At 42.2% G+C, this 72,089-nt stretch overlaps 3 protein-coding genes across 3 annotated transcripts in view; all 3 read left to right on the top strand.

The window, feature by feature from the left end:
* LOC143891836 (protein neprosin-like) overlaps window positions 1-3,551 on the top strand; it is a 14,600-nt gene extending 11,049 nt beyond the window's left edge. Inside the window, exons 5-7 of the mRNA XM_077396345.1 lie at window positions 1,898-1,951; window positions 2,193-2,339; window positions 3,063-3,551. Of these exons, the coding sequence (XP_077252460.1) occupies window positions 1,898-1,951; window positions 2,193-2,339; window positions 3,063-3,443 (582 nt within the window). The 3' untranslated portion in view covers window positions 3,444-3,551. The remainder of the gene's footprint in view (window positions 1-1,897; window positions 1,952-2,192; window positions 2,340-3,062) is intronic.
* Window positions 3,552-29,319: 25,768 nt separating this feature from the next.
* LOC143845912 (basic helix-loop-helix (bHLH) DNA-binding superfamily protein) lies at window positions 29,320-32,230 on the top strand. Its single transcript, XM_077354311.1, has 2 exons — window positions 29,320-29,821; window positions 30,028-32,230. Exon 2 carries the CDS (start codon window positions 30,084-30,086, stop codon window positions 31,326-31,328), a length of 1,245 nt encoding a protein of 414 aa, XP_077210426.1. The 5' UTR covers window positions 29,320-29,821; window positions 30,028-30,083; the 3' UTR covers window positions 31,329-32,230.
* Window positions 32,231-40,432: 8,202 nt separating this feature from the next.
* LOC143845910 (ELF3-like protein 2) lies at window positions 40,433-50,119 on the top strand. Its single transcript, XM_077354309.1, has 4 exons — window positions 40,433-41,234; window positions 42,636-43,618; window positions 48,650-48,701; window positions 48,806-50,119. The coding sequence occupies exons 1-4, from the start codon at window positions 41,022-41,024 to the stop codon at window positions 49,796-49,798; spliced, it is 2,241 nt and encodes a 746-aa protein (XP_077210424.1). The 5' UTR covers window positions 40,433-41,021; the 3' UTR covers window positions 49,799-50,119.
* Window positions 50,120-72,089: the final 21,970 nt, after the last annotated feature.

Here is a 72,089-nt window from a genome sequence, read left to right as displayed (position 1 = left end):
ACTTGTGAGAAAGGCAGGAGAGGGAGAAACTTGAGAGGGTTGGAGCTTAGTCACAGATATTTCCAAGGATATTTCCGGATTTTTGCCAATCTATCGGAAAATCATTGGCACTCCTAGGGATATGAACAAAAGAGAAAACATATGTAATTGTTCATGCATGGCACATATCTCATCTACTAACCTAGCTAATCTCTGAGATTCAGTTATTGAACCTTGGGCCAACAACATAGTGTTGGAAGAATAACTTTTTACCCCTAACTTGCATTTAAACTCATCCATGAATATGTTCATACCAAAGTGGAAGAATAACTTATGCCAATCAGATCAGAAAAAGCTAAGATAATGGCATCATTATGGTCTCTAAACACCCCACCAATTCCCTCTTTATGCGGGTTGCCAAGTGAGCAACGATCTACATTAAGCTTGAGGACATTGAGGTAAGGAGGTTTCTAAATCACCGACCCCTTCAGTAACCCCGAAAGTCTTTGTGTTAGCAACCTAAGTCATAAATATCATTCTCAGGAATTCCTCAGTAAGGGAAAATTTTGGGATATATTTTTATTTATTTACTTTTTTGGATTTATATCAGGATAAAAACGTTAGAATAAAATTATTTTCAAAAATTTATAAAAACATATAATTTAAGAAGAATATAAAATAAAAATATCACGATACTTTCGTGATGTTTTTACTGTAAATGATAAAAATAAAAATATCGCTGTATTTTGTAAAATCTCGGGATTATTTCAGGATTTTGTCATTTTATCGAAAAGTGGCAATGAAATCGTGATATTTTGGAAATATTTGAGTTATTTGTGAGAAGCCCATGTAGCCTTGCTAAATCTGGTCTTTCAAGGTAACTGGTGTAAATGGGACTTTTCCTCAAAAATCTCAGGGGCCGTTTGGATATGCGGATCTTAGAATCCGGGATTTCCTCAAAATTGTAGCTAAGATACAAGAGAAGAAGAGGACAGCCGTCGTTTTTACTCGTTTTTGACTTGTCGCCCTTCTTTCAGTCAGAGTAGCAGATCCTCTCATATTTCCAGGTTTTAGAAATCTCAGGATGTAGGAGAGATTCTTAAAACCTGAATTTCTCACCTAAGATCCAAGAACCCTGACACGGCAGCTTTGGCTCTTTTACACTGTTTTCAAACTAAAAACCTAGATTCTACAATATGCGGATCCAAACAGCCTCTAAGTGTTCCTTTCTAGGGTCATCTCCCACATAACCTCAAAAGGAATGAAATAGCTAGCAAAGAGTATTTCCCAAGGAGCCAAAGCCCGCAATATTCCAACTAAGCCATAGATTCTTGACTGAGTCCGACGCTATCCATTGAATGTCAAATCAATTGAAAACTTGAGACCAAATAAGATAAGGATCGTGATTGGAATGTCGGTCAGCTTATAATGCTTTACAAGATCAACGGTCATGATTGTACGTATAAGTTTAAGGATCCCATTTTGTGGTAGTCAAGGTTTAAAATTTCGGTTTCGGTACCGGTTTCGGACCCTGAAATTTTAAAATTTCGATCGAAATCTGGTACAAAAATCGAAATTATTATTTTATTCAATATTAAATTTCAGTTAAATGTTAAATTAATAAAAAAAAAAAACAGATTTTATGGGTCAAATTTCGGAAAAACCGAAATTTCGACCGAAATTCCGAAATTTCGACCGAAATTCCGAAATTCCGAAATTTCGGCCCAAATAAATGACCATTTCGGTTTTTAGTGGTTTCGGTGTCGGTCTCGGTCCGAAATTTAGGATTTCGGTCGAAATCCTAAACCATGGTGGTAGTGTACGCTCCTCAATTTTACACTCCTTCAGCTCTCCTTCTATCTTACAAGTTTAGGACTAAATAAAGGAATCAATGACAATTTTGAGAATTTCTTCTCAGGTCCAACCCATTCTATTTGGCGACAACCAGACACGATTGTTCGCATACTGGACTGTAAGTTCTACTAATACTACTCTCCAATACCTTCTTTTTCTTTCCATATAAAATGGGATTGAAACAAATTTTACACCCATTTTAAGTGGAAAAATATGCGTAAAACAAAATTTAGGGTCCCATTTTACGTGGAGCCTCGAGGAAAATATTTCAGTACTTTCTGTTTAAGATCTGATGGTTGTCATGTTTGCTGGTAGAGTGACTAATTCATGTTACTTGTTTCCAAATCCTTCATTTACAGAAAGATCGTTACCAAAGCACAGGATGCTACAATCTTTTGTGCCCTGGTTTTGTGCAAATCAACAATTCACTAGCTCTTGGTGGCATTATCGAACCTACTTCCACCTATGACAGCGATCAATTCGAAATAGACATTTGTCTATTCAAGGTATTACAAAAATTTCCATTGCTGAAATTGTTTGACAATTGACATACTCTGGGCATGTTTGGATGTAGTATTTTTATTTTCGGAAAATATATTTCCTAGAAATTTAATTTTCCACGGCTTGGTTACACCTTATTTAATGAGGTTTTGTTTTCTTAAATAAAAATCCCTCCATGAACTGTTGTATGTTACTACTGTTTGTCATCCTTCAGTTATGATTGATGTACGGATATTTACTTTCTTACATGGTTTTTACGTTATAGAAAATGCTATCCAACGTCTACCAAACAATAGAATTTAAAATTCTAGAAATGGTGCAAAGTTTACTTGGGTCCTTTTATTTTCATTCATTTAGATGTGATTCAATGCAACCAAACATCAACTTGTTGTATATACACCAATTATTTTGTGTATATAATCTGTGCACCCTACACAGCAAGAGCTTAATAGCTTCACTGTCAGTTTCTTACAGCCTTTAATTTATTAATTACTTGTCTAATCTCAGAAATCCCTGCACATTTTACTTGGGTCTATTATATTTTCATTTATTTAGCTGTGATTTAGTGCAAGCAAACATCAACCTGTTCAGCATACACCAATTATTCTGTGTATATAATCTGTGTACCCATTACAACAAGAGCTTAATAGCTTCACTGTCATAGGTTCTTATAGCTAGCCTGCAATTATTACTTGCCCAATCTGAATATTGAAAATAATTTCTTGTAGGATGTGAAAAGTGGTAACTGGTGGTTCCAAGTGCATGACACTCCGTTGGGATATTGGCCAAGCTCCTTGTTGACAAGGTTAGCAGACAGTTCCCCTTATATTGGATGGGGAGGGGAGATTTTCAATTCAAGACCAAAAGGGCACCACACTACCACCCAGATGGGCAGTGGCCATTTCTCAGTTGAAGGCTATAAAAAATCAAGTTTTTTCAGGAATATTAAGACAGTTGATGATTTTAACCAGTTCACAAATCTAGTATCCATTCAAGAAATAGTAGAAACTCCAACATGTTATGATATACAGATGGGTGAAAACAGTACCTCTGATTGGGAATATTTCTTCTATTATGGAGGTTCTGGCCAGTCCCCAAATTGTTCATGAGGTACAAATTGTATGTGGATATATATGGCCAATAGCTTATACAGACCATGTCAATAAAATAAAGAGTGTGAACTATATAATGTTGTTCCTATGATAGGAAATATAAATAATTGTTTAAAGCATATTATGAATTTTTTTACGTCAAAGTTTATTTGAGGTGCAGGAGTTGATGAACTGCAAGAATGATGTCATTGCAGTGAAAATGCAAGATTAAGTAGCATAACCAAATAATGGTTGCTCCTCAGTAGTAAATTTGCACACTAACCCTACTACCTTGAGTTTATTTGAAGGAAGTAAGGTCAATTTGACCCCATTTTGTTTGTAAAATGAGGCAGTGAAGTGATACCTACATTACATAAAGTTCTCTTGAAGTTGAGTTTGTGAGGGCAAATTTTCTCCTTAATTTAAAGTTGGTTTTTTAGTTTCGTTGGGAAGAAAATTAGGCATGGTGTGAACACACACACACACACACACATAATCTTTTACCAAGTAAATACAACAGGTTGTTGAGATGACTAAGTTTAACGAGCTGAACTATTTACTGGTCTTAAACTACATTTACCATCGTGTAAGATAAAGATGATTTAGATTATATCAATAATAGAGAAAGAGTCTATATCCTATATATGTCGATGGATCACTCTATGAATAGGTCAATTCTCTTTGACCTCCCACGATTCACTACATCCCTTGGTTCTCGCTGGGAACGGCTCCTTGGTGAAGGTAACTTTTTTTTGTACTGCTAGCAGCTAGTGTTAAAAACACTAAGGTAGACACTTCTTTACCACGACCTAAGAACCTTTTTACCTAGGAATTTTACTTTCTTGTTCAATTTGTTCCCACTTTTCATTTCCTCCGGCACCAATATTCCCTTTGGCTTCCTTCTCCAGCAGTTTTCTCCAGCAACTAATTAAAAAGATTCTTCCAGTTCATCCTGTTGCAAGGTAAAACTTGGTACATTGATGCTTCCAGTACTTGCCTTAATACTTGTCTATGAAGTGTTGGTAGCTTTGTTCCGGCTAATTATAACTCGAGGCTTTTCAAAAGAAACAACACATTTGAAACTTCTGCCTCTTCATGAGGCATTCCACCACACGAAAAACTCCCATCATCATATATATGTAAGGGTGTCAATTTTGGCTCAGGCTCGGAAGCTCGCTCGAGCTCGGCTCGAAAAAAGCTCGGCTAGAGCTCGGCTCGAATCCTTAACGAGCCGAGCCCGATTTAGGCCAGGCTCGGCTCGGCTCGGCTCGTTAAGGCTCGTTAAGAATTTAATATATTTAAATATATATATTATATATTAATATATACACTAAAAGGGTTATCCAGGGAGTGAAAGGGGGAGGCAAAATATGTCACTTCATTTTTGGAACCCCATTTGTTACTTTGACCACCCCCCATAGTGTAAAAAAAGTAGTCAAATTACACTAGATAGGGCTGTCCAGGGAAGATGAGGGGTGTGAACTTAATATAACCCGAGCTCGGTAAGGCTCGCGAGCCTGGTTCGAGCCCGAGCCGAGCTTTTGAGCTTAAGGAGCCGAGCCGAGCCTGGCCAAGCTCGGCTCGTTTACACCCCTATATATATGACACAACCTCCAAATGGCAAAATCTAAGAAGAATTTTATGTCGGAAAGTTTCTAAAGTCTATAGTTTCTAAACTTAACAGAATCCTTTGGAAGACAAGGATTGCTATGTTTAGACTTGCTAAAGTTAGTGTGGCCTTGCATTCAAGCAACCTTTCATCATATATTAGCAACCCTTAAGTTTAGTAATGTTTGGAAGTGGAAATTGTGACTTGTATTAGTTTCTAAATTTACACCCAAGTTGCCAAACGAATTTGGGCACTTTAGGAAAGCTCTATGGGAGCTTTTGCCTATAAAGAAGACCCTTGGTCCCTCTTGCCACACACCACAACACTAGAACTCATTGAGAGAGAGAGAGAGAGAGAGAGAGAGAGAGAGAGAGAGAGAGAGTTCACTTTTGAGAGGTTTCCCATAAGTCTATTGGTGTGCAAGGTAAGAGAAGTATCAATGGGTGTTTCTGGGCCTTCTCCGTGCTCGGAAAAGCTACAAGGATCGTCGGATTACACGCCTTCAAGCACAAGCCATGGTGAAAGATACATCAAACCCATCTCGTTAAAATCAAGTTTTTCTTTGTTTTCATTGCCCAAGATCCAAAGAGATCATTAAGTTAATGTTTATAATAACATTTTACACTAGGAAGAAATGGCCCAAGGAAGTAAAAGAGCCAAATATATTATTTCCCCAAATAGCCATTTAAAAAAATATCATTTCTCCAAATAAAATTCCAACCAGGATGAATTCTGAAGAGGCTATATGGTTATTATTATCAATCTCCCTTTTGAATGGATAGAAAAAAAAAGACAGTAGGAATATTATTGCATCACCAACAACATTCTCACGGTATTCTCGCAACAATTTATGTAAGAATCCATTCAAAACAGATGATGAGGGAAGATGCACAATCCACACCCTCCCATACCATACAAAGCAAAAACAAGAAACATCGAGTAATCATGTTATTTATTTATTTATTTTAATTTAATTCTTAAGGCTTAGTTTTTTCCACATCTAAAAGCTTCCGTTGCCGAACATACAACCACAATAAAAAATGGGCAGTGATAAATCGACTCCCCAAATGGATAAATCGACTCCCCATGTGTCTATCTCTCTCTAACCTAGAGGAGAGAGAAAGACACATGGGGAGTCAATTTATCAATTTGGGGAGCCGATTTATTTGGAAAATAATGCTGGCAAATTGAGGTTCAAATTTCTTTATTTTTTGTAATTTTTTTATTTATCCTAATATTAATTCACAACAGCTTACTTGCATCACAAACTTGAAGGCGCCCAAAGAATCCGATGTGGCTGGTGATGTTTCGTTTTATTTTCTAATTTATTATTATTATTATTATTATTTTATTACATATAACAGTTATTTTTATTAATTTTTCATTTCATGTATAATAGTTACTAATTTCCACTTATATATTTTAATTTGTTTTTTAATGTTCAGGTTTTATTTCAGATCTCGAGACTTCCTTTGTCTAACTCTTATGAAAATCTAGAAATTGAAACATGATGCAGTTGATACCCCATTTTGGAATCGCACCCTAAGACCCTCAGGTCGCACAGTGCGATCAGGGGGTCGCAAGGTGCGACAAGGAACCTAGTTTTCCACAAAAATATCCTATTTAGCCTTTTGTTTGTTACTTTTAGTCTCATATCGGGAAGAGCACTTGTAGAGATTATTTTCTTGGTTATTAAGAAAACAAAAATTAAAGTTAGTTTAGAAAGCATGAAAAATTATCTCCCTATGCACTTCCTCATATGTGACTAAAAGTAGCCATTTGCTATTCAATCTTAAGTAAACTCTGATTTCTAAGATATTATTCTAAATCTCATCTCATGTGTCTACTGCTAAACTCATTTTCGTCTTTTCCTCCCTTTGAATACCCCTGCTAATTGTGAAAGTATAATCGTTAAAGTATCAACAGAAATGAAAGATTTGGAAAGTGAAATTGCATTCTTTCATAAGAGAATTGTAGCCGTTTCCGACCGAGTTTCAGCCCTGGAGACGGCTTCCAAACCAAAAGACACCGAGGATGTTGTAGACGCTGAGGATCCTAATCAAAACCGAAGGTGCCATTTTCAGTTTTTTAATAGGTTTAAGAACGTGACATTTCCCGTCTTTTAGAACATATATAATAGTATTTTTTCGAATTGACTTTGAATCGTTAGGATCGATTGTGACAATTGTTTGTAAACTTTGGATTTGGTTTGATTAGTCAGGAAATTTAATAGGGCTCATATAAATGTTTTTGTTTTTTTAAAAGTCAAGACATATTTCCAAGAAGGAAACAATTGATTACCTAATTTCGGTGGAAAGGCAACAATAAATTAATCCAATTGGTGGAATACCCCAAGTGCTCAATAACACCATAACTGGGAATGAGCAATTAGAACGAGTGCTGAATAAGGCAAGAGAGCTACTTCATTTCCTTAACGACAAATTTATGGCTCTACAGGATGAAAAATTTATGAGGGAAATGAAAGATCTTAAAACTTCAAACATCAAATTAGTAACAGAAATGAAAGATTTAGAAAGTGAAATTGCATTCTTTTATAAGGGAATTGTAGCCATTGCCGACCGAGTTTTAGCCCTTGAGATGGCTTCCAAACCAGAAGACGCTGGAGGACGTTGAGGACGCTGCAGGCACTGAGGATCCTAATCAAAACTGAAGGTTATTTTTGGTTTTTTAGAGGATTAAGAAGGTAAAATTTCCTATCTCTTAAAATATAGATAGTAGTGTTTTTTTTTAATTGATTTTTGAATGTTTGAATCGTTTTTTGCATTTTTTGTGATAATTGTTTGCAAATTTTGGATTTGGTTTAATTGATTAGGAAATTTGATAAGACTTACATAATTTTTTTTAAAAAAAACTTAAGACATATTTCCAAGAAGGAAACAATTGATTACCTAATTTTGGTGGGAAGGCAATACCAAATTAATCCAATGGGTGGCATACGCCAAGTGCTCAATAACACAATAACCGTGAATGAGGAATTAGAACGAGAGCTGAATAGGGGATGAGAGCTACTTCATTTCCTTAACGATAAATTTAGGGCTATACAGGATGAAAAATTTATGAGGGAAATGGAATATCTTAAAACGTCAAACGTCAAATTATCAACAGAAATGACATAATTGGAAAGTCAAACTGCATTCTTCCATAAGAGAATTCTAGCCATTGCCAACCGAGTTTCAACCATGGAGAAGGCTTCCAAACCGAAAGATGTTGAGGACGCCATAGACGCTAAGAATCCTAATCAAAACTGAAGGGTAACACAACATCAGTATATTTGCATTTGCTGATATCATTAGTCATATGACATATCTGAAGCAACAAATCTACAAAGACAAATGGATCGGCCTTATTAGAGCTATAACAACAGAAAGAACTCCCTTTGATGCTAAAATCTGTGTTATTATTTTATTTTATACTGACCTAAGTTGTTTTCCCAGTACAGGTTTCGCTAACCAAGATCAAGATCTGGCTTGCCTTTAATAGCTGAAAGAACTCATTTTTATGCTGCCACACTGGAAGTTGTGAGTACGGTCGGCAATTCCACGGATTAGTCAACTCGTCGATAAATGATTGATTTAGAACTGTGCAATTTGCTTGGGAATCTATCAGCATTTTGTTCCATAGAAGTTCAGACACTTTATCAATATCCTCGTTCCTAAATGGATACCTATAATCTGCGATGTAATCTGCAGCTGCGTTCCTTTCCTAGGATGAAGTGGGCTCTCCAAAAGTTGAAAAAGTTGAGAAGATATTTTATTTCATCGACAATTTCTAAAATATATACTGAAAATTTTCAACATTTATCATTGATAAGTCTAGCTCTAGTCGTATTGTCAGTTTCTACTAAGACTTTTAAAATTACGTGAGTGAGCTAATTTGATCCCAAATAGAATTGCTCGTAATTCTGAAGAAGTGATATTTTTTCTCTGATCGTAAGTGAGCTCTCATTCCTCCAGTTTTTTGTTAGATGGGCCATCATCTGAATAACGTCCTTTATAGAATACAACATCACATGGTAGTATTGGTGATCCCTAAGAATACCTCCTATAGAACCTATTAAATAATTAGGCATGGATTTCAAAGACGCATCAAAATTAATTTTTACGATTCCAATAGGCGGTTTAAGCCACACTTTACTGTTTTGTTCAATGCATTGCACAGAAAACACAAAGGAAATACATGTATATAATTAAATCTGTGATGGAAATCAAAGCAAAGAAAATACATGTATATACATGTTTTGGATTTTGAGAACCGATTATGAGTCCAAAACTGATTATCAATTTATGTGTTAGCCCAAGGTTTCCTATGGGTTCAACTAATCACATTTTTCTTGTTGTTTTGATGCTAGTAAACCCAAATTGATTAGTCTTTATGGACTAATGTGTTGCTTTGTAGTGTTGTGCCTTAGACAGGAACTTTACATGTTATATCGCCATTACACAATACAACACAACACATGGCTTGATGATCAACATGCACGAAGGAACTAAGTGAGCTTGCACATACTGGAGGCATCATCCTTGGAAGATGTCCAAGCATAGAGCTCAAGTTGAGGATCCCACAAGCAAGCCTAGCATATGCCAAGAGGAGCTTGAAGTTGAACAAGTGTTGGTGACTATCTCAAGCATTTAAAGTGATGAATCCATGCAAGAGAGAGAGAGTCACATGGACCAAGCATTCTCAAGTGTTCACTTACAAGCCAAGATCACAAAGAAGACCTTTGAAGCCAATACGATCAAGGTGCTAAGTAGTTTAACTTTCTAGATTGTGTTGGAGATCTCTTTCAAGTGGTTTTGCATTTAAAAGTATTTTTCAAACCATTCTCAAAACCACCTTGAAACCTATTTGTTTTACATTAAAAATCATTTTTAAAGGTCCTAAATATTACAAAAATAAAAGTCCAAAGCCCAAGAACCAAAGCCCAAGTGCTAACGAAAGTTTACAAATGAAAAACCATAACATTGGCACTTGAATTATGAATCCAGCAACTAAAACCTGACTTAACTGGTCCAAATAATTTCCAAATATTAAATTATTATTTTTAACAGATAGCTCTCATTTTTCTCATGTTCGTAGAGTACAAGAAGTTTAAAATCCGACAAGAAATGAGCAAGTTATGAATTTTACAAAATGGGCTTAAAAATTAGTTTTTACAACCGCGGATGTCCGGACTTCGTCCGTTTGCATCGTCCGTCTGTACCTGATTTCGAAAATAAAAATAGCCGAGCCAACGTTGGATGTCCGTGACGGACCGAAGCGCGATTTTGAAATTCAAATGGTCATATTTGCCGGACGTCCGGACTTCGTCCGCAACGCCCGTGAAGACCAAAAGTTAGAATTTTTCTCTAACTACAACTATATATACATCCCTAAAAACCCTAAAACATAACTCTTCCAAACTCTTCAACTCTTGCAAGTTAAAGCCACCATTGTTGAGCCTTAACTTTCAAATCTACAAGTTTTTCTTGGAATTACTCAAAGAGATTTACACTTGCACCTCTATTTGAAGAGGATCTCCTTAGGGCTTTATTGTATTAATCTTTTGGAGAGTTTGTGAGCCATCATCTTTGTAATAGCCTACAAAAGAGGCAAAAGAATACTTCATCTTTCTTTCTACCATTGTAAAGAAGGGCTGTGACCTTTGGAGAGTTTAAAGACTCGAAGAGAAGGCTTTAATCTCAGCCGTTAAGGAGAGATAGTTGGCAAGTGTGGAGGACGCGGAGCCATCCTCTTGTAAAGAATGGTTGCGACCCTTGGGGAGTTTAAAGACTAGAAGAGAAGGCTTTAATCTTGGCCGGTAAGGAAAGATTGTTGGCGAGTGTGGAGGATGCGGAGCTATCCTCTTGTAAAGAATGGTTGCGACCCTTGGGGAGTTTAAAGACTAGAAGAGAAGGCTTTAATCTTGGCCGGTAAGGAAAGATTGTTGGCGAGTGTGGAGGATGCGGGACCATCCTCTTGTATCAAAGTTGACTTGTAAGGAGCCTTGAAGCCAGGCATTGTGTGGTCTTCGAATAGTGGATATCCTTGAGAGCGACCTCAAGAAGAGTGGACGTAGGCCTTGGGTTTGAAGGCCGAACCACTATAAATACCTCTCTCTCACTTTACTTTATCTTGTTGTGGTGTTTGTTCTTTATTTTGTTTTACTTGCATTAATCATCCACAAAGTGTTTGTCAAAAGAACTAAAGAAAGTAGATCAACTAGGGTTCCACCAAGTGTTTGATAAAATGCCTAAAAGAAACTATTCATCTTATTCATTATCTTGTTGTGGGATTTACACTTTATTTGTAATCTTCAAGCATCCACCAAGTGTTTTAATAAAGAAGATTAAAAAGAAAATAATCAAATAGGCTTTTCAAAAGTCACCTAACAAGTGTTTGTCAAAAGGTCTAAGAGAGAAAATTCATTTAAACTTTTGAAAACTAACCTTGCAAAAGTTTTTTAAAAGGATAAATTTTTTATAAGACAACCAATTCGCCCCCCTCTTGGTTGCCCAACTGGGATTTCATTATGGATAAAAAAAAATGAATTTTTTCTATAGAGTGTGTCCTTCAGTTCTGATTTCATTCCCTCTATCAATGTTTTTACACCATCATTGTATTTACTGCTGGTGGATGGTTTGTGCATGATGGGATGCGATCTGGCTTACAAGAAGTTACTAATGATGAAACAATAATGTCATATGTGTGTGTGTGCGCGCGTGCGCTGGCTACTTGTGGGACATGATCCCGCGAGAGGGGCGTGGCGCGAGCCGCCGCGCTCTCTCTCTTGGTCTCTCGTACCCACGCGATTGGCGTGTGCATTTTATTTGTTGATTTGAATTCGTCTTTCCTGTAAACTTGGGATCACTAAGGCAATCCGAATTTCACACGAAAGAGACTGACAGAGTCGCCACCTAGATGTGGGATCTAGGACCCGTAATCAACCAGAAATCTAGACTCGCTACCTGGTTACGAGAATGGAAGGTATGGGGAGTTTTCCACCACATGCACCATTCCTGCCCGATAATCGGTCTTCGATTCCAAAAGCTAACTCTTTTAAATTTATTTTAAATGGCTCATTCAACTCTATGTTAATGTGCGGACTAAGTGACATGCATCCTATGATCTAATTTCAATGTGAATCCTGAATGTGTATCTTGATTTATTAATTTGTCTGGATTCAATCTAAGTGAAAGTTCTCCTAGAATTCTAATTTCATGGAAAGCCCTAAGTGATTTGATTAAGCATTTACAAGAAAATTAATATACAAAACACCACAATTTGTTGTGGTGCCGACTCGCGGGTGGTATGCCATCAGACATCCAAGCTGCCTACGTACCCAAGCCTCATTGGGATCAGAGTCGACGTAGTTCGGTGCACCTAAGCTAAGCTACATATGCCTAACTCAACTAGGACACCGACTTAGACGGATTTGACTGTTTCAACAGTTTTAAGAGGAATTATTTAATTCAAGTTGAGGATTTTATTATCTTAGGATTTCATCTAAGATGCTATATGATTCTTATCTGAATGCAAGTTGTCCCTTAGACTAATGCAGGTTTTGCCTACATCCTAGTTTACTAGGCTTGTCCTAGGGAAAGATCGGGTGACTAGTGTAACTAGACCTATGGTACGGTTGCTATTCATAGCAAGCGTCCGTGATGAGGCTGGACTCCTAACTCTAGGACTCCCTAAAACCTAGGACACGGCACGACACCAGTGTTCCTAAATTGGGCTCTAATGGTTCTTAGATTGGAAACCATAATCCAATGGTTCCGAAAGACACAAGATAAATCGATTTAAGTTCTCGAGGTTAATGAGTTTCAGATTTCGAAGATTTTCAGTTTCTAGACATTTAAGGATTACCAATGGTTCTAGGGTTCACCAATTTCGGCCTTGAATGGCATCCAAAGGAGGGAATCGTGCGCTCTTTCCTTGTGCAATTTAATACTTAGGTTATAGCATCTTATTGCCTGGCAGAATCTCAGGATTTCCGTGGACACTAACCTCGGAGCCAACAACATGCTATAACTTAAATATTCAAATTGTCAAAGATCAAGTTGCAATTGGGATACGATTATGGATGCACGGGCCATTTTTCCAGAAAAATCTAAAGATCCTAAAATTTCTGTTTCAATGGATTAAGGAGTGAACATGTGACAGAATTTTAAAGTTCTTTAGGAATTTTTATATGATTTTCAATTAATTTCGAATTTTCCATGGATTTTATCAATTTTAAGCATATGAGCGGTTTTACAAGTGAAATTGTTGCAAATAAATTCGAAATGATTTGAAATTTCTACAGCAGCAAGATGAAAATGTATGTAGCTTACAGGATGAGTTTTGCATATTTTTACATTAAATTCACATTTAATCTTGATTAAACCATTAAATGTCCAGATTGCACAATTAACACATAAACTAGTAGAAATATAACTCTAAATTCTATGAAATTTCTACAGAAATACTATATGAATCAAAATAGCATGCAGTGAGATTTTCATGAATTTTAGAAATTATTTACTACCAATTTAGGATTTTACAATTTCCAGACCAGATTATAAATTAACACTACATCCCATATTAAAACAGATCCAAATAACACGAAAATTTTACAGTAACAAGTAATATGGAAGATAAGACTACTGTAAAAATTTTATGAATTTTAATGATGATCTGATGTTAGTAAAAATTCTCCTAAAATCTGATAAGTTTCAAAGAAAATATTAAATAATATACCAAATAAACTCCAAAAATCTTTATAAATTCATGGTAAAATGAATCAGTAACATATTATTTTCCCACGAAATTTCATTAATTTTAGAATCTGTTTGGTATATAATTTAATTTTTCTTCGTCAAAAGATGTTTTTTGAAGAGTTTTCCATTTTTAAAACACAATTTGCGGAAAAAATCAGAAAAATTCGGAAAAATACAGAAATATTTTGAGAACAATGCACCTACCTGTGGTGAAGATCTCCGCCCAATCCAAAAAAATATAAAAAATCCTGCCGCCGCCGATCCGCTCTGCCGTCTTTCGCTTTCTCTGGAGTGTTTAGAGGGAGTGATTGAGGGAGTGAAGAGATAATGGAAGAAGAATATTAGGGAGAGGGATGGAAGAATATATTGAGGAAAGGGATTGGAGGGAGTGATTAGAAGAGATAATGGAAGAAAAAGAGATAATGGAAGATCAATTTCTTTTTTTTTTCTTCCCTTTCTTATGGATGGGAAGAGAGATATATATAGGGAGAGAAAGAGAGAGAGAGAGATATGTTGGTGGAGAGCTCATCATGTTGTCCCTCTTAGTGGAGAATCCATCATTATTGTTCTTAGTGGAGGGCCCATCATGTTTCTTAGTGGAGAGTCCATCATTATTGCTCTTAGTGGAGGGCCCATCATGTTTCTTAGTGGAGAGTCCATCATTATTGCTCTTAGTGGAGGGCCCATCATGTTTCTTAGTGGAGAGTCCATCATTATTGCTCTTAGTGGAGGGCCCATCATGTTGTCTTAGTGGAGAGCTACCATCATTGCTCTTCATGGAGGGCCCATCATGTTGTCTTAGTGGAGAGCTACCATCATTGCTCTTCATAAGAGGCCTCACAAGAGGCCCCACTGAGGCCCCACAACGCGGGCCCCACAATGTGGGCCCTCGGTTGATTCGATTTTAAACAAATGTTCAATGCGGGCCCACCAAACGAGTCCAAATTTAATCAAAATGCATCATGCGGCCCCACCAAATGGGTCCAACTTTCTCGATCCAAATTTAATCGAAGCACCCAATGCGGGCCCACCAAACGGGTCCCAATTCTCTCTGGTTTAGATTTTTCTGAATAATCCTTCTCAACATTTAGCGGGAAAATACGAAACACGACGGAAACGACCAAAAATATTTAGAAATGTAACAAACGGATGCGGGAAAGAAAGACATTGGAAAACCGACGGAAAACAAACCCTAATTTCTTTATCGATTAAGGTAGAGCAAAATGGGGTGTCTACACTACTTAAGGCAAACATAGTATGTTATATTGTTTCTTTTTAAGGAATGAATCTTGTGAATCATTCATACGATCCATAAGATGCCATAAGATCAGTGCAATTTAGCGTTGGTCACCAACCTCCATCCAACTCCAAATTCTTTGAGTTATTTTCAATCATTGTAATGGGACTCTGACCAAGCATAGGATAAATGATATATGCTCCAATAATCAGTTTAGGACTCATAATTGGTTCTCAAAATAAAAAACAAACAGGGCTAAACTTTAAGTTCAGTAATAAGTTTTGGACACACAATTGGTTCTCAAAATCCAAATCAAACGAGCCCTTAGCTATTGATGAGACCTCTTTGACCAACCCCATTCCTGATATATTTCTTATTTTTTGGCAAATGTAGGTGGTTGATGTTCTAGACAACCTTTGAAGTGGAGTTGGTACTTTATTTTGAATTCAGCTTTGGGGTATAGGTTCATTATAAAAAGGTATAATTACATTTACACCCCCTCAACTATGGCCAAATTCCACTTCTGAACCCATGGTATCGACTTCACCAAAGACACCCCTTCATCTTTCAATAGTGTTTGTTATGTGATGGGGTGGACGGGAATGAAGAAATTGTCAAGGGGTGTCTTTGATGAATTTTGAACTATAAGGTGAAAAGTCAGGGTGTCTACTTAAAAATGTCAGAAAGTTGAGGAGTGTCTTTGGTACCTTCGATACCATGGGGTTAGAAGTGGAATTTGGCCATAGATGAAGGGGTGTATCTGTATTTTTCCCTTATAAAAAATGTTTCAGTTCAAAATTTTCAACAACATTAAGTACATATAACATTAAAGCCTTTAAATTGGCTTTGTGCATGTGTTTCAAGCTGTGATCATATTGATACAATCTAGTTTTGAGGATGAATCCCAATCGTCATTTTCGGTTTTGTTACAGGATTAAGAAGGTGAAATTTCCTGTCTTTTAGAATATAGATGATAGTGTTTTTTTTCAGTTTTTTTTTGAAATTAACTTTGAATCGTTAGTATCGACTGTGATAATTGTTTGTAAACTTTGGATTTGATTTGATTGGTTAGGAAATTTGATAAGACTTAGATAAATGTTTTTTATTTAAAAAAAGTCAAGGCATATTTCCAAGAAGGAAACAATTAACAACGTAATTTCGATGAGAAGGCTACACCAAATTAATCCAATGCATGGCATACACCATATGCTCGATAATGCCAGAACCGTGAATGAGCAATTAGGACGAGAGCTGAATAGGGCAAGAGAGCGACTTCATTTCCTTTAGCGATGAATTTAAGCCTCTAGGAGATGAAAAATTATGAGGAAAATGGAAGATCTTAAAACTTTAAACGTCAAATTATCAACAGAAATGAAAGATTTGGAAAGTGAAACTACATTCTCCATTAGAGAATTCTAGCTGTTCCCGGCCGAGTTTCAGCCTTGGAGACAGCTTCCAAACCAGCAAACGTCGATGACGGCGAGGATCCTAATCAAAACTGAAGGTGCCATTTTTGGTTTTTTTTTACAGGATTATGAAGGTGAAATTTACTTTCTTTTAGAATATAGATAATAGTGTTTTTTTTAATTGACTTTGAATAGTTAGGATTGATTGTGATAATTGTTTGTAAACTTTGGATTTGGTCTTATTGGTTAGGAAATTTAATAGGACTTAGATAAATGTTTTTTTAAAAGACGGGACATATTTCCAAGAAAGGAAATAATTGATTACCTAATTTCGGTGGGAAGGCAACACCAAATTAATTCAATGGGTAGCAGACACCAAGCAAAATCGGGAATGGACAATTAGAACGAGAGCTGAATAGGGCAAGAGAGCTACTTCATTTCCTAAACGATAAATTTAAGGCTCTAAGGGATGAAAATTTTATGAGGGAAATGGAAGATCTTAAAACTTCAAACGTCAAGTTATCAACAGAAATGAAAGATTTGGAAAGTGAAACTACATTCTTACATAAGAGAATTATAACCGTTGTCGACGGAGTTTCAGCATTTGAAGACGGCTTCCAAACTAGCAAACGCCGATGACGTTACAGACGTCGAGGATCCTAATCAAAACTGAAGGTGCCATTTTCAGTTTTTATAGGATTAAGAAGGTGAAATTTTCTGTCTTTTATAATATAGATATAGAAAAACTCTGCATGTGTTTTTCACAGCCTGTCTCAAGCCAGGATAAAGGAGGAGGATTGGCGTCAGGTTGGCAGTCGGTTGTTAAGCTTCTATGAAATGAATCATATAGAAAATTTCACCTTCTTCATGTAATTTTTCTAAAGAATTCATTTAGCTGACCCAAACTAGTTTGGGAAAAAGGCTTTGTTGAGAGAGAGAGAGAGAGAGAGTATAATATAGATAATAGTGTTTTTTTCGAATTAACTTTGAATTGTTAGTATCTGTTGTGATAATTGTTTGTAAACTTTGGATTTGGTCTTATTGGTTAGGAAATTTGATTGGACTTAGATAAATGTTTTTTTTTAAAGGTCAAGACATATATTTCCAAGATGGAAACAATTGATTACTTGATTTCTGTGGGAAGGTAACACCAAATTAATCCAATGGGTGGCATATGCCAAGTACTCAATAACACCATAACCATGAATGAGCAATTAGAACAAGAGCTGAATTGGGCAAGAGAGCTACTTCATTTCCTTAAAGATGAATTTACGCTTCTACGGGATGAAAATTTTACGAGGGAAATGAAAGATCTTAAAACTTCAAACGTCAAATTATCAACAAAAATGAAAGATTTGAAAAGTGAAACTGCATTCTACCATAAGAGAATTCTAGCCGTTGCCGACCGAGTTTCAGCCCCTGAGACGACTTCCAAACCAGAAGACGCTGAGGACGTTACAGATGCTGAGGATCCTTATAAAAACCGAGGTGCCATTTTTTTATTTATATAGGATTAAGAAGGTGTGTGGTGATATCATGATGTATGATCGATTGGCAAGTTAGCCTTTGATCGGTAAAATGCAACGAATGGGCAAATAACCTCCGTTTGGGATCTAAAGGGCAATGAATGGGTGAATAACCTTCATTAGAAGTAAAATTCCTGATACAAAATCAGGGATCATCTACTCGTGGCCAAACAGGCTGTGACGAATGGGTAAATAACCTTTTGTCGTAAGATAATTTCCCAACATTATTTGCATAAGCACACACACACACACACACACACACAGAGAGAGAGAGATATATATATATATATATATATATATATATATATATATATATATATATATATAAGCAGAACGGCTATCGATCACTAAGTTTTGATTGGAATCAAACCCACATTGATTGATCTATTACACCTAATGCCGCTGGCCTATGAAGCTATCAGTATAACACATCACATTCAAGCAAGGCGACTCGAACATTGTAAGAGATGCACGGAACCGTGACACACACACATCTGAAGTGGAATGAAGCCCGAAGACTCATGAAGACTAGTGAAGACTCAAGAAAAGAAGAAGAGAAGATCGATCATGAAAATTTAGATTGAAGGATCTCTCTTGTTTAGATTGAAAGTGTTTGGCACTTAGGGAGTACGTAATTGACCTTAGACATGTCTAGGATAAACACTCCCTAAAGTAGGCTCAAAGTTCATTGAAAATTCCCTCAAGAAATGTAAGTTTAAGTTTCTAGGGAGATCACGGATGTCTGGGATTATGGCGGACGTCTGTCTGAAACCTGAACAATTAAGTCTCAAATAACGGAGGGAATTGCGGACGTCCTTCTATAAGTTGGACTTTTAAGTCAAAAAGCCCGAGCATTAAATCCAGGACGTCCATCTGAAACCTGAACAATTAAGTCTCAAATAACTGTGGGAATTGTGGACGTCCGGGAAATCCGCGGACGTCCGTCTGTAAGTTGGACTTTTAAGTCAAAAAGCCCGAGCATTTGCCGGACGTCCGGGAAACCGGCAGACATCCATCTGAACATTATTTTGAAAATAAAATTATCCGAGCAAATGCCGAACGTCTGGGAATCCGGCGGACGTCCGTGACGGAACGAGGCTCATTTTTGGAATTTCAAACGGCACTATTTGCCAGACATCCAGACTTCGTCCGCGACACCCGTGAAGACAAAAAATTAGGGTTTTTTCCTCAAACTCATATATATATATATATATATCTTTGAAAACCCTAAAGAGAAAACTTACAACTCTTGCAAGATTTGCGCCTCCATTGTCAAGCCTTAATTCTCACCTACTCTTCCTTTGCCCATTGATTGAAAGAAGAATCTACATTAACTTCTCTTTAGTGCCATTACTTTCATTTCTTTCAAGAGAGATTAATTAGGGCTTTGTATATCGAGTGAGACAAGAGTTCCTCTACAAGTTCATATTTTTGTATTAGCCTAAAGAAGAGGCAAGAGTGCTTATACTTTCCTCTACCATTGTAAAAGAAGGGTTGTGACCCTTGGAGAGTTTAAAGACTCGTTGTTTAATTGTAAGGAGGCCTCGGAGCCGGCCATGGTGTGGTGTCCGGAATAGTGAAGATATCCCAAGGACGACAAACTTGGAAGAGTGGAGTAGGTCTTTTGAGAAGACCGAACCACTATAAATCTTGGTGTTCATTGTTGGTGTGGCTCTTAATACTTCTCTCATTACTTCTCACTCTTGGTAATATCTTTAACTCTACTCAATATAATTTCAAGGTAACTAGTTTTAGAATAATTGTTAGAAAAAGGGGATTTCATAAAAACTAGTTTACAAAACAACAAAAGTTTTATTATACCTAATTCCCCCCCCCCCCCCCAGGTTGCCTAGTTGAATTTCATATATATAATAAAAAAAGGTTTTTGAACTCTTTTTGAAGCATGCATGGGCACGTGCGTTAATGGGAAATGGAGTCAATGTTCTGCCACGTTAGTATATGACTTGGCGTGGGGCCATTGTTATGTGGATAACACCTAAGGATGGGGGCAGGTGAGACAATATGGCATGGTGGGAGATGTAACCGAATGAACGGCTTTGTGGCCGTTAGGTTGAAACGGTGTGAGGGGCAAGGGGAAAGGCCACGGTGAAAGGCCAAAGGACAAGCACATGTAGGGTTTTTTTCTACAAAATCCCTTTTCTTCCCCTTGTTGCTTATTCGATCGAATAAGATCTTTCTTGCCATTGTCACACATTGATTTCTTAATTGGAAGAAAATCCAAGCCCGGCCTCCCTTGCCATCTCTCATTTTACATAAGCACTTTCTATTTTCTTGTGTATCAAACCTCTTCTTTGTTTCCATCACATAGTCTATTCATTAGGTTCATTTCTCTGTTTATGTATGCAGAGCTTAAAACAGTACACTCTGTATAGCAATGATGAAGTGTGTTACTTGTAATATGCATGCCACGAGTGTATACCAATGGTGAAATACCTAGTTTTAGAATTCTCATCCTGGTCTCTGAGGAATATTAATTCTTATTTTGCATGTAAGACTGATTCTGTGATTATACTCATTATTTTTATTTATACCAATACTGCCTATCCTTGTATGATAACTGCAAAGTCCCTCAAATTCTAACGTGTGTAGCTTTTTAAAGTTATTCATTATAGGACCCATGAAGCAAGTTTGATGGGTGCAAAGCATGGATCAGGACGAATGGGTACTTTTGATTTCTGATGACTCCCCATCTTTCTTACAGGTTTGATGAATGCGGGTCCTGCTGGCCATAGCCATATACAATGCTTAAGGCAGGGGCCTATAGAAACTTCTATGTTAACTCGCATCGTTTTATTTAAATTTTTTTTGTTGGGATTTACCGTAATTTTCAAGAACATTGCGCCCACACGTGTTTGCTCAAGTGCACGCGCCTCTAATGCACGTGTGGGTCGATCACATTGCAGGTTTGGATGGATTGTTTTGAGACTTTGAACTTGAGGATTATGAAGACATCTCTAGAAATGTTGAGAGAGTGATGGTTCAAGGATAAGGAAGCAGGGAGAGAGATAGGCATGGGGGGTTTTGTTGAGGTGGTAAGGTCATTGAATGTGACAAACTGTCCCCAAGAATGCACTAAATCTCCTAAGAGAATTCACTGAATTGACAATAACAAGGTTGGCGAAAGCAACCTTTGCTCCCCCTTTGTTTCTCTTTCCTCATCTCTATCCCATAACCATGGCAGGTGGATCCAAGCGGGACTCGATCTTAAAAGGGACTTGTCGATCGATGTCTCTCAATGAATAATCCCATTTCTCGACCAGAAGGTGATTGATAGCTCAGTAGGCGTCGGTCTGAGCATCACAATGTGGCTCTAAGCCACTTCATCCAAGAGAAGCTTGTTATTCTTGTTTGATTTGGGACCTCATTGAAGGAGAATTATAGAGATGAAGGAAGGACGAATAGAGCTTGTCTGATTCATACAAGGGAAACAGTGTTAATTAGTTAATTCCACCACCTTTTGTTTGTCTTTTCCTAACAAAGGAATGAATTAAAACCCATTGTGCTTGCCTTTCTGTTAAAATGAAAGTCATTTTCATGAAAAAAACAAACAAAAGGGGGGTGAAAATAGCATTTCCCCATATTCATTTCATAAATTTACAAGATTGTATGTTATTAGATTTCATTATGATAAAAGCGTTCCTACGCCTGCGCTGCAGCGCAGAGAGCTTAACTGCGCTTAAGTGGTTTATAAAGCCCTCCATTGGTTCCTTTCTTGTGTACCCGCCATACATTTCAAAAGGTGACCCGTTGTACGAACCAATGGGAGGCTTTATAACCCACTAAAGCGCAGTTAAGCTCCTTGCACAGGAACGCTTTTCTGTTGCATTAGTCATAACCTTAACCTAGGAAAAAGAGAAACAGAAGGTGATAAAAATAACATTTTCCTCCATACCCTTATCTTAAATTTGCAAGATCGTATGTTATTAGATTGCATTAGTGATAACCATAACCCCTCAACTAATTGTAGTCTATTATATAAAATATAATTTATTTTGGTGTCTTTTTATTAGGAAATGATATTTCCACCCTTCCCCAGTAATTTGTCATCTTCAGAAAAAGACAAAACAAATATGGGTGGAAATGCTGGAAAAGGCCGTGGAAATATCATTTCCCCTTCTCATTAACCCCAAAAATATTGGTTATTGCCTGTGAGAAAGGGAGGTGACATTTTCCCACCCTTTTTCTAGCATTGCCACCCTATTTTGTAAGACTTCTCAAGAAAAGACAAAACAAAACGGGCGTGAAAATATCATTACTGGCTGAGGAAAGAGTTCCGATAATTTGCTGATAAATTTAGGCTACTGATATTGGCACCACCATGTGATAATGCACTAACTCAGCTTGTCTTTTATTATTACAACCGCTGTCAAAGGTTAATACAGTTCCCAAAATGCTCTAAGAAGCCACATAAAAAAATAAAATAAATAAAAGACAAGCAGAGTTTGTGCAATTATTAAAATATGGTAGTGTCAATATCAATACCCTAAAAATTTAATTTAGAATTGAAAGTCAGCGATAGCCGCAGGAGAGAGCAATGGTCCCGCTTCCAGCTCAACTGTTCTGCTTTCTCATGTGCGGGGGATGCGATCCGCCAAGTCGGTAGCCAATAATTATGTGCCTCGTGTGTATGACTGCCAATATCACGTGCGGTTCCCGTGCGGGCTAAATCAATTGACCAGGACATGGCCCACATAACAAACCCAATTGGACCACTAGCCGCAGCCGAGTCGAGCCGATTCCATCAAAACCCGGAGCCGACAGCTCACATCTGCAGGAAGAAATAATCCGGGAGGAACGTGGAAAGCGACGCCGACATTTATGATTGCCCAAACGCGTCTTAGTCGTAGCCATTCCGTCATTTATTTACCCCATGATTTTACCTACTGGTGCAACTCGGGTCGGGTCGGGTCGGGTCTAATATTTTACAAGAAAACCTGAGATTCGTAAACCCGACCGTATCCAAAATAGTTTCTGAGGTCGGGTCGGGTCGGGTTGGGTTTTCATTTTTTTCAGCACATCAGTGTCTAATTTTAAAGATTGTAGAAAAGAAAAACAAATCTTCACACCAAAAACCTCTAAATTTATGTCATCGAGTATATAAATTTAAGGACACTATATTTTCACATAACAAACATAATCACTTCATTGAAAATAGAGGAATGATAGATGCAAGGGCCCTCTTTATGCAAGGGCTACAGAAAGGCCCTTGAATAGATCCATGTCATTAATTCAGTTTCTCAACCGACTTTAAAAATGACGTGGATACATGGGCCCTTCTTTAGCCCTTGCATAAAGAGGGCCCTTCATCTATCATTCCTGATGAAAATAATTGTATCAGTATATTGGAAAATAATTTGCTATGTTATTCAACAAATATTTAAGAAAGTCATAGTACACATTATTATAATGATACCTCCCAGCATACCAAAACTGGCTGTCACTCCACTGGCGGAGATGTAAGGATTGATACATGGAATAACATTTTATTTGATTGATAATTATATGAAGTTGAGTTGGGTTGGATTTCGGGTTTTTTTTTATATTTAAACCCGGCCCTACCCAAGATTGAGTCAGGTTTTCCAATTTAAAACCTTTCCCAACCCATGATTTCTAAACCCGACCCTTGTTATTTTCAGGTTGGGTCGATGCAGGTCGGGTAAAACCCGACCCAAGTTGGAAGCCCTAGTTTTACCCTCGTTCCTTACCATTATGTGAAAAAATATAAATTTATAAATTATTGAGGAATGATAGATGCAAGGGCTGGAGAAGGGCCCTTTAATAGTTCCACAGCATTTTTAAAATCGATTGAGAATACTGAGATTGCAGGACGGGGGGAGAGGAAGGTGCAATTTCTTCCTTTGGTAAGGATTGGTCGGTGATGTGATTGGAATTCGTCTTGTGGGGAATCCGCTCCCGGGTCTTCGCTCTTGCTGTGTATGGCCCGTCCTCTAGGCACATTTGGAAGGCAAGGAGTGCCAATGCTGTGGCAATTCCACCCAAAAGTAATGGGTGACGCCTACAACGCGTCCTTGTACAATGCTCAAGGCTGGCTCTAGGCTGGCCTTGCCTTGCCATTTGACCTCTCTTCCTGTGAGACTAGAAATGCTTAGTGCAACCGAATTCAGTTTCTCAACCGATTTTAAAAATGATGTGGAACTATTAAAAGGGCCTTCTCCGGCGCTTGCATAAAGAGGGCCCTTGCATCTGTCATTCCTCTAAATTTTAAGGCCCTATTTGGATTGCAAGGATTTTGTGGAAAAGTTTGGAAAGGAAAAATATTTCTAAAATTCGCAACTTTTCTTTTTTTACACGGAACCAACCCTATTCAATTTTTATTTGGAGGGACCTTTTATTCACGATGATATCCCTCTAAGTTAGCCATACTCATAACATTTCCCTCTCTAAATTGAGGGAAGAAAAAAAATTCCCAAGAAAAAATTGTCCATCAGAAATACTTTTCTTGCAGTACAAACAAGGTTGGGATTAGTTAGGCAATTCATAAAAAGCCTGTTACTCCGAAAGCTTAAGATGTTGGAGAAGGTGTTATTTTATCTTTTATACTTTTAACAGTCCCTCTCATGTGTGGCCTCCTCTTTTAGGGTTGGCCTACATGTGGCACATGTAGCCTCCTTTTTGGGTTTGGACATTGCATGTGGATTTTTGCTATCACGGAGGTTTGAACCCAAGCATTTGCTTTGACCATGTGAAACAACCAGTTACTCCATAAGCTTAAGCTGTTGAAGAAGGTGTTCATTTGTCTTTTACACTTTTAACAGTGGCTCACTTTTGCAGCAAAGAACAGCCACACGGGCTCACTTTTGAGTAGATTTTGTCTTACTCATTTAATTCATATGAGGTAGCTGTTTTGCAAAAGTGAGCTGCAAAATGGCTTTCCGTCAAATTGCCTAGAAAATCCCAATTTTTTAATTCTGTACTGGATCTGAGGTTCATATCATCTCACTGGCCCAAACAAAGTTCAAAAATTCTAAAACATGACTGGAAGTATAAAAGGAGACTTCATAAAAAAAAACTTGGGATTTGCTAGGGCCATCGCTGAAGGCATTTCGGGGAGCAGCTGTTGCAAGAGAGAGCAATCACATAGGCTCAGATTTTGTCTTATTCATTTAATTCATGTGAAGTGGCTGCTGTCTCATGCAACAGCTGCTCCGTGAAATGCCTTATGCAATGGTCCCTAGCAAACCCCAAAAAAGTTTAGTACACTTTTAAGGCTATTTTTGGCAATCACAAAAAAATATTCTACTGAAAACAACAACTTTTTAGGTTTGTTAATGCCCTTTTAGATAAAATTATTTCAGCTAAAACTTTTACAAAAAAAAAAAAAAAAACTTTGAAAGTATTCTTGGAATTATTTTTACCTTAAAAATGAGTTGGCAAACCCTGGAAAAGTCATTTTCCAAGGGGGGAAAAAATATTTTGATAAACTTTTCACAGTTGCCCAACATGCCCTAGCCAGATTCTGGTTGATTCCAGCATTTGGTTAAAACAAATGAACGGACTCAGGAGGCAAAAATGACACCGGATTGAATTTTAAGAAGGAAAATGCCTTAATGTGTTTTTCGCCCCAAGAGGTGGTATTCTGAATTCGCTCCGGTCAGAATGAAATATTTATGAAATTATTTTGAATTAAAAAATTTTAATTTAATTTTTTATTCTGTTTCTTGGGAATCAAATGCTGATTCCTGATTCCGACAATCAAAACACATACTAATGCCATCTTTGGCAATCATAAATTTTTTTTCCATGAAGTATTAACTTACCCAAGAGTGAGTGAGGGAGGAAGAGGGAGGGACAGAAGGATTGATCAAGGAGAGGGTGAGAAAAAGCCGAACTCAACTCAACTCAACTCAACAAAGCCATTTTTCCCGAACTAGTTGGGGTGAGAAAAGGCCAAAAAAACAAGGAAAAAAAACTACGATTTATTTTGGGAAATAATATCAGTACTGTTTGAGAAAATTTGTCGGGCAATTCCTATTCGATCGTGCACAAATTAAATGAAAAGTAAAACAATCGACAAGATAAACACCAAGATTTTACGTGGTTCGGCCAAGCCTACTTCTGCGGGTGAGAAACAAGATCTTCTACTATGAGAAAACAATATACAAAGGAATACTATGGATTTAACCCAAAACCCACAACCCGCTACCCTTTCCTTACTTCTCTCTCTCACAAGTCACAAGTTTTCACACACTCACAAAGAGAGAGCCGTTGGTCCTTTTATAAGCTTTACAAACAACCGAAAAAAAAAACAAAAACCACTTTCCTTTTTAGCCTTTCCCTTTTTCCTCCCTCTTTCCTAATCAAAAGAGGAAAGATGAGTGGTAGGAAATAAGGCAACTTTCCCAACAAGTACATCATATATGTTCTAATAATCGAAAAGACTTAGCTTGTCTATTCCTTTTTAATTGGTTTGTAAGAGCATTTTGGGAAATGCATTAACCCTTGAAAGCTCTTTAAATGGACACCCTAAGGTGTGATCCAATGGAGCTGATTTTTGGTGGACACCCTACCCATGAAAGGACCCATCAAATGAATGCTTTGGATCCCAGTCAAAATGTGGCCCCACCCTGTTTTTGTGTTTAGCTGCGCTCGAGCGCAGCAACTCTATCCTCTTTTGGGAAATGCATTAACCCTTGAAAGTTCTTTAAATAATATAAGACAAGATGGGTCTGTGCAATTATCAAAACATGGTTGTGCTGATATCATTTCCTTTTATTTTTTTTCCCTACTTTTGTCATTTCTAACACTTTTCATTTGTGACCTCTCAGCCTTCTCCTTTTCCCACCCTCGGTACCCCTTCTCTCACCATTTGATAAGCTAATATTTCATGGTTGCCAAACCTAGCCTAATTATACGATTATATTACTCAATAGTTAAACATGAAAGCGTTGCAAGTAATAGTGTTCCGTTGAAGGATTAATTGGATTATTTCGTACGTTCTGTAGAATTGTTAGTGAGTCGTCTCATTTCACTAGCTGACTTGAGTCAACTCAGACGGGTTTCATGTTGACTGGACGAGTTTTAGTACTATGGTAAAATCAATGGGAGCCTCTAGACTATAGTCAGCGGGGACCACTTACCCTATAGTTGGGATATAAAACAAACATATACCCAAAGGCTAGAGCCGTGTGTGGACCACTTTCATTTGGAGAACTGTAGTACAAAAAATTTGGTGTTTTTCTTGAAAGCTTAGCTAATTTAATTTGTAGGCTTTTCTCATGATGCTGTTCAGGTGAGAAGGAATGGTCGTGTATACACTATATTTACTATTCAATTGGTACACACTGTCCAACAATCCAGACCATCCAATTGATATGTCATCTTTCACATAAACATGACCAATAAAAAAAATTTATCTACCTACAGGGCCATGTTTGGATTGCAAGAAGTTTTTAGAAAAGCCTGGAAATGGATTTTTTTTCCAAAATTTCATACTTTTCCATTGTTTGATTACATATGAAAATAAGTGACTTGAACTACCACAGTTCAAGTTTTATTTACTGGTACCTTTAATTTATGGGATTTGCTCGCATCCACCGCAAAAGGCATTTCGTGGATGGTCTGTTCCCTGTGAGAGCAGTCACACAGGCTCGCTTTTCAGCAAATTTTGTCTTCATTCATGAGGTGGCTCCTCTGACATGCAACAGCCCATCCACGAAATGCCTTATGTGATGGACACTAGCAAATCCCAATTTGTTTTATGTTGTAAAAATGAACATAAAACAAATTTTACGTCGAAAGAAACGGAGCCTAAGTAAACAAATTTATTCAAGAAATATTTTCCCTGTTATCCAAACAAGGCTAAAATTCCCTGTTTGGATTGCAGAGAAAAAATTTCACGTAGAAAATTTTGTACTATTTTTTTTCCTTTCTATGATGTTATTTTGGCTTATTTAGAGCGATATCATCATAATTTGAAGGTGCCTCTAAATAAAACTTGAACCACACTGGTTGAAGTTCTTTTTTTAATGTAACATAATGCTGTCTTTGTTATTCCACAAAGCCTTGGGATCAAATTTTTCCTTTTTCAATTTCATACTTTGGTTAGGTTACTCAGAGTAATAGACTCTCTCGAGTCGACTCAGTTTAAGCCCTACCCTATCAGTTATAACCTCCTCAACTTGCTTGAGACACTGAAAATTTCACAAAGTCAACCCTGTAATATCCACAAGAGACTCAGACTTCCAACCTTTATATGGCTTTTCAACTATGTTTGTTTTCATTCATCTAGTCTATTTTTATTTATGCCCTAGAATATAAGAAAAAGAGAAAGAGAAAGGAGAAAGAAATAGGAAGTTGATATGGGACTGGCAGAGTTACAAGGAATTGCTATGGCAACCCATTCACTGAGCTGTAATCATGGTATGCATGTGGGAACACTAAGTACTCAGATATCATCTACATTTACAACCCATATACATTTAAAAACTAAATATAAAGACAAAGTCATTGGAGCAACTTGCATCCTTTCTTTCTTCTGATTCTTGCAACTATGTTTTTTAAATCCATTTTCCATTAACTTATGCTCTAAGCCATCACACAAAAATCATTCTTTGCAATCAGGGTGCAAATCTCAAACAGATTTTCAGATATATTACTTAGACATTTAAATACTAGCCTTTCATAAACCAAAGTACACATGCTTACATTTATTTATTTATGCATCTGTACATTCTCAATTGCAGTATGATTTACAATGTTATTGTTGCACAACTTTTTTCTTGCTAGGACTCTAAAGCTTGCAGTTAGTACAATCAGTCAGTAATATCATACTAGGAGCCCATCCGTATTATTTATGTAGTAGAACTCCTCTCTCTATATGTATGTATGTATAAAAATATATAGGCAACTGATATTTGCACTACCATGTTTCAATAATTTCACAAACTCAGCTTGTCTTTTCTTTTTCAATTGGCATCTGAGAGCGTTTTGGGAACCGTAATAACCTTTGACAGCGGTTTAAATAATAAAAGACATGATGAGTGAGTGCAATTATCAAAATATAGCAGTGCCAACATCAATATATATGGTATTCTAGGCCCATGCTTACTTATGAGTATCTTTTTTTTAGGTTCTAGCCTATGTATGACTATGTTTACCTGTAATTATGTGCACACACATAAATCAAGTGTATAAAAAGTAAAAGTTAATTGTATTTTGATGAGTAAGTATATCAGTAACTATTATTGGGAAATGATATCCACACTCCCTTGTTTCGATAATAACACTAGATCTTCTTCTCATTTTACACTTATAATTCTTAAAAGCCACCAGCAACCAATTTAAAAGTTAGTGTGGTCTCCTGATTTAAACCATGATTAATTTCCTTTATAGAAGAGTGAGATGAGAGTAGTGCTCAACTGTTCACTCTCACTGCTGTCTACTGAAAGTTGACAGAGCGCATGGAATAGCAGAAGCAACCAAAAGCTCTGCAGGCCTTTTCCTGCTTATTATTCAAATGCCTCTCAGAAATTTCATGCTCCCCATCTGCAAAAATCCTCTCTCTTCCCCACCAAACTCCCCAAAATCCTTATCTTTTGAAAACCCAACTAAACTGTTTTAATTATATTCTATTAGCCCTTTTGGTTTCTCCCCATTTTACAACTAGTAGTCAGGACTCAGGACCATCTATCTATCTTCTTTATAAGCAAACATTTGAGTATACATACAATCAAAACATGACAGCCTAAGGTAGGAAAAAAGACCCTTCCTTTTCTTCAGTCACTTTGCTCTTCTTGATGTGAATTACATCAATTTTCCAAGATTGTTTAGCTTGATTGATTGGATTTTCTGATTTGGGTGGGCGCGGGTTCAAGAAAGGTAGGCCTCATGATTTGGAGTAACCTTTGTTATTGATAATTTCATGATTTTTGAGTTGCTGTTGGATTCAACAGAGACGAATTTCAAACTTATATGTAAATCTTCATGTCTGACGGCTATGTATAAAACTATAAATAGGTTTCTAATCTTATTAAGTACTTGTTTTATCTTATAACCTCTGTGTTCCTTCAATTGGGTTTTTGCAGATAAAGAAGATTTTCCAATTTCAATTTAAAGATTTAAAGAAAATATTCGTTTGCCCATGGAAAGTTTGGGTTGGGATAACCCACAATCCATCATGAATTCAGCGGATTCAAATGCAAATCAAAGTGTTCAAAGTAGCAATAGGGATTTCTCCGAAGGCTTCTTCAACCCAAGTATTTGCAATACAAGTTCAAATTCCGATAGAGTCGGCGAAATGGTGGAACAGTTAGCTCCAATTTTAGATTCGATAAACAGCGCTTCGAATTTGAATTTGTTACAGCGGCAAGATGCGATAAGAATGGCCGCAGATAAAGTCCTTGCTAAATCAGGAGAAGGAACCATTTGGGGGAAAGCTCTAACTGCTGAATTAGTTCCACCTCTGATCAACAAGCCTAATTATCTTATGAACCCATTAATGGCGGATTTAGGCACATCCAATGGAATGCAAGTTTTTAATGAAAAGATCCGATTCTCGAATTCGGATTCAATTGAATCCTTAGACTGCTTTCTATCGGAGACCAATAGCGATACCGACAAATCTGGGGATGACAATGGAATTTCCGCCATTTTCTCTGATTGCAAGAATTTATGGAATGTTTCATCAGGAGAATCTGAGAACAATGGCACCAGTGAGGGCAACAAAGAAGCTCATCGGCAGATAAGTGAGTTACACGAACCAGTCTCGCAGAGTTCTTCGGATCAATATAAGGCTAATTCTAATGGAAGCAACGAATCGAGCTATCGTTATTTCAATATTTTTCAATCGGATTCTTCCACTACTGAGGGTGGATTTAAGCTATTCACTGAGAATCCGGCGAAATTGAAGAAACCCAGATTAGAAAAGGATCAAAGAGCTTCAAATATAAACTTTAGACAGCCAAACTCTTCGGTTTCGTCCGGTGAGGAGCCGGACACCGAGGCCTTAGCACAGATGAAGGAGATGATTTATAGGGCAGCAGCTTTTAGGCCTGTGAATTTAGGCTTAGAAGTGATGGAGAAGCCCAAGAGGAAGAATGTGAAGATTTCAAGTGACCCACAGACTATGGCTGCAAGGCAAAGGAGGGAAAGGATAAGTGATAGGATTAGGGTATTGCAAAGGCTTGTCCCTGGTGGGAGCAAAATGGACACTGCATCAATGCTTGATGAGGCTGCAAATTATCTCAAATTCCTCAAGTCACAAGTCAATGCCTTACAAACCCTAGGCCACAAGCTTGATTCAATGAACACCTCTTCCCCCTTCCCATTTTCACCCTATAATTGCCCTTTTCCCATGCAAAATTTTTTCCCATATCCACAACCCTAACCCAATATCATCTCTTTAGACTTAATTTTTCTGTTTTAGGGTACCCAAATTTTGCCATTGATGAACATTTCTTCCCATGTAAACCTACTCATAACCAAAATCTCAGTTCAAAAGCCAAAAGGGAAACCCTAGTCCAAGAACCATGTCATACTTTTCATCATGATTAACAACAACCTTTTCATGCAAACCTTCTTCATGTCCTTAATTAGAAACCCATATCATAATCTTCATCATTACTTCTTTTTGTTGATTTAGGTTAAAAGCTCAGTAAATTTAGGGAACATCATCTCTTTTAATCATCATCATCATCATCATGGAAACACCGATCAATGGAGAAACAAAAGCTTCTCCATACCAAAAGGTTTAATAATTATTACACCTATGATTAAGATTAAAGGTTTCAAAGTAAGTGATCATCACTTTCTCTCGTTTTTTTTTTTTTTTTATTTGTCTTGGGGTATGCACTCATGACTCATGTTCAGTTCCCTTGAAAATTTTATGTTTTTTTTGGAGGATGTTAGATAACCGATGCAAGAGACATTCTCTTAAGGGTTTGTGAGCCACGGTCAGACTGGTTTGTCTCCTTAATTCAAGCCAAGCGTGCCCTTGGAACTCCCTCCACCTAGTTGTGGTCTGCACGTGGTACAAAGGAAAAGTGTGTAGGTCTCTCTCTCTCTCTGGGGTAGTTGTACTTGCTGACTTGCTCTCCATGTAACAAATCTTATGTATTACGAAAGAGAAAAGATAGGCTTTGCATGATGACATTGATGATGTTGAATAAGATGATTTTGGTTAGGCAATGGATTTGATTCCTTTCTTCTTGTATGCTTTTTGATGTTTGATTGATTCAAAGAGGTTTTGTGGTAGGGATCCTTTCTAAATTTAGAAATTCTGTTTGGACATATCCCTGATCTCTCTCTCTCTCTCTCATAGTTTTTCTTTTCTTTCCAAAACAACATTCTAGATCTGAAATAGAAAAGATGGCGTGTAAGAATTAGAGGAAAGGTGGTATGAAGTGTGCCTGATTTTGTTACTTCACATGGGAAGATTGACTTGTGGTAGTTAAGATAGTTGTCTGAGTTGGGTGGTTTTATCTAAATGTAGACGTCGGTGTGGAGTGCAGTTTCAAACTTTGAATTTGAACTGTGATGTGGGTCTCACATGCATTTGAGAAGGGTTATTGCACCCAGTGGTTTCTGGCGCTTTTGAAACTATGGTCTTCCTTATCTGGCTACAATTTCCAAGGTCTCGAAGTATAAATGATTAACTAACACTAACTTTAACTTTAACAGCTTAAGCTTTTAGAGTAATTGATCGTTTCACATTGTATCAGACAATATTGCGAGCCAAAAACCTTGATAGAGTTGCCCGGGTTCACAACCCAACAACTCCTTGATAATAAAACTCCACATGTATAACCAGCCTAAAAGAGGGGCCACATGTGCAATGTGTACAGCTAACTTTAAAAAGGTGGGGCCACACTTGAAGGGAAGTATTGAAGTATGAATGATTAAATAACACCAACTCTAACAGCCTAAGCTTTTGGAATAATTGGTTGTTTCAAATTCTAATTACTTGAGAAAAATAGCTTGGATGAGAGGAAAGATGAGCATTTATATAGGTGGGCTCTATTTGATCAAATGATCTAAACTACTCGTTCAGTGGGGCCCTGCTGTGGGATATTCAACACCCCATAACTCTCTCCTTCCCCGTGATCCTGACCCTCCATCTCTCCTTGGCTTTTTAATCTCAACTATTCTCTTGTAAAACTCCCATTAGAGCATTAGAATCATCCATGGTAGGACCCAAGAGCTGAATGGTTTGGATCAGTGAGTGGAGTATCCAGCTCTTCCTTGCCGGGCCTTGTTTCGAGAAATGATATTTGCACTCCTTTAATAATGCCTTCCTGGTGTTCACTTCACAGATTTATGAAGGGAATTGATATCTGCACTCCCTTCTTTATTTCACGTTCCTAATCAGCTTATTAAAAGACTGTTTCAATCTTAGGAAGCAATATGCCCAGCCAATAAAAAAAACTGCTTAAGAAAGTGAGCAGTACCATTATCAAAACATGTGGATATTCCCACACCCCTTTCGTTTCTCTTTTCCTGAAAATGGAGGAAAAGACAGATGAAAATGGTGATGAAAATTCATGGATTTTTAGGAAAAGACAAAGATAGTCTATCAACATCCAATAAAGGAAATGTTAATAAGTGAGGGGTGCCATTATAAAAAAGGGACTGGGGATATCCCGACGGGTTGGATTGAAATTTGAAGGTAAGAAGAATTGTCAGCATTTTCTTTTTGTCAATTTCAGTTGTAACCGTATTCTTTTGGATTATTTAATCTATTTTTGTTTTCTCATATGGTTTTCCTTCTTGGCATAAAAAGACAAAAATAATTGGACAATTATTTGGTGTGTGTGGTCCTATTTTTGACAAAATGAGGCCTGACCCACAAGAGTCTTTCTCATTGGAAAATCAGAGATTTTATATGGTGTAAGCCCTTATAGTCCCTTATTTTTCTAAAAGTACTGTACGGGACCACATCATAGGATGATCCTAACCGTCAATAAGATGGAACACAATGTGAATAGGTTGTTCCCCAAATATCATTTCCATAGGATGATCCCAACCCTCCGATCTAGAGAGAACTGCATATTATGGAAACCTCTATAGATCGGAGGGCTGGGATCACCTTATGGAAATGATTTTTGGGGAACAACCCATTTACGTTGTGTTTCATCTTATGGACGGTTTGGATCATCCTATGATGTTGTCCGTACAGTACTTTTAGAAAAATAAGGGACTATAAGGGCTTACACCGTATAAAATCTCGGAAAATCATAGCCCATCAATTTGTAGTGTGCTTCCATTCAAAAAAATGAAATAACAATTGTAGCCTGCAAAATGTGAGATTATATGGTGTAAGCCCTTATAGTCCCGTATTTTTCAAAGACCACATCATAGGATGATCCAAACCGTCCATTTGATGGAACACAACGTAAACAGGTTGTGCGCCAAAAATCATTCCATAAGATGATCCTAGCCCTTCGATCTATAGAATTTCGATAATATGCATTTCCTCTATAGATTGGAGAGTTGGGATCATCCTATAGAAATGGATTTTTGGACACAACCTATTTAAGTCGTGGCCCATCACATGCACGGTTTGGATCATCCTATAGTGTGATCCATTCAGTACATTTTGAAAAATACAGGATTATAAGGGCTTACACCATATAAAAAATGGAGGTGTAAAAAATGCAAAGGTAACAATGCAAAAGTCTTCAAGATTCAAAGGGTTAGGATTCCACAATGCAAAAGTCTTCAAGAATCAAAGGGTTAGGATTATCTAACGCAAGAGATTTTCAATATACGGCCCATCCATTTCTATTACCATCTAGATGAATGGTCTGGATGAGCTAGCATGCCCCTCTTGTAATTTAAAAATAATTTTTCTTCAGCATCTTAAGAAGCCTTAAGATATGAATCTTTGGGCATCCCTAGTATCTTTGTAAGTAATCTTCGTTTTATTTTTGTTTTGAGCTAAGGTGGCATGTCCCCCTCTTGCACTCCTCTTATTCATCAATTAAATTTCAGGTGTGCCCATGTTCCTACATGTAGCATAAGGGGGGCAGTTGCCCCTGTTGAGCTGGGTCAAACTCCTTAATAGGCCCAACTCAATTGGGCCCAGCCCCCTTTAAAATTTGAAGCATGCCCCCCTTATGTATAAGCCTGCGCCTCTTATGTATAAATCCTGGCTCCCCCCAATTTTTTTTACTGGGGACAGTCAGCTCTATTGTATCTATGACTGGTAGGGGTCCCCCCCAATTTTTTATTCCTTGATGTATCTGTCTTTTATTATTATTAATATATCTGGTAGGGGTCTGCCTAACCCTAGCTTACCAATCAAAAATAAATAAAAAATAGTGTATCTATGACTGCAGAGGGGCTGATGTAGTACTTCACATTGGAATGATTCAACGGTCCTGATTGTGGAGCTGGCTGTTCCATCTGAAAAAGGGATGAAATTATCATTTCCAAGGGCAACGTTTGGATCCCAACGAGATTTAGATTTGGATTTCTCACATTTGGTAGTTAAGATTTGGATCTAGATCAAATCCTTAAATTTCCAAATCAGCTACAACAGTTAAAAAGATCTGATTTTCAAAACTGTTTTGCAAGACATTATTTAGAAATCCATATTTGTGGCAAGTACCTTCACCCTCAATGCTCCTCGACCTTGCTGCTGCAACAACAAGACGCCCCTCCCTCCCTCCCTCAAGATGATTGATGTATTTTATATTCAAATCCAAATCCAAATACAAAAACATGAGGTATCCAAATGTGGTCATATTTAATTCCGAGGCAAATGACACTGGTCTAGCAAGCTACTAATTCAGGTGGTATTGCATCTTTTACCACAATAGATGGACACATGAGTCTATATAAATATTGATATAAGAAGGTTGTCAATACTAATATTTTTCTTATATATGGTTTGATATGGGTGGAAGCATCTTCTTGTTTAGTATTTGAAGGGCTTGTTAGAGCTTTTTGAGAACTGTAATATCCTTCGGACAGCCCTTTGAATACTAGACGACAAAATGCTTCGAGCATCTTATTAAAACATTACAATGTTGATAACATTTTCCTATTTATAAAACCATACTAATGCGCCAAAAAAAAATCATTCTCTTTTAATTTTATTTTCTTTCATAGTATGAAGGTGCATGATGCACAGAATTCCTTGTTTGGTTGCTACTGTAGTATTGAAATCCCAAGAGACTATCGGGGATGTCCCGGCTAATCCTTGCACATCTGCTGATGTGTCACCCTTGTCCCCTCCCTATGAAATCCAAGCCAAAAATGTCAAAAAGGTGAAATTTTGCTTGGATTTATCGGGAATGATGCTTTTTCTCTCTGTCTCTCTATTCCCCCTCTCTTCTCTCTCTATTTTGGCAAAGACACACCCCTACCACTACACTACGAGGTTCACTGCCAAACACTACTTACCACTATTATATGAGGTGAGGCAAGTTCCAGGCAAAACATTGTTTGTTTCCTCCCTGTTGACTACTTACACCACTAATCTATGAGGTAAACACCTGCAACCAAACAGAGACGAAGTGTGAGGCGTGCAAACAGTCATGTACTAACTTCTGGCACATTGGGTACATGTTAAATTGGACCATTGATTTGGTGGACCATCATGATGTGGCCCCATTGAAATATCATTTCATTTGTGAGATTGATGCCTACACAGCATATAAAAAAGTTGTCTTCAATGAGCCATTGGAAAAAAAATGAGTTGTCTTCAATATAATGAAATATAGAAAAGCACAAATTAAGGAACAAAATACTTAATAATGAAAAATTGAATACAAACTTAATACAAATACTAAATTTGACCTTAGTTATATAGAAATGCACAGTCATTGAGATCCAAGGAGTTGAGAAAAGAGACTTGATCTTCAATCTTCCATAAACTTAAACAGCCTGTTTGGATCCATGGATTTTATAATTCAGGATTGTAAAATTCAGGTTTTAGCATAGAAAATCCTGGCTTTAACCAATAAAATCCAGTATTTAGCCTATAAAATCAATGTTTTAGCTCATAAAATATTAAAATCCATGTATCATCTTTCCCTATGTTCCCACTCTCACGTCTCAAAGACAAATGAAATTAAAAAGATCTCTCCCCGTGTTAAAGTATAAAAGATTAATAACACCACCTCAAACAGCGTAAGCTAGCTTTCGCCTTTTGGAGTAATTGGTTGTTTCACATGGTAGCAATTGCCAGGGTTAAAAACTCTTTGATAGTAAAAATCCACATGTAATGGCCCACCCAAAAGAGGGGCCACATGCAAGGCTTTAAATTTCGGTTTCGGCTACAATTTTAGGATTTACCGAAACCGAAATTTTAGGCGAAATCCCGAAATTTCGGTCGAAATTCAGTAGATAAGATCGAAACGACGGATTTTTCTTCCGAAATTTCGGTTGAAATTCCATAAAGGAATAAAATATTGATATATTATTGAAATTTCGACCGAAATTTCAACCGATTTCGACTGAAATTTGGTACGTTTCGGAAATTCGGTTTCGGTGTTGACCGAAATCCGAAATTTAAAACCTTGGCCACATGTGCCATGTGTAGTCCAACCCTAAAAAGAGGGGTCACATGTGAGGTGGAGTGTTAAAAGTATAAAAGATTAAATAATGTCGTCTCCAACAGCTTAAGCTTTTGGGTAATCTGTTGTTTCACAACCAACCCACAAAAAGTACGAGGGGACTTGACTTTTTTAAGAGAGTCAGGGGCTGTTTGGAAAAGCGGATTTTAGAAACCTGGATTTCCTCAAAATTGTACATGGGAGACGAGAGTAGAAAGAGACCAGCCGTCGTTTTTTTTATTTCTTGCCCTTCTTTCCAGCAACAAGAGAGCAGCAAATCACCATATGTTTCCAGGTTTTAGAAATCTCAGGATGCAGGAGAGATTTCTAAAACCTGATTTTCTTTCTTAAAATCCAAGAAATGCTGTCAAGGCAGTATGCTGCAGCTGGATCATGAACTCTCTTTTACACTGTTTTCAACCTAGAACCTGGTTTCTAAAATCTGTGTCCAAACGGCCCCTCATAGTATTGATATTAAGGGATTTGCTAGCAAATCCTAGGCAAGATGTACAATGCAGAGTATGTTTCTTTGTCTTAATACATTCGGATTGGCTGAAGCCATGGAAGGGACCATTGCCCTTATGAAATTATATGGATTTTAGTTTCCTTTTTACGTAAGTCTCTGATTCCCAAGCTGAAAATTTGTACAGACTTCGCAATGTTTCGGATGATAATAAGAAATTCTACTCTTTTCTTACTTTGGGATCTCTTAACATAGGCGGAGTTCCCCTCCTTCTCGTGACCATCGTAGATTCAGTCTCCCTTTTACTTTGGCTGAGTTCTCGTCGGAGTCTGAGTTTTGCCCAGTCTGTTAGACATATGATCTAGCTTGTTGATTCTTCTATTGGAGGGAGATAATAGGTGGGCCTACTCGATGGATTGCCAATCCAGGGAATTGATGGTGGTGATCGATCGGATTTCGGGACCAAATCACGACGCCCATCGGAGGGAATTTTGAATTTCAATTTTACAATTTTTTCGGACACTATGTATGGGGTGGTATCTCCGAGACTTGATGGGCTGACATTTGTACCCAATGGGTCAAATCTGATAAGAACGGAGAAGAGTTGGGACAAGTAATTGGGTTTGGACAAGCTAGAATATGGATTTGGAAGCCCTGACTTTTTAGCCTCCTTCTGTCTTCTGATTTGTTGTCTTTTTGGCCTTATAGGTGATTTACTCCGTTTATCAAGCACGGTTCATCATCAGAACGCTTAGACTGTGTTGGGCTATTGTGGGACAAAATGAGGCATCTACAATGAGATGTTCCCACAATTGTGTTCCTTGGTCCTCCACCTAGTTATGAAGGTAGTGGGCCTCTATCTGTTCTTGACAGGTCATTTACAAGTATCTAGAGGTCAATTTCATCTCTATGTTGAAAGTGATAAAATCAGAGATTTTCTATTAATTTTGGATGATTTACAATGAACCTAATGAGTGTTTAAATAGAACACTCAAAGTATAAACATGAAAAGGATTTATGATAAGAAAAGAAAGCAATAATCTCAGTCTAATCTTATTACCTAATCAAGCATACCTACCTCAATTTACCACCACATCAAATCAAATCAAGTATCCTAATTTATTTAGGTTGCCTCATCTAACATACTTTTCCAATCTACCACCAAGATGATCCAACCGGAGATCTCATAGCACATAGAGAAAGCACTAAGCCAAAAATATAAATAACTATATACTTGTAATTTGCATGCACAAATATAATTAAGTTTTAAGTTCAAACTTGTAAGTTTTCAACCATCAAAACAAGAAAGCCCAGGCCTAGCAACTCGACTTGACTCATGTTATTTTTTCGAGTCAACTTCCAATGATTTATTCGAGTAACAAGACGACTCAGACGTGTCTTCAACAGAGGTGAGTCACCCATGCGACTCGCCTTGAAAGCCCAGCGACTTGACTTGACTAGGGAGTAGACTCATAGGATTTTGATAACCATGCGAGTCACCCATGCGACTCGCCTCGAAAGCCCGGCAACTCAACTCGACTCGACTATACTCAACTTGTAAGAGTTTGACAACTATGGATGCAAATTTATTTGGTATTTCCATTAGGATATTGATTATCATATTTTGATAATTCCACAAAGTCATCTTGTCTTTTTTTCCAATTGGGTTTTGAGAGCTTTATGGGAACTGTAATAACCCTTTTTTTTTTTGAAATGGTTGAAAATTATTATTTTTTGAAATGGAGGAACTGTAATAACCCTTGTTAGCTGTTTAAATAATAAAAGGAAGAATGATAATACATTAGCCGAGTTGGGAACTAAAGGAACAAATAGTATCTTCAAAACAAAACTTCACTCCAACCCGGGTTGGAGGAACTTCCCTCCAACGTCTTGCTAATAGCTCTAATAGGAAGGGGTGTAGAAATATCAATTCCTTCCGAACCAAAAAGTAGGCAAGTAATTGATATATTCACAGTCCTTGCTACTAGAGGGGTTGGAGGAAGTTCCTCGGTTCCTCCAACCTAGGTTGGAGCCAAGTTTTCTTCGCATCTTTACATGTTAACAACAACTTCCTTCTCTTTAGCTCTCTTTGATTTTCTCCACCTTAATCATGTCTAGGCAATTATGTATTTTATTTCTTTCTTTGTTCTTCTCTCTGTTTCTTGTTCTTGACCACCTCGGTCATTTATCAATAAAATTGGCTATCATTTTCCAAAAAAAAAAAAAACAACTACTTCCTTATCTTTTTTCCTTAAAATGGCAAAACTACCCCTCCTCATGTGATGTGGCAGGTAGGGATTTGTTCGGTTCCACTCCTGGTTATGCAGGGTCTCCCTAGCAGCACTGTAAACGAAAAGATGAGTTGGTGAAATTATCAAAACATGTTAGTGCCAATATCACCTTTCCATTATGATCACTTAGGTTTACCTGTTTTATCAGTTTCTAAGTAATATATGGGTCTGGTACAGGTTTTAGTTGGTTCAATCTTTTCTAGTAATATGTGGGTCTGGGTACAGCTTACTGATCATGATCTTAACCGAGTTTTGATCCAAATACCAAAGCTAGAATCTAGATACGGCATACAAGTATGTGGTTTGCATTGAAACAGTCCATGTGACCCGGCACCCATTTGATTGATGAGAAACCCCACGGTTCTCATCTCTCTTCTCTCCTTTCCAAGCGAGCCCAACAACGCCACGATTTTTCTCTACTTTGTGGTTGAGGAATTCCAAACCAACCTTCTGTCCTCCCTGAATCTGTCCTTCCAAGCAAATTTTATGCTAGATGTCTGCCCTCTCACATCAACACCATCTTTCGTTTTTTTTGTTAGGTTTCAGAACAACTCCATAACCAATTGTGCTAGATCTTTCTCCTCTTCAGGAGAGAATTAGTTTTCCCAAGTGGGTTTTTTATGGGTTTGATGGATCTACACTTGTTTCCCACAAAAATCTATTTTTTTTCTTAAGGGTCGTTTTATAAGAGAAGGGTTTTTTTCCTGTGATTTCGATGAAAGCATTGGTTTTTCTTAGTGGGTTTTGGCTTATGAGTTAGGAGAGGGATGATGAAGGGGGGAACAGATGGGGAGAAGGTAAAGGGGCCTTTGTTTCCAAGGCTCCATGTGAATGATAGAGAGAAAGGAGGGCCAAGGGCACCTCCAAGGAACAAAATGGCTCTTTATGAACAGTTTAGTATCCCTTCTCAGAAGTTCAATTCATCGGCTTCGGCGCCCCACAGTAGTAGCACCTTGGTTCCTTCATCATCCTCTAGTCAGGTGGGTTTAAGAATTTCTGTATCCTATTTTCTTTCTTTTATGCCTAATTGGTCATAACACAAAAGTTAAAGTATGAAAGTTAAATACCGCCTTTCTCCAGCAGCTTAAGCTTTTAGAGAAGTTGGTTAGTTAACATTGTATCAGAGCCAAAGGTCTCGAGTTCAAACCTCCCGGATAGCAAAAATCCACATGCGATGGTCGGCCCAAAGTGGGACCACATGTGCCACGTGTTTGCCAAGTTGGCCACACGTGCGATGCCTTTCTCCAATAGCTTAAGCTTTTAGAGAAGTTGGTTAGTTAATAACAAAGAAAAAATATAGAAAAAGAGAGGAGAAGGGTTGATTCAAAGCAAGCTGACCTCCTAGAGGTTCAATCATTTCGAGAGGAACCATGACTCTCCTAAAACAAAGTTTCTTTTGGTTGTAAACTTCTCTACATTTCCATTGTAATACAGCTACTTAAATACAAGCACACCAAGATAAACAAGATAGTATACATCATCAATCTACTTGCCCACTTAAGAGACACATCATCAACAACTAATACCATGCCCCAAAACACATAACCCATAACACGAATAAATAAAGAAAAAAAGATAGAAAAAGAGACGGGAAGGGTTGATTCGAGATAACTGGACCTCCTAGAGGTTCAATTCGAGAAGAACCATGACTCTCCTAAAACAAAGTTTCTTTTGGTCCTAAACTTTTATACATGTCCATTGTAATACAATTACTTAACTACAAGCGCACCAAGATAGTACACATCATCAATCTACTTGCCCACTTGCGAGACACATCATCAACAACTAACACCCACAACCCCAAAACACATAACTCATAAAAACATAATAACTACATTCTAACTAACCTCGTATACACCACTAACATTCACATGTCACTAATCATGAATCTCTTCTGAAAAATGAGGTATTTTTATTTTAGCATTCATGAAATAAAATTTTCAGATTAGCCTATGGGTTTGATATGCATCGCTTTTGAAAAAAGAAAAAGAGATTGGGTGTTTAGGCATGATGTGAAGAATAATCCATGTCTTTGGTTTGCTGCCCTTTATTTAATTGATTTTTTGGTGGAGGTAAGTAAACATGTTCTATAGGATTTTTGTTTTTTCATATGTTGTTTTCTAAATAATTGATGTCTTTGATTTTCTGAACATGCTTTTAAATAGTATTTTGAGGAATAAAGTAGTAGTTTGTGTGCTTGTATGAGTTTAGAATTGGTATTGGATGAACCGTTGTCTATGATTTGCTGCCGCATATTGTTTCCAGATTAGATTTTTTGTGTTAATTTTCCATGTAACTGTCTAAAATTTAAAATATTTTCCACTTTCATACATCCTTGATTTTTGTTGTTTCTTAATGGTGATGACGGAATTATGGTCCAGGGGCTTGGCCATGAACGAAGTGTGTTTTCTCCATTTTATGTTCCTCCTCCCACGTCTCCCCATTCTACCGAGAATATCCGCTCTTGTTCTTCTGATCAGATGAATTTGGATGCTGAAATGGTGGACTTGGAGAGGAAATCCATGAAAAATGCAAGTTATAATAAAACATCGAATTTCTCTTCGATAGCGGAGTGCAGTTCATTCCGTCCGCATGACTTTTCCAATTCAAAGAATTCAAGTGTGAAGAAATTTGCAGAGGAGGATGACTTTCGGGTTCCTACCTCTGTCCACTCAGGGATTATACGTTGTCCCAATAAGGATCAGAACAACACAGACCGAGAAAGACAAACTCCCTTTTGTACCACATATCAAGGCCAGTCGAACAGTCCGCAGAAAAGTGTGGCAGCAACTTTTGGTTCTTCAATCCAACTTCATAACATTCGTGATAAGCCCCTGAATCGAACCAACACCACAGATTTGAAGTCTAGGGAACAAGGAAGAAACCAGAGTGAACAAAGACCAAACGAACCTGTACCAATTAAAGACTCTAAAGAAAAATCTGGTGGGACCCAGCCATCAACCGGAGAAAAGATAACAGAGCCTGCAAAGTATGCAAAGGCATCGTTAAGTCAGGAACCTCTAAGTAGTCAAGTAAATGAAGTTGAGCATTCACGCAATAGAAATATGCAGTCATATAAAAATGGGATTGCAGAAAATGGCAATGTTTCAAGGGTGAGAAGTGAATCATTTTCGAGAGCATCACTAGGGAATGATCGTCTAAGTCCTAAGAAGGCAGAAAGCTGCAGAGGGGAACATGAGGACAAAGCACGTGGGTCGTTGCAACCCGGAGATGTAGATAGAAATGATGATATCTTTGAAACCTCCATGGTAGATGGTATATCAGGATTGGACATATCTCCCGATGATGTTGTTGACGTAATAGGTCAGAAATACTTCTGGAAAGCAAGAAGGGCGATTGTCAGGTTAGCACTCGTGCCATCACTAGCTACTTGCATTCCCCTGCAAATTGGCATGTTATTATTTGCTACTTCAAATATATGAAATAGCATGCATTGAAGTTGTTTCTATGCATTATTGTTATTATGTTTTGGCATGCATAATTGATGCGGGCGCTGAAGTGGGAAGAAGAAGAGAAATAAGAACATAAGAACACAACCAAGAGAAGAAGAAGAAAATGGGAGTAATGCTCAACTCAATTAATATTCCATCAATTACATAAGTTAATCTAAATCCAAAATCCCCTCTAAAGATGGTTTCTAACCTTTTAAATAGAAGACAAGCAAAGAAAATTCGTCCAACTTCTTCCACAAGCTAACTTAGGGACTAAGATAACATTAATTACATTGAAACTCACTAACTGACTGGTTTGGGAACCCACAGACACAGTCCACTAAAACTGCCATAACTTTCTAACCACTTGTCCAATTTTCGAGCACAAATACTTGTTAGAAAGATCTCAAAATGACCTACAACTTCGTAGTTTACCACTTTCCATGATTTTGCCATTTAGAAGCCCAAAATAAGGTTCAAAACGGGCCAGCAATATTATTGCGGGAATGCACCTTGGAACTCCACCAAAACCACCTAGGCATGACATGGCTGCCATGTTGGCACTGCATCAATAATGCTTGGCTTTGAACCTTTTTTTTTTTTTTTGAATTTGTATTCATGCGGTACAATTCACTTTTCTTTCTGTGCATGTTAAACAACTTCATCCAAAAAGACAAGTATCTCAAGTCTTCCTGTCACATGTGCACTATTTAGTGTTATTTTCTTTTGCTTGATTTTAATATTCTATTACTTGGTAAATTTCTTTTGTTTTCTCTTTTCTGTAGTCTAATTGGTCTTCTTTTGTTCATGGATTGTACGAAATCATCAAGATAAACATCACTGCCATTCTCATCATTTTGGTCACATTTGACACAGTTTTGGAGAGAGAGATATTTTCTCTTCTGCTGATGTGTGTTTTTGTTAGAAACATGTGCACCATGACACACACATGTTATTGATACATAAGTGTAAGATAGGGGGGGCAATGTATGGAGATTTTGCTATACAAAATAAGTGCAGTAGGTATGAGTGACCTTTTGGCAATCGGTTTACCTAAGAGAAAGCATAACAAATGATGCCAAGCAGTTTGCCATTAAAAAAAGGATGATCCCAATCAGCGATCAGTCGAAGTGCTCTCTCTCTCTCTCTCTCTCTATATATATATATATATATATATATATATATATATATATATATATTGTTGGACTCGAAATTTTACAAACAAGGCATAATAGCAAAATCCCTTATTAAAATAAGAAGAGAGAGAAAAGGAGTGGTTACGCATCATGTTATTCCTTAAAGTAAAAAAGGATAAATATGAAAGTTAAAATAAAAATGAGCCCACGACTTGGGGAAAAGAAATCCCTAAATTTTAGGGAGCAAAATAACTCTCGCAAATGGAAGAGATGAGTGATCCACTTTTCAAAAAGGAGGAAGTTACGTAACTCCCCATAAAAGAGGAAGTGGAGATCATGAAGTCGAGAGATAAGGAGGAGGACGTCGCAGCTTCGAGGGGCGCAAAAGTGCTCGTCATAAATAGAAATAAGTGATCTTTGGATGATAAAAAGGAGGCTGGGAAAAGGAGGATCCAACAGGGGATATGGAGGGGACTGCTCTCTACACAGAAGAGAAATGAAAGGAGCCTCTCTCCGGCTCTCCCTCTCCCTCTCTCTCTCTCTCTCTCTCTCTCTCTCTCTCTCGGTTGGAGGAAAGATGAAATAAGAGGAAAGAGGAACTGGTTCCTGCACATCAAGAGGGGGCCAAGAGAAGAAAAAATATTAATGGCTAGCAATTGTTGCTTCCATGAGATGAAAACCGTAGATGGTGCCAGGAGACAGAGACCATGGATGAGAGGGCTGCTGCTGCCAAGGAGAAAAGAAAGAGAACAGAGGGATGAAAAAGGAAAGATGGGATTGTTCCCTGCACATAAATCATAAGAAAAGGACTCTCTCTCTAGCTCTTGGTTGCTGTTTCAGCCCAAAGCTGCTGCTTCTCTCTCTAACATGCTATTTCTCTTTCAATTAATTTGCAAAGAGAGTGTGATGGACTGGGGGAGAAGTGGGAAGGAGTAGATCACATGAATGAAGATCCAAGCCCAAGTCTCCTTTTTGAGAATGAAAAGGAACAAAAGGTCTCTTCAAGAGCCATCAATTCTGTTGCACTTGTTAATCGAGGGACAAGTTGCTAGACAAGCTATTAAACCCCGCAACAGCATGACGAATTCCTAAAGATGTAGTGAGGCAATCTGTTACTGTATCACTTCAGCGAGTAAGGAGCAGAAAATGTGGTACACACCCTATCCATGGAAGGGCCTTCCAAATGAATGCTTTGGATCCCACCAAAAATGTGGCCCCTACTATGGTTTGTGCAGCCATGCACAGATAGCTGTGCAGCTGCACACAAACCATTTCCTCTCTCTCTCTCTCTCTACACACACACACACACACACACATATATATATATATAGAGGAAAGTGTTGGTGAGCTTAAGCTCACCAAACTTATGGTGAGCTTAAGCGCTCAATCACATTGGGGCCTACTTTGTTAGGATGATCCAAAGCATTCATTTGAAAGGCCCTTACATAGATGGGGTGTGTACCAAAAATCAGCTCCATAGGATCTCCTAACCCATCCATTTGTGGAGGTCAAAATGGACAGACATTATTTGTCCACAAATCTGCCAATTTTTGTCCTCCACAAATGGAGGGGTTAGGATGATCCTATGGAGCTGATTTTTGGTACACACCCTATCTATGATAGGGCCTTGCAAATGAATGGTTTGGATCACCACAGAAAATGTGGGACCCATGTGATTGGGGCGCTTAAGCTCACCAACACTTTCCTCATATATATATATATATATATATATATATATATATATATATATATATATATATGAGGGCAAGGTAGAGCTCTATAAATACACCATCTCCATGTTGTTTCAGTCATCCAACCCATCCATTCTATAGGACCTCACATAGATAAGGTGTTCCTAACAAACCATCTCCATACCATAATCCTAACCTCACATAGATAAGGTGTTCCTAACAAACCATCTCCATACCATAATCCTAACCATTCAATCTATAGAAGCCCATTTTCTAGCCATCCATTCTAAACCTCCACAAATCATAACCTATAATCCTAACCATGACCAAAACCCTAATCATAACCTATAAAATGAATGGGTTGGATGAGTCAAACAACTATGGGAGTGGTGGTTTCTGAGCTCTAGCTTAGGCTGAGCGATACCTCAGAAACCTTTTCTCCATATATATATATATATGGGGAAACGTTTTCTGCGCGATACCTCAGATAAGTTATCTGAGCAAGAGCTCAAAAAATCATGTGGCCCACATTGTTTGGATGATCCAAAGCATTCATTTGATAGGCCCTTACATAGATAGCGTGTGCCCAAAAACTCAGCTCCATAGGATCATCCTAACCCTTCGATTTTTGGAGGTTAAAAATGGACAGATTTGTGGAGGTTTATACCCATCCACTTTAACCTCCACAAATCGCAGGGTTAGGATAATCCTGTGGAGCAGATTTTTTGTGCACACTCTATCTATCTTTGGACTATCCAAATGAATGCTTTGGATCATCCAAACAATGTGGGCCCATATGTTTTTTTGAGCTCTTGCTCAGATAATTTATCTGAGGTATCGCTCAGAAAACGTTTCCCCTACACACACACACACACACACACACACATATATATATGAGAGAATGGTTTCTGCACCATTGGATCATCCTAACGCTTCGAACCGTGGAGGCAAAAATGGACAGATTTGTGAAGGTTTATACACGTCCATTTTACCTCCACAAATTGTAGGGTTGGGATGATCGCGCAGCCTGAGCAGCTCTCTAAATATATAGGAAAAGGTTTATGAGGTATCGCGCAGCCCAAGCAGCCCTCTAAATAGACCATCTCCCATAGTTGTCTGACTCATCCAACGCATTCATTCTATAGGACGTACCATAGGTAGGGTGTCTCTAAGAAATCATCTCCATAGGATCATGGTTACTGTTGATTTATGGAGTTTTAAAATGGACGGCTAGAAACTGGGCTTCTACTGGTTAGGATGATTGTATGGAGATGGTTTCTTAGGAACAACCTATCTATGTGATGTCCTATAGAGTGAGTGGGTAGGATGAGTCACACAACATGGGAGATGGTGTATATAGAGGCTTGCTGAGGGTGAGTGATACCTCAGAAACCTCGCCCCTATATATATATATATATATATATATATATATATATATATATATATATATATATATATAGAGAGAGAGAGAGAGAGAGAGAGAGAGAGAGAAGAGAAGAGATACATAGACAAAGACCAAAATACCCTTTAACACTTAGCACTCGAGATTCCAAGAAAGAAAAGAGAGGAAGGAAGACCAAATCTAGGGTTACAAAAATCAGACCAAGACATGCTAAAGTAAAAGGAAAGAATGAACCACTTGGAAAAGACCACCTAAGTACTGGGGTGGCGAGGGGGGATTGAAGAAGAACAGGGATGAAGGAAATGAGGAGAAGATTAATAGAGGGAAGTAGGGTATTCATGGGATGTGATGTCTAACCCCACAAAATTGTCTTTGTATATATGCTCTAAAAATATTACAAGCGTGTAATATTACAAGCATGCCATCAATATGATGGGCCCCAATGCAAGTACACATGAATAACATATATAAAACTACCATATCTCTTAACAACCTTCATGCTTGAATGGTGTAAATGTCCTACATGCTATTTTTCTAGCTATGGAAGAAAAACACTAATTTCTGTATCCTCGCACTCTCCATTGTTCACTGGTTTCACCCATTAATTGCTCTGTATATCATTTTATCACGGTTTTGGACTTTTTCCGTTTTAATGTTCTTGAAGAATTTCGTGTGATTAAGCATTTCATCTGAGTTTCTTATTCCTGCTTGCAGTCAACAGAGGGCTTTCGCAGAGCAAGTATTCGAGTTACATAGATTAATAAAGGCAAGCTGGTCCTGACCCAATTATACAGACTTTCTTGAAATTCATTTAACATATTTTGGAGTAAAGAGGTATCATGCTAAATCCTAAACATTATCTTTAAATAGGTTCAGAAGTTAATCCCTGATTCACCACTTCTATTGCATGGGGATTATCCTTATGTAAGCAGACCTCCAAAGATACCTGCTAAGAAGCTATCTTCGGAGTACATTCTAAAACCTCAAACACAGATTATTAAACAAAGAGATGACTCTCAGAAGCCTAGCCAGAACACCAAATGCTCAACCGAAAATGCAGTTGGAAATGCTAATAAATTTTCAGGTTATGAACCTTATTCTGGAAATGCACCACCAGCACGCGTCCCTGCTGATAACAAGGCTGGTGCTTGGTGTTTCCCCCCACCAGGGAATCAATGGCTACTTCCTGTAATGTCCCCTTCTGAAGGACTTGTTTACAAGCCATATACAGGACCTTGTCCCCCAACTTCAGGTTTCATGGCCCCTGTTTATGGAGGGAATTTCATGGCTCCGGCATATGGTGTGCCCGCAAGTCACCAACAACCAGGGACGGGGGTTATCTCTGGCACACCTCCAATTGCTCAAAACTACTTTTCTCCTTATGGGGTGCCACTCATGAACCCAGTTATCTCTGCCTTCAGTATTGAGCAAGTGAACCCATCGGCTGGGTCCCACCGGACAAACGAAAAGGCTGAACAGTTATCAATTGGAGAGGTCAATTTCAACATGCACTCTCGAGGCTCGTGTAACATTTCGAACCAGAAGAGCGAAGCTTTCTCTTGTCATGTTTGGAAGTTCCAGATATCGAAAGGTAGTGAAGTGCAAGGGAGCACAGCGAGTAGTCCCTGTGAGAGAGTACAAGGAGGGGCCGGTCATGTTCCCGAAGCAAGGAATGCACTGCCACTTTCTCCTGTGGCTCCGGCTACTACCGAGGGTTCAGACCGGACTCTCAAGGGTCACAGTAGTGAGCAGCAGAACCGTGTGATTAAGGTCGTTCCGCACAATGCAAGGTCTGCAACTGAGTCGGCAGCAAGGATTTTCCGGTCCATACAGGAAGAGCGACAACAGTATGACTCACAATAACTCTTTTTACAAACTCAAATAACGAATCTGTGAAGGGTAAACACTCCTGGGCTTAATTCATGATTATACACGTGATCCTTTATTGGGTATTTGATAATTAACTGGGTATCACTACTCATGATCCTTTATTGGGTGTTTGATTATTAACTGGATATCACCTTCCAATATGATTTTGCATGGATTACATGTAAATATATGTCTGTAAGATTGGAATATTGATATTGGCCTGGGCTTCTACATATTAAGTTTAGCAAGTTTTGGTTACACTGTCATTTAGGGGGATACCCAGTTTCAATATAATCAAAGTAATTTTCACATAAATTGGTTATGGTGCATATGTCTGTATCATGGATGTAGAGTTTGATTTTATCTTTCAAAGAAAAACAAAAGAAACAAAGGCCGTTTCTGCCTTTGTCCAGATATGCATTGTTGGCCTGGTTGCTTTGATTGATGAAGCAGTGGGACCCTTTACATTTTTCCGGGTCCTATTGCTTCCTTCAGTTGGTGCAAGCGTACCACTATATCCATGGCCCTTGATAGGGCACTTGCCTAAGAATACCACTCAATAGTTTTGTGTAAACTCAAAAAAAAACCCAAGGTCCTTCCATTGAATTTATGTAGTAAATATTCTCTTGAATGATCCATATTGTTTCAAGTGTTTTCAAAAACCTCAGGTCTAAAAAGGCATTGAAAGCCATGTGCCTTTCACTTAAGGTTTACACCTTTAGGCTCGCGAAACCGAGTCCCTCAAATTTTGGATTTTCACCTCTATTTTTGTCGTTTCTTCCCCTAAAAACCTAATTAGGTGTAAATTAGGGCATGTGTTTTCTTTAATAAAATTTAGATATCATGCAATGTACAGTTGGGATCTTCGTAATGTATAGGCAAACAATATAAATCCTCTGATTATCAAACATAGGCATCACTACATCTAGGTCTTCATCATCTATGACTTACAATTTGATGATGATGAATAAACATTTTCTGTGATCTTATAACTCTTGAAAAATGGTAAGAAAGCATTCCCTGATAAGATCACAGAAAAAAATTACATTAAGGTTTAAAAAAAGATCAGTATGCAACTTTTACCAAATAATTGAACGTTAAACTGTCATGTGCATGGCTGGGGAGGACAGGAGATTGGATTTTACATATTTTAGTAGTTGTAGGGATTGCATTCTTCTTATTTTAGTAGTTTCCATTTTATAGGAGATTGTATTCGGCTGTTTTTTGTATGTCTGGTGGATGTACCCGAATCTGGTGGAAGCCAGAACGCAAGTCCAACTTAGAAAAAAAAGTGGCACCATGTAGTTCATCCAATAACTCATCGATGGTGGGAATAGGAAACTTGTCTTTGATGGTATCCGTGTTCAATGCGCGGTGATAGGGTCCGGACTCAGCACTGAGGGAATCCGGACTCAGCCATCCGGACTCAGCACTGAGGGGTCCGAACTCAGCATCCAATTAGCTTCTGGTACGTGGCCCTCACAAGGACCGTTGGAAAGCCAACACCTGTCTCCACTAGGTGTGACACCTGGACCAATCAGGGACCTCCACCTACCCTCCTTAGGTATGAAACCTGGTCCATACAGAGGCCACCACCTGGCTCAGAACTACCACCTGTCCTAGACAGGTGGCTCAGAATCACTATAAATAGCCTTCACTTGTGCTAAGGTGAGGGTCCTGGAAATCTGAAAACCAAAACTCTAAGCTTTTGCTCTGACATTGCTCTACACTCCTGCTCATACTGACTTGAGTGTCGAAGCGCCCGTCCGGAGTATCACTCCGGGTTGGTCCTCTGACCCTTTTCTTTCTTGTCTGTACTCTGTGCAGCGCAGGACTCAACCAGCCATTCAGTCGTGGCTCGTTAGCTCGGACCACCCAGCCCTACCATAACCTGTTACCGATTTTAGGCCTAACAGATTTGGCGCCATCCGTGGGACTACGCAACAAAAAGCTGTTCGAAATCTCACCCAGACAAAAATGGTAGGACAGACCGGCAAGCGAGCACCTCCGACTTCTCGGGCTACCCGGGCTACAGCCCCCCGGGAAGGACGAAGTGAGCGGCTGGCCTCGCAGGTGGAGGTCGGGGCGGCCGTGGAGCGAACTTCGCCCCACTCGGACCGCTCAGACCCTACCCCAACCCCAAGGGAGATGAGGGCCCTTTTTCAGGAAATGACCGCTGTAGTTGCGCAGTTTAGGAATGCGGCTCCCGCACTCCAGCAACACCCCGTCGAGGTTTCTCGACCCGTTCAGAGGGGAGAAAGCTCCCGCAGAGAACGCGCGTCTCCACCCCGCGACCAAACTCGTCACTCCACTCGAAGAGACCACCACTCGCGGGACAGGAACGTGCGCCCTGAGCCTCGTCGACTGCATCACCGGTCACGATCTCCCTCCGTGCAGAAACGGGGCAGCAAGAGAGACCCTATGCACGGAGAGGGATCGCGGCACCGGCGAAGGAGTCCCCTCAGCCAGTCCGGATCCGCAAGGAGCCCATCAGCCGTAAGGAGTAGACCTGCCTGTCTGGTCGAACAGAGGGATGATCCGATGTTACTGAGAATCCAGAAGATCGATAACAGAATCGAGGAGCTGGCTAGAGATCATGGCCGCCCTGCTTCAAGGATCTTCAGTAGCAATCCCCCTTTCACAGACAGGGTACTCGGTGCGGCAGTCCCCTTGGGCTTCAAGATGCCGCAGATCCCGCAGTATGATGGGACCACCGATCCCGTGGATCATCTGTAGACCTTCAGGACCACGATGCTTCTCCACGGGGCGTCGGACGGGTTCCTTTGCAGGGCACTCCCCACCACATTAACTGGAGCCGCGAGAGACTGGTACTCACGGCTGAAGCCCAAGTCCGTTGACAATTTCGACGACTTCGGGGACGACCTGGCCCGGCATTTCATGAGCAGCAGAAGGCCTCGAAAGACGACGGCTTCACTGATGACCCTGAGGCAGGAAGACGGTGAGGCCTTAAAAGCGTTCGTTGGCCGGTTCAACAGGGAGGCCCTTCAGGTACCCAACCTGGATCCCTCCGCGGCAACGAATGCTCTTCTGGCCGGAGCCCGGTCCACCGACTTCCGAAGAGCAGTCGCCCGGCGAAATCCGCAGTCCTTGGCAGATCTGATGACCGGGGCGGAGGAGTACATCTCCGTCGAGGAGACTCTCGCTGCCCTAGATTCCGTCAGCAAGAGAAGACCAGAGGAGAAGAACCCCGCCAAGCAGCGTAGGGATGACAGACCCCAGAGGAAGGAGAGCAGCCCGTCCCGGAAGGAAAGGAGCTCCCCCCAGCCTCGAAAAGAGAGGAGCCCCCCGACGAGGGAGCGCTACACGCCCCTCACCGCATCTAGGGCTCAAATTTTGGCAGCCATCCGGAAAGAAGACTTCATCCGGTGGCCGAAGAAGCAGACGCCAGAGGCAGGCACCCAAGACATGTCCAGGTATTGCCGGTTCCATAAGAGCCACGGCCACGACACCAATGCATGCATTCATCTCAAGGAGGAGATCGAGCAGCTGATAAGCAGAGGGTACCTTGGGAGGTACTTAAAAAATAATGACAACAGAAGGGAGCGCCAGGACAACTCGAGGCCCAGAGACAGAAGCCCTCGAGACGCCCAACCCCTGGGCGACCGCATCCAGGCTCCTGCCCCGGCCGTTCTCCCTCCTCAGGTACCTCAACCTCAACTTCAACCTCATGGTGTTATTGGTACCATTTCAGGAGGGCCAACCGCGGGAGGGACCTCTTCATCGGCCCGCAGAACCTATGCCCGGCAGGTCAACGCCGTCCATACCTGCAGCAAGAGGGCCGAGCCAGAAAATGAGATATCCTTTTCGGAGGCAGATCTTGACGGTCTGATCCTCCCGCATGATGATGCCCTGGTCGTCATAATGCTAGTGGCGAACTGGGAAATGAAGAAGATCCTGGTGGACAACGGGAGCTCCGCCGACATCCTCTACTATCACGCCTTCGAACAGATGATGATCGGAGCTGACCGTCTGAAGCCGGCCAACTCAGATCTGTTCGGGTTCTCAGGAGAAGTTGTCAAGGTCGAAGGGCAGATTGAGCTTCCAGTTCTTATCGGGGAGCCGCCCCGCCAGTCCTTCGCAATGGTGACTTTCCTGGTGGTTAAGGCCAAGTCGGCCTATAACGCCATTCTAGGACGCCCCGGCCAGAACCTCCTCCGAGCGATTCCCTCCGCTTATCATCAGAAGATGAAGTTCATTACGCCAGGAGGCGTAGGTGAAGTCAGAGGGGATCAGCCCCAATCAAGACAATGCTATGCGGCAGCGCTGAGAGGGAAGAATGCGTCTGAGTCCCTTCCAATCGAGCTGTACGATCTGAGAGACGAAGCGCAGGTCACAGTCAACGAGCCCGCCGAGGACCTCATCTCTATTCAATTGAACATCGATGACGAACAGAGGGTTGTCCAGATCGGCTCTGCCCTGCCAGAGGCCGCGCAGCAGGATCTCGCTCAGTTCCTCAGGGCCAATGCAGATGTCTTTGCCTGGACTCCTTCAGACATGCCCGGCATTGACCCGTCGATCAGCACCCACGAGCTCGGTGTCGATCAGACCTGCAAGCCCGTAAAGCAGAAGCGGAGACACTTTGCGCCAGAAAGGCGGAGAGCCATCAGAGAAGAGGTGGAGAGGCTTTTGAAGGCCGATTTCATCCGTGAGATCCAGTATCCGGACTGGCTCGCGAATGTAGTGATGGTGAAAAAGTCCAACGGGAAGTGGAGGACCTGTATAGACTTCACAGACCTGAACAAGGCCTGCCCAAAGGACAGCTACCCACTCCCAAAAATAGACCAGCTCATTGACGCTACAGCAGGTCACGAGCTGCTCAGTTTCATGGATGCTTTCTCAGGATACAATCAAATCAGAATGTACGAGTCAGACATCATTCGTTACCGACCAGGGGACTTATTGCTATCGGGTGATGCCTTTCGGACTGAAGAATGCAGGAGCCACTTACCAGCGTCTCGTCAACAAGCTGTTCAGAAATCAGATCGGTCGAAACATGGAGGTCTACGTTGATGATATGCTAGTGAAGAGCAGAAGTGCTTCAAACCACGTCTCCGACCTCGAAGAGGCCTTCCAAGTCCTGAGGGAACACAACATGAAGCTTAATCCGACCAAATGTACGTTTGGCGTCGGAGCAGGCAAATTCCTGGGCTTCATGGTAAGCGAGAGAGGAATAGAGGCGAATCCGGAGAAGATCAAGGCGGTAATAGAGCTGACTCCTCCCAACACTATCAGAGAAGTACAGCGGCTGACCGGGCTGGTGGCAGCTCTGGGGCGGTTTATTTCAAAATCCGCCGAGAGATGCCTCCCGTTCTTCAATGCGATCAAAGGTATAAAAACCGCGCCCTGGACTTCGGAATGTCAAGCAGCGTTCGAGGAGCTGAAGCAGTACTTGTCCTCCCCTCCCTTGTTGTCCACGCCGGAGCCAGGAGAAGAGCTGATTCTGTACCTCTCAGCGGGACCCTTGGCAGTTGCAGCAGTACTGATCAAAGAGGAGTCTAACCAGCAAAAGCCAATCTACTATGTGAGCAAGGTCCTCCACGATGCAGAGACCAGATATCAGCGAGTAGAAAAGCTTGTGTGCGCCCTTATCATGGCGGCCCGGAAGCTAAGGCCGTACTTTCAGGCGCACACAATCAAGGTCTTGACAGGGCAGCCTCTCAGACAGATTCTCCACCGGCCAGACACTTCGGGTCGACTTGTCAAGTGGGCCGTGGAGCTCAGTGAGTTTGATATCAAGTATCTACCCAGGCCGGCGATCAAAGCTCAGATTCTCGCTGACTTCATAGCCGAGTGCACAGTTCCGGACCCAGACCCCGGGCTGGTAGCAGTTCCATCTCCAGAGGCAGAGCCGGCTGTACCGGAGCCTCGAGTCGTTTTCAGAGCATCACCGCTCCCCGGAACTGAGTCCGTCATCGCGCACCCAGTTTTTGATGAAGAGCCGCTCTGGGAAGTTTATGTGGACGGGTCATCGAACAAGACAGGGTGTGGTGCAGGACTAGTTCTCACTGGACCAGAGGACTTCGTCCTGAACTACGCCCTGAGGTTTGGTTTCCGTGCGTCCAACAATGAAGCAGAATATGAAGCGCTCATAGCCGGGATGAATCTTGCTGTGCAGACCCGTTCTCAGAGGCTAAAGGCGTACTGCGATTCACAGCTGGTCGTCTGTCAGATCCAGGGAGTATATGAAGCCCGTGAAGAGCGAATGATCAAGTACCTGGGGAGGGTTCGCAGTCTGGCCGTTCATTTCAAGAGCTTTGAGGTCGTCAGAATCCCTCGAGCAGAGAATGTAAAGGCAGATGTGCTATCAAAGCTTGCAGCCTCAGGTTACACCGCCCTCAGAGAAATTCGCATGGAGTTTCTGAAGAGGTCCAGTATCGACGCCCAGTCCGTCGTGGTGATGCAGATTGACGATGAGCCGTGCTGGATGGATGAGATAATCAGGTATCTGCGCAGCGGAGAGCTCCCTGGAGAGAGAAAGGAGGCCCGTAAGGTCACGCAGAGGGCAGCGAGGTTTTCACTGGATGGCGAGACTCTATACAAGAGGTCATATACCCTCCCGTATCTAAAGTGTCTTCGCCCCAGTGATGCCTTGTTAGCCCTGCAGGAAACCCATGAAGGAATCTGCGGAGAGCACCTCGGGGGCAAGGCCCTCGCCATTAAAATCCTCCTGAGAGGTCTGTACTGGCCTACATTGAGGAAGGACGCGCTGAGCCTTGTGAAAAAGTGTGAGAAGTGCCAGAAGTTCTCTCCAACCGTCCACCAGCCACCCGTTCCGATGGCCCCGATCATCAGTCCTCTTCCCTTCGCAGTATGGGGAATGGATATCCTGGGCCCCTTTCCGCCGGCCTCGGGAGGCCGTGAGTTCGTCGTTGTCGCTATTGATTATTTCACCAAGTGGGTAGAGGCAGAGCCTCTGGCCAAGATCACAGAGCAGAATGTACAGAACTTCTTCTGGAAATCAGTGGTGTGCAGGTTCGGAATCCCCCGGGTCCTCATAACGGACAATGGCAAGCAGTTCGACTCGAGGAACTTCCCAAAGTTTTGTTCTGACCTGCACATAGAACAGAGATTCACATCTGTGGCACATCCTCAGACGAATGGGCAAACAAAGGTGACGAACATGACCCTCTTGCAGGGGATAAAGAAGAGACTGGATGGCAAGGCCGGGCGTTGGGCAGACGAACTGTATCATGTGCTCTGGGCATATCGGACTACTCCGCGTACGGCCACAGGCGAGTCGCCTTTTAATCTCTCCTTCGGAACAGAAGCAGTGATCCCGGTTGACATCGGCGTCCCCTCCCCAAGGATCGTCCATTTCAGTGAGCAGCTCAACGGGGACGGACTCCGTGCCAACCTTGACTTGCTTGAAGAAGTCCGTGAGGAATCTCAGATCAGGTCGGCGGCCTATAAGCAGAAAGTATCCAGATATCATGACGTCAAGATCCGACCAAGAGAATTCCGTGCAGGCCACCTAGTCCTGAGGAAAGCCTCCGTTTCCCAGCCAAGAAGCGTGGGCAAGCTCTCTCCGACCTGGGAAGGACCGTACCGAATCAAAGAAGTCATCCGCCCAGGAAGCTATCGGTTAGAGTCCCTCGACGAACAGATGCTACCACATGCCTGGAATTCTAGAAATCTTCGGATCTACTATCAGTAATTTTGTTTGCCTTCATAGGCTTGTAAAGAACTGCTGTAATCATCCAAATTCCGGAATGAATAAAATAAGTTTCCCAAATAATTGTCCCTCTTTGAGTAACTCATTTAGACATCAGTATATAGCAGCAGTGGTGCACTCCGGCTCATCCTAGTGGCTTGGAGATCAGTTCCAGCCAGGACGCCCGCAGTGGAAACCACCTTCAAAATATTTCCTAAGTGTTTGAGTACCAAGCTTCCAGCTCGGTTCTCGCAGACTTAGGACGAGCAGCAGTGGTGCACTCCGGCTCATCCTAGTGGCTCGGAGATCAGTTCCAGCCAAGACGCCCGCAGTGGAAACCACCTTCAAATATTTCCTAAGTGTTTGAGTACCAAGCTTCCAGCTCGGTTCTCGCAGACTTAGGACGAGCAGCAGTGGTGCACTCCGGCTCATCCTAGTGGCTTGGAGATCAGTTCCAGCCAGGACGCCCGCAGTGGAAACCACCTTCAAAATATTTCCTAAGTGTTTGAGTACCAAGCTTCCAGCTCGGTTCTCGCAGACTTAGGACGAGCAGCAGTGGTGCACTCCGGCTCATCCTAGTGGCTCGGAGATCAGTTCCAGCCAGGACGCCCGCAGTGGAAACCACCTTCAAATATTTTCTAAGTGTTTGAGTACCAAGCTTCCAGCTCGGTTCTCGCAGACTTAGGACGAGCAGCAGTGGTGTACTCCGGCTCATCCTAGTGGCTTGGAGATCAGTTCCAGCCAGGACGCCCGCAGTGGAAACCACCTTCAAATATTTCCAGCTCGGTTCTCGATGCAGCACAGAAATAATACGTACAAAAAAAAATGATGATAGGAATGCTGTACAGACAGTTGAACAAAAATGTATTTGTATTCAGTATTCGTATTACAAAATTGCTCTCTTCGCCGAGCTGGCTTACAAAGAATAGGCGTTACAAACTGTGCAAACAAAAAATGTATCACCCAAAAAGAAAGAAGGCTGCTGCTCAGGCCTCCTCGTCTGCCACCACCTCGGTGACGACCTCTGCGGGAGTGAGGGCTGCAAGCTCGCCACCCTCCGCCGAGGAGACGGCGGCCACAGTCACCTCCGCATCTACCTCAATAGGCCGGGAGGAGTCCGGTTCGTCTTCCTCCTCATCCTCCTCATCCTCTGGAGGCGCATACGGGACGGTTAGCCCGTCCAAGGAGATGTCGGGGTGAAGCTTCTTCACCTGCTCGGAGCAGAGAAGGAAACCCGCCCTGTAGGCCTGGAGGCCTAAGTCGAAGTGCTGGGCCTCCTTCCTCTCCTCAGTTTCCTTCACGGCCTTCTCCACGGCCGCCTTCTCCTTCCTTCCGGCCCTCTCTGCCGAACTTAGGAGATCCTGCACGGCCTGGTTTTTGACCCTCTGCAGTTCGTCCTGTAAGCTGTTGAGTTCGGCCTCTTTGATCTGGACGGCTTCATTGAGCTCGCCGTTCTCCTTCTGGAGCTGGGCCTTTTCGGACTCGATCATTGTGATCGTCTCAGAGAAGAGATATCGCTTCTTGGCCATATCCCTTGAGTAGACCTGGAGTTGATAGAGGGCGGAGCTGATTGCCGCTTCGCAGGTCTCCGGCACCTCTTTTTCGACTGCTAACCGGTCGCGTGGGAGGACGCCCTTGTACATCAACTCTGTGGCCACCCGGGTATCCCCCAGGCCGGTGTCCGTTTTCTGCACGGCCCAGTTCGGGCGGAAGACGTTGTCGCCTCCAACCGATGCAGTAGCCGGCATACCCAGTACTGCCCCGCCGTGCTTTGACCCTGTCGCCGCTCCGGACTTGGAGCTCTGACCCGTGGTGTCTGCCCTGCTCGATAGGGCAAGCTTATGCGTCGCCCGGCTGCTTTTCAGAGGCTTAGCCAGCGTGACCATCGGTGGAGTCGACTCCGGCACCTTCCTCTTCTTGCCCTTTGTTTGGGGCTGCTCCTGTGCTGGGGACGCGCCCGAGGACTGCTTGATTCTGTCCAAAAGGGACATCTGCTTCACCATTTCTGCAAAAGAGAACGGAGCGCAGTCAGAAATATGAAAGTTGAAAAACACTTCAGAAAAATAAATGTTATCCTATAGTATCTACGTACGTGCCGGCGTCGCACGACTGACCCCGAGTGCGACCAGCTCGGCCTCTTCTTCGAACTCTGAGCAGTGTACTGGACCTCGCTTGAGCTCTTCTTTGATCAGAGCGAAGGTCATATGGTCATAGTCCTCGAGGGCTGGTTTCTTACTAAGGCGTCGAGTGTCCGGCGTTCTCCATTGTAATGAGAACGGCCACTGCGAGCCCGGCGCGGTGTCCTTTACATAGAAGAACCTGTTCTTCCATGTGTGAATGGAAGAAGGTATCCCAGTGATCATTTTCATTTCAGGCCTCTGGCTAATGTAGATCCAGCCGCCGTCCTTATGCCTCTTCAGGTGCGCACACATCCTGAAGACGGGCACGGTGGGGTTCCTACGGAGCCGGACTTCAAGAAGGTACAAGAAGCCGATCAGTGTTCTCCAAGAGTTTGGGACGACCTGTGTAACTGCCAGCCCGTAATAATTCAGTGCGTCCGCAAAGAAGGGGTGGAAGGGGAGCCTAAGCCCGGCCCGAAAGGCCTCCTCATATACGCAGAGGTCTGCGCTATCGTTGCTGGCCCGATCCCCTTCGACAGCCGCCCTCAGAATGTACCGGCTAGGAATACAGTATTTGTCCCTGACGATCTGAAGCCTGTTCGGCCACAGATGGTTCACCTCGTATAGGGCCCCGATGTTATACTGCGGGTTGGCTTCCATCTGTGCCTCCGCTAGCACCTCGACTGGCATACGCGACGATTGAGGAACTGCCGCTTCGACGTCCTCATCATCGTCGCTGGTTTCTACCCGGTCCGGTCCGTCCCCACAGGCCGGAATTGTGTCTAAATCCACGCTCATTTCCTCACCGCTCTCCTCGTCTATTATGAACACTAGCTCTTCGCCCTCAACACCGGCCTCCACTATAGGCGAGGCCGGAACCGCCCTCTCCGACGCCTCAGACCCCGATGCGGTACTGGTCGAACCGGACTCCTTTGAACTGGAGTCCGTCTCCGAACTAGTGCTAGACATAAAAAAGGAAGAAAAGAAAAGCTAAAAGCTAAAAAAGATTACCGAACTGAAGTGTTGGACGAGGACCTCCGGGCTCACTGATCCGAAGCGGGCAGAAAACTTGAGTAGCCGAACAGAAGAGGAGGAGAGTAAAAGATGAAAAGTAAGAAATGAAGAGTAAACTTCTGTATTTATAGAGAACCTGAGAAGAGCGGGAAAAATCCCGCCCCTTTCCGCCAGCCGGAGTGCGCCACGTCGCCTTCCGCATTAAATGCGCCGTCCGCATTAAATACGCCGCCTGCATTAAATACAAGGCACAGGTCCCAAAGCGCTAGGCGACAAAAGACCTGTCCGGCTGTCCGGACAGGATAATTCAAAAGACAAAAGACCTGTCCGGCTGTCCGGACAGGATAATTCAAAAGGCAAAGACCTGTCCGGCTGTCCGGACAGGATATGGCGCGTTTAGAAGACAAAGACCTGTCCGGCTGTCCGGACAGGATAATTCAAAAGACAAAAGACCTGTTCGGCTGTCCGGACAGGGTAATTCAAAAGGCAAAGACCTGTCCGGCTGTCCGGACAGGATATGGCGCGTTTAGAAGACAAAGACCTGTCCGGCTGTCCGGACAGGATAATTCAAAAGGCAAAGACCTGTCCGGCTGTCCGGACAGGATATGGCGCGTTTAGAAGACAAAGACCTGTCCGGCTGTCCGGACAGGATAATTCAAAAGGCAAAGACCTGTCCGGCTGTCCGGACAGGATATGGCGCGTTCGCTAGACGACAAAAGCGCTAGGCGACAAAAGACCTGTCCGGCTGTCCGGACAGGATATGGCGCGTTCGCTAGACGACAAAAGCGCTAGGCGACAAAAGACCTGTCCGGCTGTCCGGACAGGATATGGCGCGTTCGTTAGACGACAAAAGCGCTAGACGACAAAAGACCTGTCCGGCTGTCCGGACAGGATATGGCGCGTTCGCCAGACGACAAAAGCGCTAGAAGACAAAGACCTGTCCGGCTGTCCGGACAGGATAATTCAAAAGACAAAGACCTGTCCGGCTGTCCGGACAGGATATGGCGCGTTTAGAAGACAAAGACCTGTCCGGCTGTCCGGACAGGATAATTCAAAAGACAAAAGACCTGTCCGGCTGTCCGGACAGGATAATTCAAAAGGCAAAGACCTGTCCGGCTGTCCGGACAGGATATGGCGCGTTTAGAAGACAAAGATCTGTCCGGCTGTCCGGACAGGATAATTCAAAAGGCAAAGACCTGTCCGGCTGTCCGGACAGGATATGGCGCGTTCGCTAGACGACAAAAGCGCTAGGCGACAAAAGACCTGTCCGGCTGTCCGGACAGGATATGGCGCGTTCGCTAGACGACAAAAGCGCTAGGCGACAAAAACCTGCCCGGCTGGCCGCCCACAGCCTTAGTCGAACAGGACCACGTAACCTCCTGAACCAAGGACGTCCAGGAAGCCTGGCCGCCCAGACCTCTGGTCAAAAATTTAGCCGTGCTGGATAGCCGAATGCCTTCTGCCCGGCCGTACTCCTGCAGGCCAAACGCCAAGGCCAGGTCAGGGCGCCAGGAGTCTCCTGTCCAGCCACTATTTCTCCTAGCTGAGTCTGAGCCCGGCCCCAGCTGCCTGGAGGTCTTAAGGCCGGTCCGACGCTGTCTTTACCTTCTCTTTGCTTCTTCTAGCCACTTTCATGGCTTGAAGAACCAGGGGGCAACTGATAGGGTCCGGACTCAGCACTGAGGGAATCCGGACTCAGCCATCCGGACTCAGCACTGAGGGGTCCGAACTCAGCATCCAATTAGCTTCTGGTACGTGGCCCTCACAAGGACCGTTGGAAAGCCAACACCTGTCTCCACTAGGTGTGACACCTGGACCAATCAGGGACCTCCACCTACCCTCCTTAGGTATGAAACCTGGTCCATACAGAGGCCACCACCTGGCTCAGAACTACCACCTGTCCTAGACAGGTGGCTCAGAATCACTATAAATAGCCTTCACTTGTGCTAAGGTGAGGGTCCTGGAAATCTGAAAACCAAAACTCTAAGCTTTTGCTCTGACATTGCTCTACACTCCTGCTCATACTGACTTGAGTGTCGAAGCGCCCGTCCGGAGTATCACTCCGGGTTGGTCCTCTGACCCTTTTCTTTCTTGTCTGTACTCTGTGCAGCGCAGGACTCAACCAGCCATTCAGTCGTGGCTCGTTAGCTCGGACCACCCAGCCCTACCATAACCTGTTACCGATTTTAGGCCTAACACGCGGTAATCTACACACATACGCCAGGAGCTGTCCTTTTTCTTCACCGTTAGAACTGGGGATGAAAAGGGGCTAACACTGGGTTGAATGAGGCCTGCAGCCCTCACTTCTTTGACAGCCTTCTCTATCTCATCCTTCTGCACATTCGGATACCTATATGGACGCAAGTTGACGGGTTGACTGCCAGGCTTGAGCGGAATGCGATGATCATGAGTTCTAGGGGGTGCCAAACCTTGCGGCTCGGGGAACAGATCTGAAAACCCATGTAACAAGTCGTTGAGTTCTGGCTCGATTGGGTTTTCCTCTTCAATGGCTTGCACAGCGACGGTCATGAAAAGTAGGTAAATCCTACTCTAACTAATCAATTATTTAGTGATGTTTTAAGTAGCATACGTCGGTAATAATCACTTTTAGTGACGTTAATAGAACGTCGGTAAATACATATGCCATAATTTTTTGGGCGGGAGAGGTTAGTGGCACAGAATAACCCTTCACCGTCGTTCTATTAATGAACGTCGGTGTATGTATCCTAATTAGGGACGTTTTTGTAAAACGCCGGTAAGAGAACATTGGTAATAAACATTTTTCTTGTAGTGAATGGTTTCCGTAGTAAGTGTTAGACCGAAAATCGGCAACAGGTACGGCAGTGACGTAAGGGCTGAGCTAGATGACCAGAGGAACCGAAGTGAAGGAGTCGAGTTCGGCGGGGTTGAAATGAAGTGGCTGTGTTCTGCATAGAAGCAAACGAGGTCAGAAGACCAACCCGGGTGTTACTCCGGACAGGCCCTTCGACACTCAAATCAGTATATGAGCAGGAGTGCAGAGCTAGTTTAAGAGTTTTTTTGGAGGAGAGGAAGGTTATTCATTACCCTTGGTTTGAGCTTTAAACCTCCTTTTATAGAGGAAAGGTTGATGACATGGGGTTGCCCACTCAAGGGTAGATGGCAGCCTGCTATAGGCTGGAGTTCACCTACTCCAGGACAGGTGGCGGCCTGTTAGAGGCTGGAGTTCACCTACTCCAGGACAGGTGGCGGCCTGTTAGAGGCTGGAGTTTTACTCCAGGACAGGTGGCGGCCTGTTAGAGACTGGAGTTCACCTACTCCAGGACAGGTGGTGGCCTGCTAGAGGCTGGAGTTCACCTACTCCAGGACAGGTGGTGGCCTGTTAGAGGCTGGAGTTCACCTACTCCAGGACAGGTGGTGGCCTGTTAGAGGCTGGAGTTCACCTACTCCAGGACAGGTGGTGGCCTGCTAGAGGCTGGAGTTCACCTACTCCAGGACAGGTGGTGGCCTGTTAGAGGCTGGAGTTCACCTACTCCAGGACAGGTGGTGGCCTGCTAGAGGCTGGAGTTCACCTATGCCAGGACAGGTGGCGGCCTGTTAGAGGCTGGAGTTCACCTACTCCAGGACAGGTGGCGGCCTGCTAGAGGCTGGAGTTTTTACACCCCATCAGTTGCCCCCCCAGTTCTCCAAGTCATTGTAGTGACTTGGGGAAGTGTGGTGAGTTATATTCCTGAATGGGCGGAATTAGTCCGGAAATTTGCTGGAAATGAGTCCGGAAATCTGTCAGTCCGGCCTGGAAATGAGTTCGGAAATTTGCTGGAAATGAGTCCTGAAATCTGTCAGTCCGGCCTGAAAATGAGTCCGGAAATTTGCTAGAAATGAGTCCGGAAATCTGTCAGTTTGGCCTGGAAATGAGTCCGGAACCGGACTGACTTTTGTCGTTTTGCGGAACGCGTCATATCAAGTCTGGCTTGGGCCAGACTGACTTTTGTCGTTTTGCGGAAGGCGTCATATCCAGTCCGGCTTGGGCCGGACTGACTTTACGAGTCGGGCTTGGGCCGGACTGGTGCACGAGTACGTAACGGATGCCCTTAGCGTTTTGAAGATACGCGCTTATTCGCTTATGCCTTCGCCTCGAAATGCATGTTCGTCATTAATGAAAGACACGCGGCCTTCATTCAGGGGGTCTCGCAGTGTGTGCCTCGTATTAAATGCGAACCGCCTTAGGCAAAGCTTTATAAAAGGAGGTTTTTACCTTTCATTTTTCACTTTTTACTTCTCGCCTCCTCCTCTTCTCTGCCAGTTCGGCTTGCATAGTGCGTGGTTCTGAGCGTTGCGAATTGGAAACTTTCTACTCTGCCCGGTATTCTTCTCAGCCTTTCTTTCTTTTCTGCTTCATGTCCAATAGTAGTTCTAGTTCTGAGTCCGGTTCAGAGTCTTCTTTCAGTAGCTCAGAGTCTAGTCCGGTGCGGAGTCCAGTAATGGCAAGTCCAGACGTTAGATTAGAAATTGTAGATAGCGATGACGGGGTGGATCAGGACGAGATGATATTGGATCTGAACACCACCCCACTCCCAACGGATTGTTACCTTTCTAGCAGAAGGGAGTGTTGGTAGCGACGTCCACAACGCTTCTTCCTGGCCGGGCCGTTGAGGTCGTAGCTAGGGCCCGAATGGAAGCCAACCCTAAATACAACATACGGGCTCTTGTCGAGGAGAACTACCTTGATGAGTCCATGATGAGGGACATTAGAGACAGATACTGTGTACCCCCGAGGTTTGGGCTGAGGGAGGCGACAGAGGGAGATAGGGCTTGTAATGAAAGCTCGGATGTCTGCATCTATGATGAGTCGTTGAGGGCTGGACTCAGATTCCCCTTGCACCCGTTCTTCGCCGAGGTGCTTCGATATTATGGACTGGCCCCAGCTCAGGTTGCCTCGAACTCGTGGAGGTTGCTGACTGGGTTCATGTACCTTGTTCATGGTCGGCTGGAAAGAAACGCAGTTGTGCCGTTATTCCGGGCTTGTGCACACCTGAAGAGGCATAAGGAGGGGGACTGGATTTACATTAGCCAGCGCCCCGAGTTGAAAATAATCACTGGCATTCCCTCTTCAATACACTTGTGGAAGAATAGGTTCTTCTACGTGGAAGACAGGGAATCCAGCGAGCCCTGGCCGATTCCTTTAACTTGGAATGTCCCGGACACAATTGCGCTGAGTCGCAAACCATTTCTTGAGGCTGAAGATATGAGGACGTTTGCCCTAATGCGCGAGGAGGTGGAACGAGGGGGCCTTATTCACTGTGCGGGTTTTCATGGGGAAGAGGTTCTGGTCGAGCTTGGTCTCAGTACTGCGACTCCGGCACGTATGTGGCTAGACTTGTTTTAAACTCCCCGTTTGTTTTCTTTTTTGCTTCTGACTGTTCTGTTCATGTTCATTTTCAGAGATGCAGCAGCAATCGAAGGTCGAGAGAATAAGGCAAGGAGCTTTTCCAAGGGCTCAGTAGGGGGCCCAGTAGGTCCAGCAGGCCCATAAAAGGAAAGCAGCCGAGATGGCGAGTCCAGCCCCCACCCAAGACACCGCGCCTCTACGGCCTCCCAAAGGCAAAACTACGGTGAAACTAGTTGGTGCCTACGAACGAGGGGCCGGCTCTTCAAAGTCTGGTGGCACATCCGCTGGAGCTGGAGCCCGTCCTCCTCCAGTGAAGACGGGAGAGAATGTTTTTCGGCCCAACTGGGTCGTTCAAAAAGATGACACCGACCTGGGCAAGAGCCGGGTCGCGGCGGAGATCCTCAGCAAGGCTATCCTTAGGAAGGATAAGCAGCAGGTTCTTCATGAACCGCCAGCTACGGCCGACGAGGCCATCTTCTCTTCACTCTATCAGGTAAGGTGGCTCACGAGTATGCTCTTTTATGTTCAGTTTTTTGCTTCGCCCCCCCTTTTTTTTGTTTGACACTTGCTTGCCTGCAGATTGGACTGTACTATAATGATCTTTGGGAGAAGAGCAAGAAATTCTCCGAGGCTATAACAAAGTCAGAGGCGGAGAATGGGAAACTGGCGAAGGAGGCAGAAGAGCTCCAAACTAGCATTGGGCGGACGGAGGCGGAGAAGAAGCTGCTTAAAGAGGAGCTGGCCCATCAGAAACAGAAAGCAGTTGAAGCCCTCAACACCCAGAGGGAGAGAGCCAAGGAGAGGCAGAATGCGGCCGTCGCAGAGGCCGTCGCGGAGGCCCTACAGAAGAAGGAGGACGAACTTTTCAGTTTATCCAGTGAGGCCTACAAAATTGGATTCTTTGACTGTCTCGAGCAGGTCAAAGCTTCCAATCCAACCGTGACCCTGACTGGCCTAAATATCCCTGAGCCACCGGTGCTTGACGACGATGAGCCGGTTACTACCACGGTTGCAATGGTCCCGGAGGCGGACATACAACGGGGTGGCAGCCAAGGAGCCTCTTGAGCCGTCTCAGCTGATTCTTTTTGTAATGGTCCTTAGAGACCCCACTTTTGTAGCAGCCTTTTGAGGCCTCATTTTTGTAATGGCCCTTCGAGGCCCTGCTCTTTTATGGATATGGATAGAAATTATATTTTGGTGTCTACCTGTTTTCTTGTCGGCCTCTGATTTTGATTCTATGCTGTGGGCGGGCTTTTGAGATAAACTATCTTGCGAATTCCCAAGCTTTGGCGAACTGGGTTTACAAGCGGCAAGTACCCAAGTTTTAGAAAGTTGGGTTTCCCGATAATAAGTACCCGAGTTTTAGTGAACTGGGTTTCCAGGCAGCTTTGGTTTCTGCTGTCCCATTGAATATATTGAATCTAAAATAGAAATTATGCTATAGCCTGACCCATGTTGCCCCAAGTGGAACTGGGATAATGGGATATGCGGATAGCTAGATGCCTATATCAGGATGGCTGGTTCCGGACCAGGAGTGAGCTCCCGGCCTTTGCGGAGACGAGCTGTGGCGAACCAAGCAGCAAGTACCCAAGTTTTAGTGAACTGGGTTTCCAAATAATTACCCGAGTTTTAGCGAACTGGGTTTCCAGGTGGCGTTGGTTTCTGCTGTCCGGGCTGGGTCCGGACCAGGAGTGAGCTCTCGGCCTTTGCGGAGATGAGCCGTGGCGAACCAAGCAGCAAGTACCCAAGTTTTAGAGAACTGGATTTCCAGATAACAAGTACCCAAGTTTTAGTGAACTGGGTTTCCAAATAATTACCCGAGTTTTAGCGAACTGGGTTTCCAGGCGGCGTTGATTTCTGCAAAAGAGTTTTCATATTATTCATATTTAACATGTATTTACATTTACAAAATCACCTTTCACGCCCGACGTTTGGCTACTGATAGTATTTTCTGAGATTCTTGGAGTTCCATGCATGGGGTAATAGGTGCTCCTCCAGTGTTTCCAGCTTATAACTTCTTGGGCGAATTACTTCTTTCACTCGATACGGCCCCTCCCAGGTCGGGGAGAGTTTTCCGACTTTCTTTGGTTGGGAGACGGCAGCTTTCCTCAGCACTAAATCTCCTGTTCGGAATTCTCTAGGGCGTATCTTTGAGTTATGGTAGTTGGACACTTTCTGCTTGTAGACGGCGATCCTGATTAGAGATTCTTCCCGGGCTTCCTCCAGCAAGTCGAGGTTCGCACGGAGCCCGTCATCATTAAGTTGCTCACTAAAGTTGGTGACTCTGGGAGTCAGGGCGCCCACATCGACGGGTATTACCGCCTCCGTCCCAAAGGACAAGTTGAATGGTGACTCCCGTTGATGTGCGCGGGGTGGTTCGATACGCCCACAGGACATGATAAAGCTCATCTGCCCATCGGCCAGCCTTGTCATCCAGCCTCTTTTTATTCCCTGAAGAAGGATTCTGTTTGTCACTTCTGTCTGCCCATTCGTCTGAGGGTGCGCCACTGAAGTAAATCTCTGCTCAATCTTCAAGTCGGAGCAGAATTTCCGGAAGTTCTTGCAGTCGAACTGCCTCCCGTTGTCCGTTATCAAGACGCGGGGAATCCCAATCTCCAAACTACTGCTTTTCAGAAGAAGTTCTGCACGTTTTGCTCTGTGATCTGGGCCAGGGGTTCAGCCTCCACCCACTTGGTAAAATAGTTAATCGCGACTACTACAAACGCGAGTCTTCCGGAGGCTGGTGGAAAGGGGCCCAAGATATCCATCCCCCACACTGCGAAGGGGAGTGGGCTGATGATCGGGTCCATTGACACGGCAGGCTGGTGGATGGTGGGAGAGAATTTCTGGCATCTCTCGCACCTTCTAACCAGACTCAGTGCATCTTGTCTTAAGGTAGGCCAGTACAGGCCTCTGAGTAACACTTTGATTGCTAAGGCCTTACCCCCCAAATGTTCTCCACAGATCCCTTCGTGCGTCTCTTACAGGGTGTACGCGGCGTCGCCTGGCCGGAGGCACTTTAGGTACGGGAGGGTGTACGATCTTTTGTACAGATTCTCACCGTCGAGGGAAAACCGAGCTGCTCTCTGCGTCACCTTGCGGGCCTCCTTCTTTGCTCCTGGAAGCTTTCCAGTACGCAAATATTCAATGATTTCGTCCATCCAGCAGGGCTCGTGCTCCACCTGCATTACTTCAGCGGCCTCACTTTTGATACTGGATTTCTGTAAGAACTCCATACATATACTCCCGAGAGTGGTGTATCCGGAGGCGGCCAGCTTGGACAGTACATCTGCTTTTGCATTCTCTGTTCTGGGGATTCTGATGACCTCAAAACTTTTGAACTTGCTGGCTAGCTGGCGGACCTTGGAGAGGTATTTGACCATACGCTCGTCGCGAGCCTCGTAGACTCCTTGAATCTGGTTTGCCACCACTTGGGCATCGCAGTACGCTTTAAGCCTTTGGGCTTTGGTCTAAACTGCGAGATTCATTCCGGCGAGGAGGGCTTCATACTCTGCCTCATTGTTGGACACGCGGAATCCGAACCTCAGGGCATAATCTGCGGTGAAGTTATCGGATCCGGTGAGAACCAAACCGGCTCCACAACCATCCTTGTTCGAAGATCCGTCGACGTACACTTCCCAGATTAGTTCGGCGGTTGATGGATTCTGCTCTACTGGTGCGGGGATGATTGCTGCTTCAGTCCCATCTTCTGATTGTTCCTCCGTAGTGAGTGCCTTTTCCATAACTGGGGTTTGAACAATTTCAAATTCCGTGATCTACTGTGGGATGGTGCACTCAGCTACGAAGTCTGCCAGCAGTTGAGCCTTGATCGCTGGCCTTGGCACGTACTGGATGTCGAATTCGCTCAGCTCCACGGCCCATTTCACGAGTCATCCCGAGATGTCTGGTCGATAGGGAATTTGCCTGAGCGGCTGATCGGTCAGGACTTTTATAGTGTGGGCCTGAAAATACGACCTCAACTTCCTGGCTGCCATCACTAGCGCGTAAACCAGTTTTTCGACCCGCTGGTACCTGATTTCGGCATCATGGAGAACTTTGCTGACATAATAGATAGGCTTTTGCTGGCGGTGCTCTTCACGAACTAGGACGGCAGCTAGAGCCGTGGGGCTTACAGATAGATACAGGAGTAGCTCCTCACCTGGTTTCGGCTTTGTCAACAGTGGTGGAGAGGATAAGTACTGCTTTAATTCTTCGAATGCGGTTTGGCACTCCTCTGTCCAGGGCGCAGTCTTGAGTCCTTTGACTGTGTTGAAGAATGGTAGGCATCTCTCTGTAGATTTCGAGATGAAGCGCCCCAACGCGGCCAACATTCCTGTGAGTCGTTGCACTTCTTTGATAGTTTTTTGTGGAGTGAGCTCCACCACGGCCCTGATCTTTTCTGGATTGGCCTCTATTCCTCTCTAGCTTACCATAAATCTTAAAAACTTTCTTGAGCTGACGCCGAAAGTGCACTTGGTGGGGTTGAGCTTCATGCTGTGCTTTTTCAGGACCTGAAATGTTTCTCTCAGATCGGACACATGATCCTGTGCACTTCGGCTTTTGACCAGCATATCATCGACATAGACTTCCATGTTACGACCGATCTGGTTCTGGAAGATTCTGTTCACGAGCCTTTGATAAGTGGCTCCAACATTTTTGAGGCCGAAGGGCATGACACGGTAGCAGTATGTCCCCTGATCTATCACAAACGAAGTCTTTGGTATGTCTGACTCATACATTCTGATTTGGTTATACCCGGAGAAGGCATCCATGAAGCTCAACAGCTCATGACCTGCGGTGGCGTCAATGAGCTGGTCGATTTTTGGGAGCGGATAACTGTCCTTGGGACAGGCCTTGTTCAGATCAGTGAAATCAACACAGGTCCTCCACTTCCCATTTGTTTTCTTTACCAGGACTACGTTTGCCAACCAGTCCGGGTACTGGATTTCTCGAATGAAGTCAGCCTTTAAAAGCCTCTCCACTTCTTTTTTTATCGCCTGTTGTCTTTCGAAAGCGAAATGCCTTCTTTTCTGCTTCACCGGCCTACAAGTTGAGTCAACACCGAGTCTATACGTGCTGATCTCTGGGTCGATGCCAGGCATGTCAACGGGAGCCTACTCAAAGACATCCCCATTGTCTTGAAGAAACTCGGTGAGGTGGTGCTGGATACTGCTGCTTAGAGAGGAGCCGATCTGAACGACTTTATCATTGTCGTCTGGGCTCAGCGGGACGGAGATGAGGTCTTTGGCGGATTGAGTCCCCCCGAAATTCGTCCCTCAGATTGAGTAGCTCAATCGGCAACGATTCTACCGCATTTTTGCCTTTGAGTGCCATTGCATAGCACTCTCTGGATTGGGGTTGGTCTCCCCGAACTTCTCCCACGCCGTTTGGCGTTATGAATTTCATCTTTTGGTGATACGCGGAAGCGACTGCACGGATCAGGTTCTGGCCAGACCGTCCCAAGATAGCGTTATAGACCGAAGTGGCCCTCACTACTAGGAAATTGACCATGGCAAAGGCTTGGCAGGGCGGTTCTCCGACGAGGACTGGAGTTCAATTTGTCCCTCCACTTTCACAACCTCCCCCGAGAAACCGAATAGGTCTGAGTTCGCCGGTTTCAGACGGTCGTCGCCTATCATCATCTTCTGTAAAGCATGATAGTACAAGATGTCCGCCGAACTCCCGTTATCAACAAGTATTTTCTTTACTTCCCAATTTGCAATGAGCATGGTTAAAACCAAGGCGTCGTCGTGAGGCAGTATCAGGTTGTCGAGGTCGGCATCTGAAAAGGAGATCTCGTTCTCCGTCTTCAGCTTCTTGCTGCATGTGTGCAAGGCGTTGACACAACGTGCATATGCTTTTCGAGCAGCGGTTGATGTGCCCCCCGCGGCCGGTCCGCCCATGATCGTACTGATGACCCCCTTTGGCTGGGGTCGCTGTGCCTCTGGCTGCGAACTGGGCGGCAGGGGAGATTGGTTCCGGACAGAGGGCGGCTGCGACCGTCGAGGGCTGCGGCCCTGAGGACTCTTTTCTCTGCACTCCCTTCTGGGGCCGTCACTTCGGACTTACTTTTTCAAGTAGTCCCGGCCAATTAGCTACTCAATTTCTTCC

The sequence above is a fragment of the Tasmannia lanceolata genome, unplaced genomic scaffold (genome assembly GCF_043159265.1).
Source record: "Tasmannia lanceolata isolate RefF3 unplaced genomic scaffold, GAP_Taslan_0.1 ptg000015l, whole genome shotgun sequence".
NCBI classification, from domain to species: Eukaryota; Viridiplantae; Streptophyta; class Magnoliopsida; order Canellales; family Winteraceae; genus Tasmannia; species Tasmannia lanceolata.
The sequence above is the reverse complement of the archived record's forward strand: the minus strand, read 5'-3'. Positions and strand labels throughout refer to the sequence as shown.

Bases quoted from the DNA above. Each gene is read 5' to 3' on its own strand.
- LOC143845912 (XM_077354311.1), top strand. From the start codon at position 30,084: ATGGAAAGTTTGGGTTGGGATAACCCACAATCCATCATGAATTCAGCG.
- LOC143845910 (XM_077354309.1), top strand. From the start codon at position 41,022: ATGATGAAGGGGGGAACAGATGGGGAGAAGGTAAAGGGGCCTTTGTTT. The intron at 41,235-42,635 runs GTGGGTTTAAGA...ATTATGGTCCAG, and splicing joins CTTCATCATCCTCTAGTCAG to GGGCTTGGCCATGAACGAAG. The intron at 43,619-48,649 runs GTTAGCACTCGT...TCCTGCTTGCAG, and splicing joins GCAAGAAGGGCGATTGTCAG to TCAACAGAGGGCTTTCGCAG.